This window comes from Papaver somniferum, chromosome 10 (assembly GCF_003573695.1).
Source record: "Papaver somniferum cultivar HN1 chromosome 10, ASM357369v1, whole genome shotgun sequence".
NCBI classification, from domain to species: domain Eukaryota; kingdom Viridiplantae; phylum Streptophyta; class Magnoliopsida; order Ranunculales; family Papaveraceae; genus Papaver; species Papaver somniferum.
In genome coordinates, this window is record NC_039367.1 from 151,459,849 (window position 1) to 151,531,937 (window position 72,089).

General features: G+C 35.9%; 3 protein-coding genes and 1 long non-coding RNA gene across 5 annotated transcripts; 3 read left to right on the plus strand and 1 right to left on the minus strand.

Moving 5' to 3' along the window:
- Positions 1-8,817: 8,817 nt before the first annotated feature.
- On the plus strand, positions 8,818-10,009 carry LOC113317291. The gene is made up of 3 exons (XR_003343383.1): positions 8,818-8,905; positions 9,332-9,623; positions 9,731-10,009. It is a non-coding gene; the product is annotated as an uncharacterized LOC113317291 (long non-coding RNA).
- Positions 10,010-11,805: 1,796 nt separating this feature from the next.
- LOC113318999 (vacuolar protein sorting-associated protein 32 homolog 2-like) lies at positions 11,806-15,203 on the plus strand. Of its 2 annotated transcripts, none has more exons than XM_026567303.1 (8): positions 11,806-12,026; positions 12,115-12,203; positions 13,149-13,248; positions 13,459-13,544; positions 13,644-13,735; positions 13,887-14,001; positions 14,090-14,285; positions 14,751-15,203. In XM_026567303.1, the coding sequence occupies exons 2-7, from the start codon at positions 12,132-12,134 to the stop codon at positions 14,279-14,281; spliced, it is 657 nt and encodes a 218-aa protein (XP_026423088.1). In that variant the 5' UTR covers positions 11,806-12,026; positions 12,115-12,131; the 3' UTR covers positions 14,282-14,285; positions 14,751-15,203. The 2 variants fall into 2 exon arrangements, with proteins under 2 accessions (XP_026423088.1, XP_026423087.1); XM_026567302.1 differs by having other exon boundaries at positions 14,754-15,198.
- A 1,740-nt stretch (positions 15,204-16,943) lies between these two features.
- LOC113319479 (transcription factor RAX2-like) lies at positions 16,944-18,296 on the plus strand. Its single transcript, XM_026567730.1, has 3 exons — positions 16,944-17,131; positions 17,287-17,416; positions 17,536-18,296. Exons 1-3 carry the CDS (start codon positions 16,996-16,998, stop codon positions 18,212-18,214), a joined length of 945 nt encoding a protein of 314 aa, XP_026423515.1. The 5' UTR covers positions 16,944-16,995; the 3' UTR covers positions 18,215-18,296.
- Positions 18,297-20,509: 2,213 nt separating this feature from the next.
- On the minus strand, positions 20,510-23,478 carry LOC113319173 (meiotic nuclear division protein 1 homolog). The gene is made up of 10 exons (XM_026567450.1): positions 23,337-23,478; positions 22,940-23,020; positions 22,581-22,697; positions 22,422-22,460; positions 22,215-22,322; positions 22,048-22,110; positions 21,901-21,952; positions 21,702-21,746; positions 21,509-21,588; positions 20,510-20,888 (listed from the first exon to the last, which is right to left on the minus strand). Exons 1-10 carry the CDS (start codon positions 23,337-23,339, stop codon positions 20,826-20,828), a joined length of 651 nt encoding a protein of 216 aa, XP_026423235.1. The 5' UTR covers positions 23,340-23,478; the 3' UTR covers positions 20,510-20,825.
- Between the last annotated feature and the right edge of the window lie 48,611 nt (positions 23,479-72,089).

The window sequence follows — 72,089 nt, forward strand, 5'->3', positions numbered from 1 at the left end:
CTTCCAGAGACATTATGTTGCTTATATAAATCTAACAAAATAGGAGTATGGTCAGATCCATTTTGATGAAGATGACTAACACAAGAATCATGGTAAGTTAAAAACCAATCACTGTTACCCAGAGCTCTATCTAATCTAGATTTTTTATGACTAGTTCCATGCTTGTTACTAGTCCAAGTATAGGGAGTTCCACAAAAACCTAAATCGTAATGGTCAGAGTCTTTAATGATGTCAAGGACATCACTAGGGGAAATATTGTTTTCATTATAATTCCTATCACTTGGGAAAAAAGTGATGTTTAGATCGCCAATGACTATCCAGGGTTTTTTTATAGAATTACTGAGGTTTTTAATTAAAGACCATTGAGTATTTTTTTCATGGTTATAAGGGGTTCCATAAATGCAGGTTAAAAACCAAACCCCTTTACTAGGATCATTGGTAACACAAGAATGAATGATTTTATCATCATGATATAGAATATCTAAAGAAAAGCCATCTTTCCAAAGCATAAGAAGACCACCAGCTATACCAATTGAGGGAACGAAAAAATTATTTGGCATTCCTAGTACATTAGAGAGTTTGATGATTCTATTGTCATTTATCTTAATCTCACAGATGAAAATTATATCAGGTTTATGGAGGTTATTAAGATAAAGCAGATGATCCCTAGTGTCTTTGCCAAGAAAGCCTTGGCAATTCCAACTCAAAGTTTTCATGGAGAAAAGAAAGCTTATGTCAAAAAACTGAATGCAGATAGTAAATGAATAAACCGTAAGGGCCAAGCCGCCACACATGCCAAAGTGGCGCTTGCAGCCTAGCTTTCCAACCGTGCAACCAAAGCCCAAGCCGCCACACATGCATTTGGCACATGCCAAAGTGGCGCTTGCAGCCTAGCTTGCCAACCGTGCCACCCAAGGGACAAGCCGCCACACATGCCATTGGCACATGCCAAAGTGGAGCTAGCATCCTAGCTTGCCAACCGTGCAACCCAAGGGCCAAGCCGCCACACATGCCAAAGTGGCTCTTGCAGCCTAGCTTTCCAACCGTGCAACCCATGGGCCAAGCCGCCACACATGCCATTGGCACATGCCAAAGTGGCGCTTGCATCCTAGCTTGCCAACCGTGCAACCCAAGGGCCAAGCCGCCACACATGCCATTGGCACATGCCAAAGTGGCGCTTGCAGCCTAGCTTGTTAACCGTGCAACACAAGGGCCAAGCCTCCACACATGCCATTGGAACAAGACAAAGTAGCGCTTGCAGCCTAGATTGCCAACCGTGCAACCCAAGGGCCAAGCCTCCACACATGCCATTGACACATGCCAAAGTGGCGCTTGCAGCCTAACTTGCAAACCGTGCAACCCAAGGTCCAAGACGCCACACAAACCATTGGCACACGCCAAAGTGGCGCTTGAATCCTAGCTTGCCAACCGTGCAACCCAAGGGCCAAGCCGCCACACATGCCATTGGCACACGCCAAAGTGGCGCTTGCAGCCTAGCTTGCAAACCGTGCAACCAAAGGGCCAAGCCGCCACACATGCCATTGGCACAGGCCAAAGTGGCGCTTGCATCCTAGCTTGCCAACCGTGCAACCCAAGGGCCAAGCCGCCACACATGCCATTGGCACACGCCAAAGTGGCGCTTGAAGCCTAGCTTTCCAGCCGTGCAACCCAAGGGCCAAGCCTCCACACATGCCATTGGCACACGCCAAAGTGGCGCTTGAATCCTAGATTGCCAGCCGTGCAACCTAAGGGCCAAGCTTCCACACACGCCATTGGCACATGCCAAAGTGGCGCTTGCATCCTAGCTTGCTATTCGTGCAACCCAGGGGCCAAGCCGCTACACACGCCATTGGCACATGCCAAAGTGGCCCTTGCAGCCTAGCTTTCCAAACCATGCAACCTGCAACCAAGGCATGCCATCGGCACATACCATGCTCCACTTGCAACCTGGTATTGCCACTTTCACCCAATGTGCAACCTGCAACCAGGGCATGCCACACATGCCATTGGCACATGCCGTGCGCCACTTGCAACCTGGTATTGCCACTTGCACCCTATGTGCAACCTACAACCAAGGCATGCCACACATGCCGTTGGCACATGCCATACACCACTTGCAACCTGGTATTGCCACTTGCACCCGATGTGCAACCTGCAACCAAGGCATGCCACACATGCCGTTGGCACATGCCATGCACCACTTGCAGCCTAGCATTGCCGCTCGCACTTGTTGTGTAAGCAACATGCTACACGGTTTCCATGAAAACACTCGAGACATCAACACATGTCACAAACTGGGGGATACTCTCTAGGGTTTTGGTTTGGAGGTCTACAACGTGCGGCGTACATTATGCCCGTTTTAAGACAGTGTCATAAGAGCAAGACGGTTAGTAAAGGAATCAATGGTGAGACGCTCAAACATTATGGTACATCAATTCAAGGCGGTTACCACCTCCTCCCATTTACTCATCCATTTCTTCTCTTACGAGACCAGGGTACGTTTCACTTCGACTTGTATAAATAGGTCTTACCTATTTCCACCAGAAAACAAGTTTGGTCACGGAGAAATACAATACTCAGAATAAAGACAACTTTGCTAGCTTTCCCAAAAGCTTTCAACTCTTGTAAGCTTCCCAAGTTTTCATCTTCTGATACAAGTCGAACACTACTCTTCCAGAAATGTTCTGGTGTCAATACTCTCTTTGCTTCCCTCCCTAAACCAACCCTTCTCCTCCACTTTGTGACCGAAGCAAGTCTGGAACGACCATTTCTTGGTTTAGGCCAGAATTGTACAGATTGATCTCTCGAATCTAAAGTACTCACGTGCAGTACATTTGTTTAGGGTTTAGATTTGTTTCTCACCCACCTATCGAAATTACTGAAATCAGCAGAAACGGTTTTCACCCATTAACACATGTCAAATGCATTTGCTCAATAAGGACAAAAGTGGTCAATCGTCTAAGTAAATGCTTATATTATCCAGGGATATGTGAACCATCTTAAACTGTGCATTTACTAAGTTTGATGTATCCAACATCTACTTGGTTGGAACTTCTGAAAGATTCTCCAAAGCACAAAAATGCTTAAAGCAGAAGTTCGAGATGAAATTCTCGGTAAAACAAGGTCTCAATATGTTTATTGAGAATTGTAGTTAGAAATCCATTAATTTCGTCAATCTTAAAGGTTCGGACATGTTTAACTGGACAATCTAACATGATTACAGTCATTCGATCGCTTACATTTAAGGTTGATCGGTTTACATCTCAGCGAAGGAGATATATCACTCTGTGGTTTGTGTTACACAAAAGAGTGTAAATGGTACATTAGCTGAAATATGATATAGATACCTTACATTAGTTTTGTACTAAACATGTCAGTCTAGTTTTATCCAGCACCAATATCGAGACATTGGTACGAAGAAAACCCCCTTTATATTCGTAGTACCATTAAGTTGGATATTTTGCATAAAAGATCGTTGAATGTCTCCTACAGAGACCTAATCAGAATGTTTAAGTTTTGATTTTTGGCAGGTGTGCAAATTATGCTCGTTCGGAAAATCTAGTGGAGAATACAATGCTGGCACAACTAGATGATCATTAAAAAATTTCACAGAGGAAAATCGGACAACCTTTCTCAACTAAAGGAAGTTGAAATCATTATGAGATGGCTCTTGATTTCTATCAAACAGAATGATCAACTGAGACGTCTACTTATCTGGGGGAGTAAAGTCATAGAAGACAATGGATATCTGGAATGTTGGACATTACGTCGTGTACTCTTTTTCCTTAGTCAAGGTTTTGTCCCACTGGATTTTCCTTGTCAAGGTTTTAATGAGGCATGCGAGTCCACTACTATCTGCAGTTCGAAATTTTGTACTCTTTTTCCTTTGTCCTGATTTTTGTCCTTCTGGGTTTTTCCGGGCAAGGTTTTAACGAGGCAACATCTGCGGGTTTATCATTGTTCTGAGTACTCATGTATTCTTACGTTCAGATTTTGTCCCTATGATTTTTCCTAGCGAGGTTTTTAATGAGGTAACAATCTTATAACGATGATCACCATCTGAAGAGATGTATATCCATAGAGGTTTTAGAAATGCGATATCGCATAGTCGCATTTATTATTTTGGTTCGGGTTTTTACCATACACGGTGTTTCTTGATAATATTTTATCAAGGAAGTGTATGCGTGTCCCGCATCAATATCGGGCAACGTCTTTTATGTTCTTTTTTTTCGTCAGGTTTTTCCCACACGGTTTTCCTGACAGTGTTTTAAACGAGGAAAATTATACAACGGCGGATCATCCAATGAGAGTATTATGTAAAAATATTATTTATGTTGAACCACCGACTTTCTAACTGAGAATTGTCTCATGTTAGTTGATAAGCATGTCAGAACATGCCTCTCTTGTACTTGACACCTAAGCCCATGATATGGCGCACTAGTATTCGATGGTTGTATATATAAATAGCCGTCGAATGTACCGAGTAGAAATGAACAGAAAACTTCACATCTTTCACTAGCTTTCTTACGCCTGTTTCACAACCTTGGATCCTTTATGTGAACTCATGTATAGAGAAATAGGCAACTGTTTAGTCCATGAAGTTAATAATAATACAACATTAATTATAATTGGCCGACTGTAAGGAGGCCTTCTATATGGTCACGTAAACTGCATTTATCAGACACAAGAAATGTCCCAAAAACAGGAAATCAGTTTTTTGGTTTCCAAATTTCATCAAATTAATATAGAATTTGACATAATCGATCAAACTGATCATCAATTCTTTCAAATATAATCAAACAAACATATTATCAGTTCAAACGTAATCTAATACTCCACTGGATTGATCAGAATCGATCAGTTTCTTGATCATGTCCAAAAAAATTAAGGAAAATTTCTTGTTTGGTCCTAGGTCCATATAGTTATTTATAGTAGGGTCCAACCGGAATTTTTTTTTATCCGGAGGTCCAAAATTAATTAAAACATGAAAACGTCCATAATGCCCATTACTACCAAACGTGTGTGTCTACACTGCTTACAAATTTGAGTACATATCTGGTACACTGCTTAAAAATTCGAGTACATATCTGGTGCACTGCTTACAAATTCGAGTACATATCTGTCTGAGTACATATCTGTCGTACTGCTTACAAATCCGATTATATATCTGAATGCTTACAAATTCGAGTACATATTTGCTGCACTGCTTCCAGGTAGAGTACAAATCTGTAAGAATCAATGATAAATAAATTAGAAAACGTATTACATCACATACATTGTAGGATCATACAATGTAGCAACCCAACCTTCTATGTTCCTCCAAATCCATTTGCAGCACACCTTCTTTCAAACACACGTCACAACCAATTTGTAACTTCATCAAGACCTCCACCAATTTCACAAGCTTGCAAATCTGAACTAACAACAACTCCTGTTCCTATCATTCAAAATCTGTCATTTCTTGCAATAAGTTCTGAATTGCAGCTCCAGATCATCTCCATATCCAATTCCAGTACTGAATCAAACGTAACAAAGAGCATCTATTTCAGTATTTCATATACGTACTGAATCAAACATAACAAGGAGCACTTCCTATCAGTATGCGATATATATACTGAAGATTCATGAACTACAAATCAAAAGTATGACAACAACAGGTGACAAATCTATGAAAAATAAGAGAATCGAAAGACATATTACAGTATTTCACATAAGTACTGAAGGGTAAGACTAAAAAAGGAGCAAAAACACAGAAAATCAGCAATCACAGGCACTTTGACAGCAAAAGATGATGATTATAATAAATGTATGCATAGCAATAGGTATTTGGATTGGAACACTCTGCATCAGACATGTTTTGAACCTGCAAATGTCACAAAGATGTAACAGTATTAAAATACAGTATTTCACATACGTACTGATGGGTCAAACTAAAAAAAGTGAGAGATCTATGCAAGAAACAGATTCTATGAGCAGTTTCTATGAGTATGCCATATATGTACTGCAGATTCATGAACTAAAAAATCAACTGCATGACAAAGAATAATTAAGAATCTAGGAGAAACAGCAGAATTGAAGCACGTAATACGGTATTTCACATACGTACTGATGGGTCAAACTAAAAAAAGTGAAAGATTTATGCAAGAAACAGAATCCAAGAGCATAAACAATGAGTATGTCATATATGTACTGCTGGATAATACGATCTGAAAGTGAAAACAAACCTGATTTTGAAAAGAAAACAGAAATATAATCAAATCGAACTAAAATAAGCTAAAAACTTAACAATCTAACCAAATAACTGAATAAATACGAACAAGATTCATAAAAAACAAACAGAACAGAACCGATCTCCATGATCCAAAATTCAAATCTTATAATGATTCAAAAACTGTAGCAGAAACAATGAGTATGTCATATATGTACTGCTGGATAATACGATCTGAAAGTGAAAACAAAACTGATTTTGAAAAGAAAACAGAAAGATAATCAAATCGAAAGCTAAAATAAACTAAAAACTTAACAATCTAACCAAATAACTGAATAAAAACGAACAAGAATCATAAAAAAAACAGAACACAACTTATCTCCATTAAACTGTAGCAGAAAGAAGAAAACGAAAAGACTAAGCAACATACCTGTTAAAAATCGCAGAAGAAATCTTCAGAAACCCTAGTCCCAAATCCAGAAGAAGAAAGAGAGCAGAATTTTCCCAAGAATAATTGGCTGAATTTTTTTTTAGAAACTTTGAAATAGACTGCTTTAATATATGTATGAGTGGAAGGGTAGTTTAGGCATTTAGAAATTTCGTACAATTTGTCCCGCACGTGTATAGGACCTGGGCTTAAAAAATTTGGTCCATTTTCATGTTTTCTCTTAATTATGGACCTCTGATTAGTGGGCTTTAATGGGTGGACCTGCCACTAACTAAGAACACTATAATGGTACCTATTGGTAATTCCTACAAAAATTAAACTCTTTATTGTTAACCAATCCAACAAACTGATTCACCTAAAGCAATTTCCAAATCAATATGATACTATAAAACAAACCCAGATATCGTATTTGTAAATTAAGTTGATTTGAAGAAATTCAGATCTGAAAAAAACAGAGAACAGAGCATGTATAGAAGTCGGTCGCTTCCATATCGTTCGAGGGTGTAGAAGATGAACAATTGGATTCAGTTTCTTCTAGATCGGATGCATCAGGTTATGGGTTCTTTTAAATGGTAGCTCTCGAAAAGATCCCTGCTAGATAGATATACACCAATAACGGCAGTTTAGTTTACCCGACAGTGGTAGTTTTGATCAAGAGAAGATGAGACGAAGAAGAGAAAGACAGGATGATAAGGTACCATCTCTTTTGATTCGTACATGTATGGGATAATAAATGAAGTGTCAGTTGAAAAGTTCAATTAGGTTGTGTTTGGCCGAAGGAGTTCGAATTCTAGTAAATTCCAACTACCTAGAATTTAAACTATCTTGAAAATGAATTCCATCCTTCCAAATTGACGTGTTTGGCATGATTATGAAAAAATTGATAATTACATTATTTACTATTCTTAACATTTATTTATTTTAAAAGATTACTTAAATATTTTATATTCAATATTGAAATTGTAAAAGTTATTTAAATGTGAATTAAACAAATTTTTATATAATAAATTTTTATTAAAATCAATTTTCGAATTCGATAAAAAAAATATTTTTAAATAAAAATAATCATGTATCAACAATATTAACGTATTTTAATAATAAAAAATACTTTTTTGTTATCAAAAGTGAATTAAACTAATTTTATATAATAAATTTTAGCTAAAATCAATTTTTGAATTTAAATAAAATTAATAAACATTTAACTAAAGTCAATTTTTGAATTTCAATAAAAATAAAAATAATCATTTATCAAGAATACCAATTTCTTTAATAATAAAAAAATATTTTTTTCTTTATAAATGTGAATTAAACTAATTTTTATATAATACCAAAATTGATATAAAAAGTTATTTATTATAAAAGTTGTACACATATATAAATATAATTAATTAAGAGAATATATATAACATTAATAATTAATATTTTGAATTAAAAATAGTTAAATATATATATTTAAAAAATAGATTTATATATTTAAAATAATATTATTAAGTTAATATTAGAATTAAATAATTAAAAGTATTAAAAAGTTAAAACAAAATTATATATTGATTACTAAAGTAAATTTGTAATTATAAGAACTCAAAAATTGTTTAAATAAGAAAATGAAGTTGAAATGTCAATATGGTCAACCAGTGGAGATGAAAGGATGGAGTTTCAAATTCCATGGGTAGGTGTCATTTGATTTTCCACTGAAGCATGAAGTTTCAACTCCTTGAAGTTCCAATTCCACCCATGTCAAATATCCTTGAAATTCAACTTCACCGTTGACTCATGTTGACTGAACTCCATCCTCAACTACCTCCGTGCCTAACGTACCCTTAGTGTATTGTGCATGATTTCGGGAATGGCAATACGGTGGTGTTATAGTTAGCTTGCAAGGGCTTCATCTAGGTTTATAAGGCTTGCTTCATCTAGGTGGTAGCGCTTTATGACAATTTCATGTACAAAATGGTGCTAATAACAAAAAGGATGCAAGTGTCGGTTTGGTCGTCAGCCCCCACTGCTTGGCAGTCATCTAGTTTTAAATGTACGGTGACTAGTTCTTTTGGCCCTACTTGGTAGGGTCAGTATTGTCAAAATATTTAATAAATTGTTTGTTACACCCCTCTTACATCTCCTTCTCAAATTCCTCTCCGCTTCTTCATTTCATATACTTCAGTCTTCAGCTCATTCTTCTTACTTCTCACCATTGCGATCACCACCGCCAAGACCATCGAATCCAGGAATCAGATTGAAAGCATATTCATGTAAGTCCGATTTCTCTAATTCGTATTCATCTCCTCTATCAAGTTCAATTTTATTACATTTCAGAAGTTAGGGTTTTTATAAACAAGTTAGTTTTTCAAATATGAAGTTCATTTAGTAAAATTTACATAAAACATCGCTTTGGGTTGTCTTCAATTTCATTTTTGGTTGTAACCTTATGAAAATTAGAAGTGAGGGTTTGTTTACTTATTTTGATTTCAGAACTTTGGGGTAGCGAATCTTTTGTTGGAATGTTGAAGATTATGCTTGTTTTGAAATTAACTTAATGAACTTTGTATTAAGATTATGCTTCAGTTGGCTAGTTTTAATATAGTCCTATTGGTACTCGAAGCTGAGTAGCTTGCTAAGGAGGTTGTATTCTGATTATTAGTGGATATATATTCTGATGTGTATTGTTTGACTTGCAGGAATACACTAGTGCTGGACTCCTGGTTTTGGAGGCAAAATTTATTGGTTGCCATTTACATTAGAGTTCCCAGAGATCATTTCTTGCCTCACTGAGGTTCGGCACCAATCTTTCTTTTGGTTCTCAATCAGTTCAACATGAATGCATTTCTCAAGCTGTATTTGGGTATGGATGTTATCTGTCAAGAAAAATCTGTGATGGGAAAGAAAACGGGTGTCTTTGTTCTCTGGACATTGCAGCAAATTGAGCATGTTGCTTCAATTTTGTGTCATATGCAAGAATTGGCTTACCAGGTTTGTGGTCATACTAAACTTTCATATCGCAAACCTTGTTTTGTTCTGCTGTTCTTGTTATGCAAGATTTTGACCATTTTCTGTTGATGCTTATATTTCAACCACAGATCTGCCACGAGTTTGAGCGGCCCAGCACATACCTGCCTGACATTAAAGTTGCTGTGTTCTATAGTGGTGTTAATGACAAGACCCATAAGCTTCAGTAAGTGCTACGGGTTATTTGTTGGAGGCGGTGGTGGTGGTAAGTGGTGGTGGTGTGGTTAGTGATGTAGATTATTGGGGTTTTTGGTGGTGACGCCTCTTTTGCTTAGTGTTCCGGGGGAACCGAACCCCTTGGATCCGGAGAGCTTGTACTAAATTTTGCAAGATTTTGACTACTTCTGATACTAGTACTCATGGAGGGTTCTCAGTTCTTCGTAAACATGACAATGAAAGATTGCCTACATAAACCGATTCTTGGTTGATGTGATGGATATCAACAACAATCGGTTTACGTTAATGTCTACATAAACTGATTCTTGGTTGATGTGATGAACATCAACCACAATCGGTTTTTGGAATTGCACATATCAACCGATTGTGGTATGAGAGAGATGACCAATCTCTCTGTATGTTTTTTTTGTTAGAATCGGATATTATTGGCACTTATAAAAGCCGATTCTCATAGTGTAATGCCACAATCGGCTCTTATATGTGTATCGGGTAAACCGATTCTGGTTATACCCGAATTGAAATTGAGTAGGAAGATTTTACACGATTTAAAATGAGTATGGTTTTATGCTCAAATCGAGTATGAAATCATACTCATTTTCGGATCAAGTATAAAATCATACTCATTTTCAGATCGACTATGATTTAAAATTAGGTTCGATTATTCATAATCGGTTTTGTGTACATTTGTAAAACCCGATTCTGGTTGTTGTTTTTTTTGTGAATTGGAAATATCAACCCAGAATCGGTCTATGAGAACATGAACATATATCGATTATGGTTTGATTTTTTTCAAACCATAAGAAACCCTAATCATGTGACTTCTCAACAACAAGACTTTGTCCGTCCTTCCTAATTAATCAGGAATAAATTAGCCATTTTGTAAAATATCTGGTTAAGAATTGTCTCAAATTAATATCTAGTGATCCTATTTCGTCCTGTAGTGGTAGGTAGGGCTGTCAACTGATAAATATCCGCCGGATATTGGACAATCCGATAAGGTTAAGGTTAAGAATTATCGGATATCCGATATCCGTTAACATCCGGCGGATATCAAAAATACAAACCGATATCGTTAACGTTAATCTATCGGATAGCGGATATTTATCCGTTAAAATCCGATAACGTTGTTTAGATATTAAAAACAGTATGGAGTGGTACAGAGTTATTTTAGATGATGCACATGTGCTTAGAAGATGGAATATTAAGGATCAAAGGCTTCTTCAGCTAAAAGCTCAGTGTAAGTGGGTGGTTACAGGTATGCCCATCGTCAGCACCTCATGCGATATGTATTATGCCATGGCTTTTCTATGTTTATTTTCGGTCAAGTTCCGTTGGCAAAGCCTGGTGGAGCGCCCTCTGAAAAACGGAAAGGTTCCCCTTTCACATTTGCAGGCCTTGATGATAACCATTTCTTTGAGAAGATTAAAAACTGACTGTCTGGTCAAACTGCCTCCGTAAGCTGTTGAGACTTTTTTTCTGGAGCTTTCTGATGAAGAACGAGTGAGGCATGGCCAAAAGGAATCGGATTGCCAGGAAGCAGTTCAAACTTACATCCGTCTTGGCCGTGCTGTGTCCGAGTATATCTAGGGGTAGGAAATTACAAGTACACCCCTAGACTATCGGATATCGGATATTAACCTAACGGAAAGGTCTATTCCAATATCGTTATCGTTAAGAGAAAATATCCGATAAAATATCCGATTCCGATATCTCATATCCGATATGTCGGATAAAATCCTATAGGATATCGAATTTCGGAAATGGATATCGGATAACGGTTATCCATTGCCAGTCCTAGTGGTAGGCCTCAAATAATCCTAAATTAGGAAGGTTATCCGCGAAGCCTGATATGAATCTCAATTCTATTTTTCAGACTGCCTCAGTTTGTTGACACCTGGATTTGCCACTGACCAGCCTGGCTAGTTTTTGTATCACGTTTGCCAAACATAACATTACTTCGGAAGTGGATTTTGTGAGCTACGTGTAAAATACAAATCACGATAATAATAAAATCTTCACGGCTTCTTTCGGGACTTCTCTCTATCCATCATCTCTCTCCTTCGTCTGTCCCTCGTTTCCGACGCCCAAAACTCAAAATTTGTGCAAAAAACTCGATTCTTAGATCATCAGATCGATTCGATCGGAAACCCTAATTCATCCGATTTCATCAATTATCGTCTTCTATACTCGGTATTTTCTAAATTTCTTCTTATTTGATTTTCAGATTTGGGTTTCTAGGGTTTTTATTTGCTTATTCTGATTCTTTGTGTATTCACAGAAGGAGGTGTAAGCATCATGTTTTCCAGGATGTTTGGTAAACCTAAAGAGGAAACGAATGCCTTAACAACGTTAGATAAATTGAATGAGGTAATAATACTTACTTTTCTTTGATTCAATCTTTTTTTTTGGTAATTCATTGGATTTTGTGGTTTGACTGTGATTTTAACTTAATCTTTATGTGGGTTTTTGAGGAATCATGCTTTTAATTTTAAGGAAGATTTTTGTTCATTATGTTGTGATCTGTACTGGGTGTTATTGGGATTTTTGGGCTCTTAATGATACTAAATCACCAACTTATATCGAATCCATGATATATATGCAGTCGATAACTTTGTAGTTTTAGTTTTATTGTTTCGTACATAGCCGTGTCATGGTTTCTAAACTAGTAACTATTACCTTCAATCAGGTTGAAAATTACTTCGTTTTTGGTAAGTTGATGATTACAATTTATATTGATTGTTGAATGCAAGGTCATGATGGCCACTCAGGGTACCAAAATTAGGTTGTTGAATTTACTTTTTTTGGTGGTAGTTGGAAAGATTGAAAAATTGTGTTTCCTTTTGAGTGACAAGGTTATGGCTAAGAGGTTGAATTTTTCAGCAACAACTACTTGGGATAGTGTATTATGGTGCTTTGTGCATTGCACGTGTAGTAGTTATCTAGTTGGTATGTCCTATTCAAGATTTCGTTTTTGCCTAGTAAATCTTTGAGTCCGAATAACATGACCTGTGAATTTGCTTTGATTGGTATGTATCTTCTAGTGTGTGTTTCGCTTTTCAATTAAGATGTTATATGCAACCTATGTCATCACTCGATGTCTCATTTTGTGAGGCAGATAGTCTGTTGGGTTAAAGTGACTTGTTGTCATCATCTCACATTTCTTGCTGCTGTTTCCGTTGTATGTGATTTACTCTATATTCGGATTTCGGCATGTTGTTTTCTGTGATACAGAACCATAATGAGTCTTTTCGTGTGGTTAATGTATTGATTGTCATTTCAAATACCAACTGACACATGTATGTGTTTATGTAGACACTTGAGATGTTAGAGAAAAAAGAGAATGTCCTTTTAAGAAAGGCTGGGCAAGAGGTCGAGAAGGCCAAGGAATACACGAGAGCTAAGAACAAAAGAGGTACAAAAATTTACTTTGTTACTGTTTTTTTTTCTTTCTCTTTTAAGCTTCAGGTAACTTGAGATTTATCATGTTCATATGGTACAACAGTACAAGTATCTGTACTTTAAACTGCATTATATGCTGGTTTTGGAACACAAATTTTGTGCGTAATCAGGAATGGTGGGTAACTTTATTCTTCATGGGTTCTGATTTTATTTTATTTTGTAGCTGCAATACAATGTTTGAAGAGGAAGAGATTGTACGAGCAGCAAGTTGAACAACTTGGAAATTTCCAATTGCGAATTCATGATCAGGTATGTATGGTTTACTGTTAGCGACATTCAAGTAACTGCCATAGTGAACCCATTTCTTATGTAGATTCTAATTGTGCTTTACCCTTGTCCTAAAATTAGATGATTATGTTGGAAGGAGCAAAAGCTACAACAGAGACTGTTGATGCGTTAAGAAGTGGAGCTGCTGCAATGAAGGCTATGCAAAAAGCAACGTAAGTAGATGCCCCCCTCCCTCTCTCTCTTTTGGAGTATCTTCCAATGTCGTTGCATGAAATTTGATGCCACCCTCTCTTATTCGCACATACATATGTCAGTATCGTTACACTCGAAAGGTCTTTTACTCAAGTCGTAACTGTATTGCAGAAACATCGATGATGTAGACAAGACGATGGATGAGATTAATGAGCAAACTGAGAACATGAAGCAGATTCAGGAAGCGTTGTCAATGCCCATTGGAGCCGCTGCCGACTTTGATGAGGTAACCTTTTTACATTTTATTTGTTTTTGTTCAGACTTAAATTTACCTTAACCAGAGAGTGATAGTTAATTATCTTTGTTGGTTGCAGGATGAGTTGGAAGCTGAACTTGAGGAGTTGGAAGGAGCAGAGTTGGAGGCACAACTTCTAGAACCTGCAACCCAAACTCCTGCAGCTCCAGTATATGTACCGGCAGGAAGGCAACCAACACGGCCTGCTCCTCAGAAGAACAAAGCTGAGGAAGATGAGTTGGCTGCACTAGAGGCAGAGATGGCTCTCTGAACAGGTACTTATCTCCTAGTCTTTTGTTCTCATCTTTTCATCTTCACTAATTATAGGAAAATCAGTTATGGAAAGAAGTAGAGCTACAAAAAAGTTCAGTGTTCCTTTAAGTGTTTTGTTTTTTTCATGATCCTGATATATTTAGTGCTTCAAGTTACTAGGAATACCCAAATATAGGGTCCATAGTCTTTTCTAGAAATGAATTATCTGCGGGTATTCTTGGAAAAGTACAAATGTTAAGAAATGTTAGTATATCTCAGGGCTGTTAAGCCTGTAATTATGTCTTTTGAGTTTTGGAACCCAATTTTTTCTATGTAACTTTCACCTTCAATTCCTTCATGGACATAGAAAACCTTGTATAAAAATGCTTTTTGAACAAGCGTTTAATCAAATATTGTAGTTTAATCAAAAATAGTAGTATATCATGTAAGATGGCTGATTTAGGTTGTTTTTTTTTTTTGGTATATAGCAGGTCCTAAATCAGGCCTAGAGTTACATAAGAATCATCAATCATGTAAAGATTGGTTGGTGGGAAGATGTCGGTCGGACAGTTACCACTCCATTCACATTCACATAAACATTGGGTGTTAAATGTGCATTTAAATGCGAAGGAAGATAATATTGTACAAAGAGCTTTATACAAGTAACAGACAAAATTTATCTCTTTAATTTCTGAATTCTTGTCACAGGATCTAATTGTTTTCTCTTCTTTATCCTCCGTATAATCGTCTGGTAATCGTTTTTACCCTGTTTTGCGTATTTGATGTTATATCAACGGGGTCGTATATGGTAGACCAAGGAAGTTAACACAGTTCTGTAGCCCACAGTATTGTGTCTGCCACTGTGGATCTCCTTGCTGTCTCTATTTGGTCATAGATGAACAGCTTCTTAGCCCTACAATATGATGGCTTGTCTTGCGTTCGCCTTCTTTTTTCTTTACTTTTACATGTGCAGAGTCTTTAGCTTACACTTTCAGTACATTAAGAATCATTTGTTTATCATCAATAGAACTGGAAGCTCGAATATCGGCAGATAAAAGAAGAAAAGAGAAATACCCCGAAGAGCCTGAATTAGTCCAAGTGCTATGTGCTAAGTTGTATTTATTTGGCCATGTTTTCCTTGCCAGAGAAACAGAGAATGCCTAGAATGGAGATTTATCCCATCAATTCACAATCCTCACTTTTGTAATCCAAAAAAGGATTCTGTAACTTTTAACTGTTTCCTTGTTCTGTATTCTTTTGTTTTTACCTCGTATAAAAAGCATGTGAAAAGGCATCCACGTGATAAACGATGTTGCCAAGAAATACTTTGGCTGTTTTTTATATACTTCATGAAAATCGATCGTAATGGGCTCATGACTTAAAAAACCACCTTAAAACACAACATTCCTAATTGACATGTGACTTACTTAGAACACTGTGAAGTTACAACATTAAAATCACATTCCCTGTGAAGTAAAGTTTCGGGTTTTTTTCTGGGTGGGTGCTCTTGGTTCATGCCCATTTCCACACCTACCTATGTACGGATGTAGCCCACCAAATAGGAATATTAAGATGTTAACTACAAACAATGAAAATTAAAGAAAATCAATGTTGTTTTGGGTTTATTCTCTTGTAGTATTCATTATTCTCCGTTTATAGACATTATCAATGGGTCCATGGCTGATATAATAGCATCAACCACCAGGAATTAGGGTTCATTGTTTTTAATGAAGGCGGCTTAAGAGAGAATTTAGCATTTTCTAATCGTTTTTGTTTTTTGGAAACAATAATGTACCTTACAGGATCCATTTTTTCTGTTAAACAATGGTTTACCTTGACAACTTGGAATGTCAATTACAAGCACATTGATTCATTTTGCTTAAAGTAAGTCAGCTTGGAACTTCAGCTAAAACACAATTACACAGCCAAGAAGAATTCATAATGTTAACTAGAGATTGATTTTGTGAGGATTAAAAAAGATACAATTTTTAATGATGTCTACTTTTCTTTTTGAGCAAATTTTGATATTCAACAAGATTGCTACAAGGGTCGCCGAGACTGCGAGACTTTTTGGGGGTGTACCAAAATCCATATCCGTTACGCATTCGGTCGAAAATTTTAGCAGGGCCAAAATTGAAGGTATGAAGAGGAAAAGGAAACAAGAATACCATTACGTAGAAGACGAACAAATACAAGCTTAGGATATTTCTGCAAAATTTAGACAACGATAGACAACCGACCCACTTGCCCATAGTTGCCTCCACCCAATTTAAGGATCCAAGGTAATAGACAAATAGTCCACTAGTACTTGTAGATCTGTCTCATGCAAAACTCACTGTACTGCTAAGGATTTCACTCGTCTGTTTCTTGGTAACTGCATTGTGTTTTGGGTAATTTGTCTCAATTTGGAAAATAACGTGTTTCATCGAGAGTAACTTTGCTAGGGGGGAAAAAGTGTATAGTAAATTTGTAATTACCCTTGCTGTAGTAACTTTACTAACTTGCTTACTTGTCTAAACTTTGACTGAGCCTCTCTCTCTTATTTCTCTCATCATCAAAAAGAAGAAGAAAAAGGTGATAGAAAATATTATATTACATAGTCAAGCTTAGTTCCTGTTGATAAAAAAGTTTTTTTCATCTTTTTTCTCACCCCTTTAAAACAGAAGCAGCCCAAACTTCATTTCAAAGAAAGACAGACATCTGCAAAGTTTTCTTTTAGGCTCTGAGAGAAAGATGGGAAGAGCACCTTGTTGTGACAAAGCTAATGTGAAAAGAGGTCCATGGTCACCCGAAGAAGATGCTACTCTCATAAACTATCTTGAAAAAAATGGCACCGGTGGAAATTGGATTTCTCTACCTCAAAAAGCAGGTACAAATTCAAAAACCATTTCACTAACTACATTTCTTGATCTTTTCCTCATGCTTCTTAAGATATGATCAGATTTCAGCAGTAACTTGATCAAGTTTTGATCATCTTTTTCTCTCCAAATTCTCTTAACTAATAGTCCAACTTTGTGTTATTAGGCCTAAAGAGGTGTGGCAAAAGTTGTCGTCTAAGATGGCTTAATTATCTTAGACCAGACATAAAACATGGAGGGTTTACTGAAGAAGAAGATAAAATCATATTTTCTCTCTACAAAAGCCTAGGAAGCAGGTACTGATCATATTTTTTTTTTGTCGAATTCTGTACACATTGAATTTTCTTGTTAACTATTCCTTGAGTAGTAATAATTTATGGTTTGTTGGGTTTTTGTATGAATGTATTATTATTAGGTGGTCTGTCATTGCATCAAAACTACAAGGAAGAACAGACAATGATGTGAAGAACTATTGGAATACAAAATTGAAGAAGAAGTTCTTTGGAAAACCCATTCATCACAACAGTAACATGGCCACCACAAGCAACAGCACTCAACATATTCAACTTAGTTCATCGTCGGATCATGTCAATAACAGTAGTTACGGGTTCTCGAATCAGAATTACTCTTCAACGTTACCGTTTGTCCAAGTTCATGGCCAAGATGAAGGTATTGTTAAGACAGAACAACCAATTCATCATTTTCCGTTACCAAGACTCATGGAACCATCTGAATTTGATTACAATATTGTTTCATCATCGACAACATCTCATCAACAGGAAGTTTCGGGTTCGGGGGTGGTTCCTTTACTTCCCACATCTTCAACATCATCAATAGGGTTTAGTGACAACTATATGTCATACTCCGGTGGTAATAATAATGATCTTAGTGCCACCACCACTACTGTTGAAAGTTATGATGATGGATTTCTAATGGGTTTTGGTTTAAACTATCCTTACTCATCATATGATTTTCTTCAAGATTTCAGCAATAACTTTCATGAGAAAACTAGTGAAGAAGAAGTAGTCGCTTCAAATTCTACTAATGGTAGTAGAACTTTTTATGCTAGTTTCACTTCTAGTGTTACAAACTAATTTAAGGAATTTTCAGTGTAATGGTTTTCAAGATTATGATGAATATAATTATTAGAATTTGATTTTTAGTTTTTGGACACAATAGTATTCTAATCTAGTCTTGTTATTATTCTTTTGAATAGTATTTTATGGAAATTATGATGGAAGCCATAATAATAGTTCAAGGAAGGGGATTTGGTCTTTGTCATGTGTTGTTATGTGTGTGTGTATGTGATCATCATGATCACCAAAAGAAGATTCTGCAATGTAGTGTGATGACTAGTCAGTAGTCATGAAAGTTGCATGGATGGCTAATTCAAAGCTTAAGAAAATGTCTACCTCAAAAGAAAAACACTTTCAAACATCATATAAAGTATTCTATGTTACTATACTTATGTAATGTTTTTCTTTCTTTTTCTCACTTTTATTTTTCATTTCATTACAATTTAAAAAATTGGAGTCACTTTTATTATGCCGTACTGCAAAAGAAAGAAGACTGATACACTGCATTATCATTCAGAGCCTTTGACCATAGTCAACATGGTTGACTCCCCAAAGACCAATACAACATAACTCATCAAACACCATGAAACAAAATTTCATCCATAAAAATTTAACATTGACCAGTTTCGAACTCAGATCAGATAAAAACAAGAATCGTACATTCTCAAAATTGATATGGAGTCTAAAGTATGACATTTATCTCACTTGGGTACCCTATGGCCTATATAGGTTTGTACCATATATGACCCAAACACAAAACAAATGTACAAAAGATAGGTGTAAAAGCCACCGTAGATAAAAGGGATGCCTACCCTATAGGTACAACTTAGAAAGCTTTTTTGATATTGATATGACTCTCACAAGTAAATGGTTTTTAAATTGGTTCAAGAAAGTGTGTTATGAGGAGACGTAATTGACGAATAGCTCCTAAAAAGATTTTGATTAAAATTTTCTAATAGTAGTATAAACTATAAGAGTGCTAGGTCTGATTTTAAAAGTAATAAACTAGATAATCAAGGTAGTGTTTGGAAGAACACTCTTTGGAGTGATAACAGAGAGACATTTAATACTACGTAAATGAATCGCTACGGAATGAAAACAAACAAGGGTTTAATAAAAAGAAATAATCAAGTCATTAAGGTCAATAATCCTAGTAAAAATTCCAATCAACATTAAAAAACTAGGGATTAACTTTCACCGAGATATTAAAGTTAGTCTTTAAGGTCAAAAACCCTATCAAAATGTTAGCTGACAAAGAGTATTCATTCTTCTTGAATTTTACTTGAAATTCTAAGATTCTTCTATTTATATCTAGGAGATAATAAACTAGGGGAAAAAAAGGAAATGCACTGCTCTATTCGATTATACCAGTTTTCGGGATCTGTTGTTGCCTACTAGTAGGCGCCTAAATATGGGCTTATTGTCATCACTTAGCGGCTTGACTTTAATGCCATCAACATAATTCATTCTTGAATCTTTATCCTGATTCTTAGAACTTCAATCAATTCAAGGCTAGGGAACTATGGTTGGAGTTTCTAAATGTATACAGTCACTAGGAAAAGGAAACTTCACTATTTCTGACTTAGTTAAGTTATTTACTCATCATCCACTTAGAACTTATCAAAGATTAAAAGATTAAAACTTAGTTGTGTGCAGCTAATTAACAACGACTAATTATGATTTGCGACATTAAGTCGTGATGTAAACGATCTAAACTCTTATCCATACAATTATATAAAGGTTTACCCGTTAAGCAGCGTAGACTCACTGTAGTGCCTGAAACATATAAAACGTTTCCCAGCTGCAACTTGCATTATCTTATACAGGTAAAAGTAAAACCGGGGCTCGATCAAAAAAGCAAGAGACAAAATAATCAATAAGGAATATTTCAGATTTTATAATAAAACAGAACAATTTAAAACATGTTTTGAAATTTAGAATGCATCATCTCACCACCCAATTGTAGCATTATAGTCAACAAACATAAGTAAACATTTTCCTTAGAATTTGTGATATTATTTCTTCGTACATGTATAGATACAAAGATAGATTCTCAAAAGCACAAGGTAAATTCCAAGTCAATGAATAGACATTACAATTTAACAAATGAAACCAAGAATATTACTCAAGCAGCAATAATCAAGATTATATTTGGACTATTAGCCTGGTCATGTGACTCAAGCTGGTAGTCGTGGATAATCCAATAGCAGACAATTCATTATTTTATCTTTGGATGTGCACAGACATACAAAAGTTTTGGATGTAGCTGATTTGTCTAGAAGCAAAAGTTCATCTATATGGAATATACTTTACTTGATTTTAACTGTATTGGGTGAAACTATTTCATGAAACCAACAATTTCATTCGTGACTTCAGAGAACAACATTTCTAAAGCAAAGTTGCAATTTGAGTACCACAAAAACACAAACGTGGTGAGGTTTCAATCATGTTCAATTACAGATACCAGGGAAAGGAAATTTCAGGTTCAAAAGGATTAAACATTCTGGATATGCATTGAGATGGATTCCAGCAGTCAAGCTCTAACCTATTTAGTACAGTGAAACATTATATAATCACATATAATCTATATTTTCTTCTAACCATACTAAATTACCTATGATATCACATTCTAGATCTGAGCAATAACCGGGTTGACAAGCTCCAAATAATCGAAATCCTCTGTTATACCAATCTGTGTGTATGAGTAGATGCGTTAATTAGTGGATGCAGATGTAAAACAGGCAAACAAGAAGCCAAAAATTCTCTAAACTTAAGACAGAGTGACGGGCAAAACTGACTTATTCTGCATGAGGCATCAAGGTATTTAAAGGTGTCAGAGATCAAGTTTTGTACAACCTGAAATTCAGGATCCATTAATTTTTTTATAATGCAAGGGAATATCACTAGTTTCCAATGGTTTTTGTTTGCTTAGCATCAAGTAAATCTATGTTTTCAGATAATTATATTTGTTTGATACATGAAAAATTCGGGCCTTTCTCGTAATTAAACCTATCCAGCCCAGTCTGCCATCCCCAACTCTACGAATCCCACCCTCCAACCCTATCCATAGGGGGAGGGGTGAATATTGAACTCCTGACCTTCCTTAAGGTGATGTGGCATCAACTCTACTAGAGGGGGATTCTCAAAGGTTCTCAGATACATACATTAAGTAGGTTCATATCAATCAAGAGTAAAAATCTAACAAACAGCGTTACCTTGACTAGTACAAGATATTCCAATGCAATATGATAGTGTATCTTGGTGAGGGAGTAACATAATATTCTAAATCAAGTATTTGAGGGTTAAAAATACCTCTGTATAAAGGTGTTCGAGCTGCTCTTTGGCCTGAGGAAATTTTTTGGAACACCACTGACGAATTGTGAAGATGTTATCTGGGAAATAGTTAACCAAAGCAAATGGTTAATGTGTATTGTATTCATATCTAGATAACCACAAACTAGGGTGATGGAAAAAGAAAAACAAATAGAAAAGTAGAATATATAACCTGTCCATCTGTTTGCTGCTGCATGGGAGACCTCAATTGCATTTTCTGCCAATGTTAACATACATGAAGGAATCAGTATGCCTACTGCTAGAAAATGAATTAGAACGTGTAAAGGAAATAGAATCAGTACGCTCAGACAATATATAGAAGGCTTTGACTCTTAAGCAATAGCAAATAGGAAAAGTAAGAGATTATTAACTCATTGCTTCAAGAGTCGCCGGATCATTGTCTGCAAATTGCCCCATCTCACTCTATATAATCAACCACAGGTTCCAGTTAGTAGTTGCAAAAACTATGCTTCTCCATAGAGGAAAACAAAAACTAGTGTACCAAGGGCCAGAACTACCTTCAGCTCGTTATACTTGGTCTCGACGGTTTTCAGCTCAGCCAAGGCCTCCTCTCGTTCATCCTATTGTCAACACATAAAACTTAAATTTACAAAGGCCAGACAGTCTACTCCTATAAAGTATATGGTGCTGAACATTTGCCTCACTAAGACCTTTAAACACTTACGGAATCTTCTCTTCCCTTCTTTAAATTATCTCTCTGTACAATAAGTTCTGCTAGCCGTTTTTTGCTGCTTTTTAGATCAGATCCTAATTTGTTGGACACATTCCTCAGCTGTTTAACAAAACCATCACCACGATTACAACGAAGACAGAATTAACCAAATTTAGTATCAGTAATGCTGAAGCTAACATAAGTACGTAAAATTTTCACCTGATTTCCAGCACAGCTTGGAAGACTCCAAAAGTAAATCTGGATATTCGCAAATCCCGGACAAATAAGTACAGAATGTCATACCCAACAACATTTGAAGTAGATATTCAGTAACAAAATAAGTTAAAGTAACAATCATATTTCAAAACATGTACTCACAGAACTTCCAATTTTATCCTTCAACGCAAGGTCATCATCAACTAAACTTTGTATAACATCTTTAACAGATTGGCTGATAACTCCCTTCTTAGGACCCAATTTCTCAAGTTCTTTAAGCTGAAAATCGGTCCACAGAACAAGTAACACATTCAGTGCAATATACACATTATAAGGGTTTCCACCGCGAGACAACCACAAAAACAAAGAAACTTAACAGGTCATTCACATAACTAACTATGCCAATGGTGCCAGCATTGCAATTTAAATAAAATTAGTCCATATTCGCTACGGAAAATGTCTCCAGTTATACAGGATAGTCTAGGTCAAGCTCAATTTAAACTATTGTATCAATTACTCACAAGATAGAAGTCCTGGGAATCATAAAAGATTTCTAACATCTTCTCACGCTTCTCTTCCAACGATAACCCTCTTTTCTTCGACTGTACATAGACATAAAAACAACATCAGAAATCCCCAAATTAGTAATCAAATCCCTAAATTAGTTACAATTAACATGAAAAATTAAACCACAATACATGACCTATGAAACAAAATCACATCAATAGTTCAAAAATCAAGATAGATTTTGTGAAATCTGAGAAATTATATTGTACTAGAGTCTTCTAAAACCCTAGACCCTAGAAAACGACATCAAAAATTACACTGAACATAACAAAAACTTAATCTAGATCTAAACATTTTGATGTTTCAAACTTAAATTTGATAAAATAAAGACGAAAATTTAAGATCTCTTACCATTATTTACTGGAGAATGAAGGAAAAAGCGGAGCGAAAATGTTCTTCTGTTTGGCGGGATATTTCCACAACCTTTTCTTTTGTGTGTGTGTAGTATCCTTAACGCCGTCTTTTACTTGAATGATCATCTCTCTTTTTCTAGGCACAATATTTGGGACCTATAGATTACTTCATCTACCAAATATTAAATATTAAGGGGTGTCTAAATTTGCAGAAACCAATCTACCTCATTAAATCCTAATAGTAAAAAAAAAATTACTGAAATGTAATTCATTTCCACATCACTTCAACCGGTTATTCTTCTCTTTTTCTTCTTTTTTTTCTCTTTTTTTTTTCTTTTGAAACAAAAATTGTTGATTATTGACGATTAATTGATTAATTTTTTTTTCGAATTCTACGAAATGTCGAAACTAACAAGAGTGAAGCATGCTGCTAACATAAATTATCCTAGTGAGAGTGATCCCGAAATTGTTCAAGCGATTGGAAACAAACCGAAGAAGAAAACGGTGGAGGAAGACGAACCATCTTTGATCGCACAAGAGGAAGAAATGGCTCGAATCAGGTATTTTTCTATTAACACAATCCTCTAAATTAGGTTTGAATAACATGCAATCGCTCAAAAATTGGAATTTTGAAATCAAATTTTTCTGGGTTTACCAGAATCAGTTTATGTCAATGTACTCGTGAACCGATTGCATATTGAAACGGTTTATGTTCATGCCCACATAGACCGATTTTCCTGCATGTGTTTTCTGGTTTGAGAAATTTGAACCAGAATCGGTCAACGTTAATGTCCACATAACCTGATTCAATTACGTAGGGATAATCGTTTTCCAGTAACTTTTTTTTTTGTTAGAATCTGGATTACATGCATGTCCACAAAAACCGATTGTGTACCCTTTGATTTTTGAACTTCTATGTCCACGTGAGCACTTATAAAAAACCGATTGTTGATATGTTATGTTATGTTAGAATCAAAATTTATATGTGTATCGAGTAAACCGATTGTTGTAATAAAAATGCCCAGTTTTTTTTATAATATCTTATTTTTGTTAGAATCGAATTACATGAGCACTTAAATAATATACCGACTGTTGATGAGTTATGTTTGAAATCGTACTTTGTATGTGTATCGAGTAAACGATTATTGTAAGAAAAAATGCCCAATTTTTCTGTATCTTATTTTTGTTAGAATCGAATTACATGAGCACTTAAATAATATACCGATTGTGTATGTGTTATGTTAGGAACCGGACTTTATATGTGTATCAAGTAAACCAATTGTATACCTGGAATTCAAAAATATCCATTAAACTTCATTGTTGTTTGTCAGTTATTTGTCGCTTATCTTTGTATTCTCAAGGGAAAACAAGGGAAAGAAACAAAGGCAAGCCGCAGAGAAGGATAAGAGGAAAAATAACTTTGATTCTTCTAAGAGTTTGGGACCTTGTCGAGAGGGTGGTCAAAATTTGAATGCTTCCCACCGAAGGGGCTCAGGGAGTAAAGCCAAGGGGATCTGCATCAATGACCCACCACCTCAACCGGAGATACCAACACAAAGAAAAAAGATTCTGCTACACCTACTAAAGAAGAAGGTGGTGATAGAGAAGTTGTTGAAGAAGAAAGTGAGGAGGAAGTTAATGAAGAAGAAAGTGGTGGCAGAGAAGGTAATGAAGAAGAAAGTGAAAATGAAGGTGATGAAGAAGAAAGTGAGAATGAAGTTGATGAACAGATAGGAGAAGTTCAAGAACAAGTGCAAGAACAAGTCCAAGGAAGAGAAGTTCAAGAACCATTCGAAGGAGAAGACGCTCAAGTACAAGGTAAGAAAGATGGTAAGAGTGATGGTCCAAAGAAGAAGAAAGGGGACCACATTCCCGACCCGCTGAAGATGTTTCCTCGCATACCTAATGATCTAGTTTACGAGTTACCCAGTGATAGAGGAAAGTTGTTATGGGGGTATAAAGAGAGTTGGGCCACTGCCATCTTCCATATTATAGTAACTACCTTTACCTTATGCTATGTAAGATAAAACTTTCGCTTAGTGTTTTGATTATTGTCTATCGGATTTGTATTGTTTTATAGAATCACAAGGATGCCTTTCGAAGTATGACGTCAGGAACGTCGGTGAGTATGTTGAAGAATTGTGAACTCGAAGCACCAAAATCAACCATAAGAGAAGTTGAAGAAGTAATCAAGCTAGTAAAATCTACGAGGTTGTTGCATGCGGTCGACAATTTGGTTCTTGGTTACGGAAAACCTCTTTCTTCCGCCTGTGCAGAGAGATTTTATGGGGAAACAAATATTTTCCATCTTCCGGTTGACGAAATAAAAATAAATCCAAATGATACGAAGTTGATTACCGGGCTAAGCATAAAAGGTAAAGATGTGAAGCACAAAGAATACATGCAAGAGCTTGAGTGGGACAAGATTTACACTTTCACTAAGAATGTGTTCCAATGGGATGAGGAGATGACCAAGTCACAGATGCAAGTAGGTAAAGCAAAGCAGAGGATATTCCATCTCTCGTACTTGAGGTACCTCATCATGGGAACAAAGAAGCTTCTCGCAGAGGGAAAACAGGTGACCAAGGAACGTATCTTTACTACAGCCAATGCATATGTCATTGACATCCTGGAATATGTTATCTTCCCCAACGTTTCTGATGCCCGTGTGAACGTCAACTTTATTCAGCTGTTGCAACCATTTGACGAGATTCACGAATACTCTTAGGGCACTGCCATCCTTGCACACTCGTTGAACAAGTTGGAAAAGGCTTCTAGAGATCAAAGGAACCAAATAGGAGGGAATATGGCTCTTCTGTAGGCGTGGATATATTTGCACTTCCCAATATTTGCTGAAAGGGATTTTGAGAACAAGCAATGGGACGGTAATTATCAATTTTGGATACAAGTACACCTACAACAGTAAGTCGAAGTCCCAAAATGAGGAATATCTAAAGTTGAGACGCCAGTTGGACAAGATGACGACAAAATATGTTCTCTTTCACCCTTACAAGGGGGTTTTGGCTAAAGGAAAAAGAAATATGGTTGGGTGCGTCGAGCGAGAACTTTATTTTAGGCCTTTGTTTCACCTAAGAGGATATGTAACGTCCAACCCGATGAGAGTCGCAAGACAATGCAGATACGTACAAAAAAACCATGTGGAGCACAAGAAGTTTTCTATCAGTGAGAAAAAAAAGATTCATTAGATAATGATGTCGAGATTGTTCACAACCCTTTACCGAAGTCTAAGAATCTAAATACTGGGATAAGAGAAGGTACGAGAAACATGATATGGGTGGTCATTCGAAAGCAGATAATGAGACAATTCCAGGTTACATGCCATGGCATCTCAAAGTTTCGCATACTTGAGTGAAACGAGTAGATGAGAGGACCCAGATACAGGACAAAGATACAACTCTCGAACACCTAGTACGTATTGTTACTCAATAAAGGTTTTTTTTAATGGTTTTAGGATGATTTGTTGTTTACAATGGAAACAGATAAGACGAGTCAGGCACTTGATAACCCAAGCAAGGCTAGATTTCAGGGAAGGAAAAAATGTTAAGGCCAATGAAAAGATGATTGATGAATTGAACAGTCTCGAAGATGTAGAACGGGTGAAAATTTTGGGGAAGCGGTGGTAAAGAACACAAAGAAAAAGAGGACGAAAACCACCGCAAAAAGGTAGTCTCAAGGTGAATCGAGGAACGCCCAACATGATGCCGACGAAGAAAGACCTGCTAAACGAGGACGAGGTGGTTGTGGACGTGGTCTTGGTGTTTTCGTTGATGAATAAATGGTTCTTTGTTTTCCAAACTTATGTCCTTAACTATGGATAATCATGGAGTCAAAACTTATGTCTTAAACTTATTGTCGAATTATGTTTGGCCATGTTCTCTAGTTTATGAATGACTAAATCTGGTTTTTTTTGATAATTAATTGTTTGTGTTTGCCTAAGAAACGACAAATAAACTAATTACAATGTGTGTGCAAAAAATGCAGGATCTGGCAGTCTTTTCAGTCAGAATCGGTTTCCGTTTACCTATATAAAATCCTATTATGACAGTTATCCAGGGTACAATTTCATAATCGTCTTTTGAGGATGCACCACATATACCGATTCTGAAATTTCATTCACCTGGTTTGTAAGTGTTCAGAATCGATTTATACGAATACTTTTAAAGTCTGATTTAAAAAAAAAAAAAAAAAACCCAGAATTCTGATTCTATTGGCACTGATAGACACATTTTTGTGTCTAATTTGTCCTCAATGTCCGTATTGTTAGAACTCTATTTTTGTACTAATATTGTGTTTTTATGTATTTTTAGGAAATAAACATTTTTGGAAAATTCGGCTCGAAAAGTTGTCTGAGGCACCCTTGGAGGACATTTGTTATTCGGACTCTCGTTACTGGTTAAGGGGCAGCTCAATTACTAAGGGGAACCTCAGTCACTCCCAAGGGATCTGCTGTTCGCACCCCAGTTCAGGATAGGGGGCATATCATCTTCAACCTTTTTGAATTTCAAATTTTGGCGGGAAAAAATTGTTCTTGAACTGCCGTGACTAGGGTTGAGGATTTGAAGGTGTTCCAGTGAGATTCAACAGCCCAAATTAAATGGGTTTGTTCCTAGGGCCTAGATAGAGCTGGTATGGGTGTTGGATTCGGTCAAAATTGGTTAGATAATCGGTGGGAATAAAATCAAGGAAAATATTCTAAAATAGGAAAAATATTCTATTCTTGGAATTCTTGGATGGAAGAGACGTGCATGGGTTGATTCTATTGGCTGGAAACAATCCCTACAGCTCAGGGATGACGCGTGAGAAGAGATAAAACAGGGAACAATCCGTAACAAATCAGAGAATTAAAGAAAAAAAATATCGGGAATATTTTCATTCACTGCGAGTAATGGGAAGATTTTTTGGATTAATGAGAAGTTATTCTTGGTCCAAAGGTGTATAAATATAACTCTTGGGTTATCATAGAGGGGTGTCGAGAGTCTGGGGGGCTGAGGAGAGCCAGAGAAGAAGAAATTTGAGTTTTCCCAAACTCGGTTTCTGCTGCTGCTGCTGCTGATGAACACGAAGAACGGACCTGCAACAACAGTCGTTTTTCTACAGTAGTAACGACTAACACCTGTGGGTCGTAATCAGGCAGTCTTATTTTCCACAGCGTTTGCGACAGAGCTTCAGCAGTCTTATTTTGTCACTGAGGGTCGTAGTTCTCTGGTTTTATTGTATTTCTCATATTCTCATCATTTGTAAACCATTTTTGAGCCATAATAAATTATTTTGAGAGCATTTTTACTATGATGAGTTAAACCCCAACACTGGGACCACGGAGGAGGCCGAGCTTCATACATGGGTAATTTTATTAATTCTTTTTAAGACTTTTGCATTAAAAATTAATTGAAATATGATTTGATTAAATTGGGTGTTATTTGATTAGATGGGTCATGCTTAGCTTAGGTGATTTGATGTTCCATGCTTAACATTTACAATCAATGTTTTGAGAATCTACTTTGGCAAAATAAGAGTCCATATATGTTTTGAGCGATTATTGTTGAGAATAAATCATTGAGCCCTATGTTATGAAGATTGGACGAATCATTAGTCCCAGTACCTCTCACCATTGTTAATATTTTATTGTATATATTTTTTTTATTAAGTCTAAAAAATTATCCTTCACAAATCCGAGAGTTTGAAACTTCATTACTACAAACCACGAAAAATCTCTAATCATTTTGGCGCTGCTGCCGGGGACTTGTTTATAGATTTGTTTTTAGGTTTTTTTTTTTTTACTATTATTTGTTCCTTTTTACGTTTCTTTTTGTGTCTTTGATTTACAGGTTCGAAGTGGAATACTAAGGACTTGGGAACAAAAAGCTAAAAGCAAAAAGCTAAAAGAGAAAAAAAAAAGACATATTTTTTTTTAGGATTTTATTATTATTATTATTTTTGATATAGTTTTTAGAATTTGTAAATAGGCTTTATTATTCATAATTTTTGTAATTTTTGGACTTTTTATTTGGACTTTATTCTGGACTTTTGGACATTTTTTTTTCATTTTTTTTAACCCTACGGAAGGGTCTTATTATTAATAAAAAAAAATTATATAAATTGTGTGAAGGGAAGGTTGACGATTACTATATCGTCTCGGCCCCTCGGATTCGTACATGAAATAGGAGTCGTGGCCCGAGTCGACTTCAACGGTTCATTCCCCGTCTGGTACGGGAGGTAAGTCCATCAAAACACTCGCGAATCTCCTGTAAGCGAGTTACTGTATTCCTTAAGGTGATTCATTGATTGAGGACGAATTTGGACTGTTTTTTAAATTCCTAGTAAAGGGAAAGGCCTGGCCAATACAAGATAAGGGTTCGGATTTCATCACAGCTCCCTTCTTTCCCGCCTTAGGAAAACGAAACCTAACGCGAACCCAAGCTTAAAACTTGACTAGAACGAGACCGATAGGGTAACGAGCTTAATAGGAAACTGGTTCGAAAAATATTGGTTGCTCTTTAAGCACACTCCAAAGTTCATGATGGTTTCTGTGAGTTGAATGCGTGACTGCGCCGCCTTGTGATAGCGGTGAGGCCTTGGGTAGGCCTGTCAATATTTGTCCGATATCCGGTATCCGTTTCCGAGTATTCGAGATCCTATAGGATTTTATCCGTTTTATCGGATATCGGATATCAGATCGGATATTTTATCGGATATTTCTTCCTTAACATATCGGAAACGGATTAGACCCCATCCGAAATGTTAATACCGATATCCGATAGTATAGGAACTTATTTGTAATTTATCCTAATTTCGAGTCTAGTATCGGATATTGTCGGATAAATATCCCATAAGTGTCAATTATGAAAATGTTTTACAAGGGTTTTTAAACTTTTTTGTTATAAATGGATACTATCGGATATTTATCGGATATCCGATAGCTTAGCCTATCGGAATCGATATCTGATTTTGATATCATATAGGATATTATCGGATATCGAATATCCGGTAGTGCTTAACATGTCGGATATCGGATTTCTAAATATCCGGCGGATATTCTTTCAATGACAGGCCTAGCCTTGGGTATCAAAGCTCCACTGAGCTTCCCTCGCCTCAATTCAACTTACTTTGACTCGGATTGATTTCAGAGGGGTTTGCTTAAATTGTAACGAATTCCCTTTCGAAAGATAGAAGTTGGTCTAGAAACAATCTAAGTGTAGAATTCCCTTGCAATTAAGAATGTCGAGCTGGTATGATAGAAGCCAATACAATGAATATCGACCTGAATTTGAATATGGACATCATCAGTTTTATTACCATGGTGGGAATAGTGGTTGGGAACGCCAAACTTTTCAAGGTTATGGTTCATACCATGGTGAGCCCAATCACTATCCTCACAACCATCGGTCATACGAGAAAAATTCTGCTAATTCCTCTTTACTTGAGTCGACACGTAAGTTAGCTGAGACATCACGTGAGTTCGCTGAAATGAATAACTTAGTCATGGACGAAAATAATGCAATGAGTGAACTTTCTTTACCTGATTTTCTAGATTACGTCAGGAATTCATGTGAGTCGGCCCAAAAGCTTTTGTTAGAGACCCAGAATAGAACTTCTCTAAAAGATCTAAATTTCCAAAATAGTGTTTCCAATTTTACCCTTGATGTAAATAGTGAATATTTTCCTAATCTAGAGGACGAGGTTAGAATAAAAGACACTACTTATTTAGATAAGGTTCAATCATCTTCGTACTATGATGATGAGGATAGCAGTAATGAAGAATCTGAAATATGTCACTACAAGAAAGTGAGTCTGTTACCACGCCTCTTTGCCACACATCTATGTATGATGCGGCAATAAGTTGGTTGTATCCACAGTGCAAAATAAGTGTGGCATCATGTATACCATTTTGCCACATGCATGAATAACTGAGGCAAAAAATCAATTCTTGCCTCGCATAATTTAGGGGTGCGGCAATAAGTAATGCTCTGGCCTCATACATGTGGCAATAATTATAAATAATGTAATTATTATAATTAATTGGTTTAAATTTATTAGTTAAAATTGTAAAGATATTTATTAATTGGTTTAAATTTTATTTTCTTAATTTTATCAATTAATAAATGAGAAATGAAAAGGAAAGAAGTTACCTTACCTTTTATGAAGTGCCTCTGTATGGCGGAAAACCATATGTACATTATTACTTTCTTATTCTAGATTTCCAACTTCCTCTCATAGCCAGAAACCGATCACGTCTCAACCTGTTTTTTGTAAACGAATTTGTTTTCTCTCCATCGATCAAAGCCTCCAACTCCATCTCTAATGAAACCCTAGAAATCGAATTCCATCTTCTTAAAATTTATTTTTTTGTCGTTCTCAAAACACTAGAAAATGACTTCACATCATCTTAAGCAGCTTTTTCACTCTCGATACCCTTAGCAGATGAAATCGCGTTTCTTCTCTCAGTTTATAGCCTCTGGTATTTTTAATTTTATTTTTGTCAGAGGAGAAATCAAGTAAACGAACAGTATCATATGCCCATCTGTAGATGATTCATTTTGATTTTGTGAATATTATAAATCTTGTTGCAAAATTAGGATTTTGGGGTTTAAGTTTTTAACATGGTTTTAGTTTTTCCCCTAATTTTGTTCTTTAATTTCTGAAAATTAGGTTTGAGATCTGAAATAGAGATTTGCATTTGATTTTTTTTCCTCAAAGCCATAACTAAACTACCGTGAGGTTGAAGATTTGGATCTAAGCTTGAACCATAGCAAAGGAAATAAGGTAACTGAATCTGTTATTATCTTTATAGATTGGTGTTTTTATGTGAGCTATTGTAATGTTATCTCGTTTCACTTATATTTTATTTCACTCATTCTAGTGTAATAGATTGCTGAAAATGTTAATGTTTCTTTTTTTTTGATGGAATTGATTGTTCAACTCAGTTTATTATTTTAACTTTTGTATGATTGTAAATTGCATGAAATTTCAAGAAGGTTGCTTAGTCCAAATCTGAATTCCCCTAGGAGACAAGGGATCAGTCAAGTAGGTAGTTGCACAATAATCTGTTGATTCCTTGTAAATGCTTATGACTATAGGTTGCTTTTAGAGTTTTGTTGCTTTGTGGAAACTTCTCTCATATATCTCACCAGAATGTATGAATTGCGGATAATCGATTTATGCATATTCTCACTGTTTTTTGTCTGTCTCTTGTATACTAGCTCTCAAGAACGTCACTTTCTGTTTTGTGCATGAATGTGTGTTGGTGAACTGTCTCTTTTAAGAGATGGATATTGAATTGTTTGTTGATTCACAAGGTTGTGGTTTGAAGTAAGGAAAAACACAGTTTAAAGACAAACCAATAAGCCTTGAACATATATATGGAATCCCTTGAAGTAAGTTGAATGTATTACAAAAGTACAACCAGGCTTCATGATATTTTTTTAACGTGTACATTCTGTACTTTTCAACAGTTAAAACCAGCTCAACGAGAAAAGTGAATCAGGCCCAACCAGTATTTCATCAACATTTAGAAGAATTTAGGAAACATAATTTGATGTAGTTAATGATGATTGGTGCATTTGGATATTTGAGTTAAGACAATGAATCGCTATAATTTTTTGTATTAGTGAATACTACATTTGTGATGGGTTTTAGTGTTTATGTTTAAAGTACTTTAAAATGTTGTTAGTGTGTTTCTGTAATGGTGTACTTCACCCATATATAGATTTTGAACTTTGCGTTTTATTTCTGTAGTGTGCTTTTCTAGAGGTATGAATAGGAATTTGTGTGTTCCGATTTGTTTTTCACTTTTGATTTTCTTTATAGAGACATAAATAATGGTAAATGCAGCCTTCAATCACTACTGTATTGGTTTATGTTTTGCAAGAATGTCATTTTCTAGTTTCTTATGTCAATCAGAACTTTCTTTTTGGGTGAGCTTAATTTTAGTCATTTCATTGGCTTCTCTTTTACCATTCAAATTTTTTATGTTGTTTCTTTGCTTTCCACAACCAAATTTGACCAGGTCGTGCAAAACTGTTGATTGTAACACTTCCTCAGGAGCAGCCTTATAGGCATTTGGAGCAGCTTGATATATTTAGGGAGCAGCCTTTAAAACTTGAGGAGAAAGTTGTTAGACCTGGGGAGCACCTGTGCAGATCGCAAACTGGTTATAAGTATCTCTTCTTTGATTTTGAATTCATAGAATTCAAACAATATCTTAAACATGCGAAATAGCTCTAAGTGGTCATAGATTTTGGTATGTTTGTATAATTTTTCTCTTACAGCTCAAGCTTTATTCCATTTGACATGACAATTCTCTGCCATTTCTTAATGTTCTTTTTCCTTGGTGCTGTTTGTTTAATTTGATTAGCAGGAAAGCAGGGACTAGGAATGGACGGTTGGGACGAGACGTAGAATGGGTTTTGAAGTATAAAGTTTTTAAGATTTAGAGTGAGGTTAATGTTAAAGTCGGAAATTGTGTAAATGAAACAAAAAAAATTACTTATGGTGAAGATGGATTCTCCACCTTCCTCTGTAATATATACTTTTTACTTTCTAATGAAATTAAAATTCTATGTCTTAATTTTGTGCTTGTGAAACAATTTTGATGTGTTCATGATTGTGGTTTCCATAATATTTGAATTCTTGCCGCGGCCAAGATGTGTAATATTTGAAGAAAATATAATTGAAATCTTTAAAAAAATTAATAAAATAAAACCTTTTCCCGTACGTTTATTGCCTCTACTGCGGGTGTGGCAAAATATTTTTAATGAAATAAAATAAAAACTGAAAATAATTATTAAATATGAGAAAACCTTTTTGCCTCATTTAATTGCCTCACTAACGGGAGTGGCAAAAACCCATGCTATGGCTGCAGTGTACTAGAGGTGTGGCAATAACTTCTTGTCACACAGGTTGTTTCCACATGTTGTGGAAAAATGTTTTTATGTGGCAAAAGGATTTTTCCACATAAAACATGGGTTCTTGCTACATGGATTAGGTGTTGCAGTACACCAACTTTCTTGTAGTGTGTAGGCATAGTGATCAGGAGTCTAGTAATCCAATTGAGATGTATAGTGATTATATTATTTCTAGTTCAAATCCAAATAATCTTTATGATTATTCACCTATTCCAAAAGGACGAGGATTTGATTAGGGATACCACCGTTTTAGACGATGTAGTTTTTCCTTTTGATTACGAAGCCGATAGTGGTTTAGAGGAACGGGTTCATTTCGAAAATACTGTTTTAGAGTCTAGCGACTTAGAAACAATAGTCTTGGAAGAAGAAGATAGACCCGTAGAGATGAGTAAAGATGCACTACCTGATAATAACTTAGAAGAATCTCTTGAAAATTTTAAGGACTCTGAAGATACGAAAATTCAAGAAATAATTAGAGGTCTATCTAGAGACACTGAAAACTCTAAGTTTGGGGGTGATTATCACTTTCCTAGTGCCTTACCTTTAACTCTCAGAAAGTCCCCACACTTAGGACTTGATATCTCTGCCTTGACCATTTTGTAAGATTACCTTAATACTCGTTTTCCCGAACCTAATGATGTCTAGGAAGAAGTTCAATCGTTAGAAACCCATCCTCTGGTTGATGTGGTTTCCTAGGATATGATACCCAGATTGACTTTGTTTTCTCACCAAATAGTTTTCTTCCAAATGTGGGAACGTTTATATTTCAAATGTGTCGAATATTAAGTTGTGAGACTAAACCTAAATGCTTTAGGAAATTAGAATCGACGCATTTGCTTAAGAGTGACCACTATACTCATTGTGGTCAATTTTGTAAGTCAAATCTTATTGACTTAGAGGATCCTCAGTTATTCAGGTTATTATTGTGCGCTTCTAAGATCATATTTGAGTTTTTCCAGACTATAAGACCTAATGATTCGGATCCCACCTATGAATAAACGCAACCAATGAAAATATTTTATTTAGACCCTTTCTTAGAACCTGAACCTGAACCACAATTAGATATAAATTTCTGAATCAGGAAACTAAGTAAGGGCATGCTAGTCTTGTTCACTTTCTTGGTTCATTGCACTTTCCTTTGGTCAGCTCTATTTAGTTTTGAAGACCCACAGTTATTTCGACTGTTACTTTATGGTTCGAGTTGACTAATCCTTTCCTAAGTCTGGCTGAAGACTTTAAACTTATCACTTCTTGGGAGGTATCCCATGCTCATGTAACACGGTAATATCTTTACTTATCTCTTCCGCTTCAAATGGTAACAGTTTCTCCTTGTTCATGCTTTTAGTTTCATCTTTAGAACATTGAGGACAATGTTAGATTTAAGTTTGGGGGTATGGGAGAAAATTTTTAGTTGCAATTAGTAAACTCCAGAGACTAGAAATTTATGCGTATTCAGGTTTGCACTAACCAATCTAAGTGGATGGGAACATCTTGGTTATAGGAGCTGAGGAACCAATCTGAATAGATGGAAACATCTAAAGAGTCTATTCATAAAAGCACAGAGCTCACGTGTTAGAAATAACATGATAGTTTCACCATATTTCGTTGAGTCCTTTTCACTTCTATTTTTATTTTTTTTCATTCTAAACTATGTTTCTCTAAGTGATTAGGTGGGGCACACGATTCAAGTTGTTACCACTGCTAGGGTGAATTAGAGTGATTGAGTTACTATATAAAAAAAAAAAAAAAGTTAAGACCGGACCAATTAGACCAATCGGAATAAATATTAACACTTGGATAGCAATACGCGTGTGTTCTCCCTGTTTCCGTCGCCTAAGCAAGCGTGGAATGCAGGACCCGTGGGAACTATCGTGTAATCTGTTGACACGAAGCATGCGCTTGGATCAAAAAGATCTATTCATGCCGTTAAAAAAAAATGTTTATTGTTCTGTGTAGTCAACTGCTGGTTCCCTTGTATTTGCCAGTTTGTTGATCTAGATTTAAGTTATTGATCACTGGTTCCCTTGTATATGCGAGTTGTGTTGATATTAGTCAGACCGGTATCTCAGTCCATTAGGATAGGTTCATTCTGGCAGTGGCCTTCAGACAGATATGTGAAACATCGATCATTTGGTTAACATCAGAACCATCTACATTTTTCTATTTCCATCTCCTTTTTCTATCCATATGATTAGTTTGACTCCGAATATGATGTGTATAGTGCAACTATCTGAGTAGAGCTCTGTCACTTTATATGAATTTTAGTATGCTTGAGTGCAAACTCGTGTACATCAATTGGAATTTCGCATCAGGGTACTTCCTCCTATAGTCAATAAGTATTCCAACCAAGGAGATTCTTTAGTGCCTTCCAAGGTTCTGCATAGATAATCTAGGGTCTGGAGTAATGGTTTTGTGGGCACACCTCTGGTAAACCCTCCCGAGATTAACTCGGTTTTATTTATTTTTTATTAATTTTGCTCGAGGACTAGCAAATAATTGGTTTGGGGGTATTTGATAGACACATTTTTGTGTCTAATTTGTCCTCAATGTCCGTATTGTTGGAACTCTATTTTTGTACTGATATTGTGTTTTTATGTATTTTTAGGAAATAAACATTTTTGGAAAATTCGGCTCGAAAAGTTGCCTGAGGCACCCTTGGAGGACATTTGTTATTCGGACTCTCGTTATTGGTTAAGGGGCAGCTCAATTACTAAGGGGAACCTCAGGTCACCCCCAAGGCATCTGCTATTCGCACCCCAGTTCAGGATAGGGGGCATATCATCTTCAACCTTTTTGAATTTCAAATTTTGGCGGGAAAAAATTGTTCTTGAACTGCCGTGACTAGGGTTGAGGATTTGAAGGTGTTCCAGTGAGATTCAATGGCCCAAATTAAATGGGTTTGTTCCTAGGGCCTAGATAGAGCTGGTATGGGTGTTGGATTCGGTCAAAATTGGTTAGATAACCGGTGGGAATCAAATCAAGGAAAATATTCTAAAATAAGAAAAATATTCTATTCTTGGAATTCTTGGATGGAAGAGACGTGCATGGTTTGATTCTATTGGCTGGAATCAATCCCTACAGCTCAGGGATGACGCGTGAGAAGAGATAAAACAGGGAACAATCCGTAACAAATCAGAGAATTAAAGAAAAAAACTATCGGGAATATTTTCATTCACTGCCGAGTAATGGGAAGATTTTTTGGATTAATGAGAAGTTATTCTTGGTCCAAAGGTGTATAAACATAACTCTTGGGTTAGCATAGAGGGGATGGGGGGCTGAGGAGAGACAGAGAAGAAGAAATTCGAGTTTTCCCAAACTCGATTTCTGCTGCTGCTGCTGCTGATGAACATGAAGAACACGAAGAACGGACCTGCAACAACAATCGTTTTTCTACAGTAGTAACGACTAACACCTGTGGGTCGTAATCAGGCAGTCTTATTTTCCACAACGTTTGCGACAGAGCTTCAACAGTCTTATTTTGTCACTGAGGGTCGTAGTTCTCTGGTTTTATTGTATTTCTCATATTCTCATCATTTGTAAACCATTTTTGAGCCATAATAAATTATTTTGAGAGCATTTTTACTATGATGAGTTAAACCCCAACACCGGGACCACGGAGGAGACCGAGCTTCATACATGGATAATTTTATTAATTTTTTTTAAGACTTTTGCATTAAAAATTAATTGAAATATGATTTGATTAAATTGGGTGTTATTTGATTAGATGGGTCATGCTTAGCTTAGGTGATTTGATGTTCCATGCTTAACATTTACAATCAATGTTTTGAGAATCTACTTTGGCAAAATAAGAGTCCATATATGTTTTGAGCGATTATTGTTGAGAATAAATCATTGAGCTCTATGTTATGAAGATTGGCCGAATCATTAGTCCCAGTACCTCTCACCATTGTTAATATTTTATTGTATATATATATATTTTTATTAAGTCTAAAAAATTATCCTTCACAAATCCGAGAGTTTGAACCTTCATTACTACAAACCACGAAAAATCTTTAATCAGGCACTTTTTCTGTAACTTTTTTATAGCAATAATCGGATAGCATGTGCAGTATTAAAAACTGATTGTGGCGAGGTATGTTTTATATGATTTTTCTAGGCCAGAATCGGTCTATGTGGACATTCCTAATAACCGATTGTGTGGATTCATTTTGCAAAAAAATGGTCGTTGAGTCCTCATCTATATAAAGACAAGCTCTTTGAGCCACTCCCATATCGCACCCTGAGCCTAGAAAATGGAATGATATCCAAAAGAAGATATGCAGCTCGTGAAATCCTTCATCCCCGCCTTCCACGAACATCCTGACGAGCTATATTCAATTTTTTGGAAGAGAATCAAAGAGTTATATTAGGAACACACCACTAATCCCAAAAATCGTAAATGGAGAGACTTAGTTTTTCGATTGCAATATACAAAAGCTCAATGCGAGAGTATGTTAAAGTTAGAAAAATGGTGAACGACCATCATCCACTAGCTCCTCCTCTTGAAAAAGTGAGTAATCCGATATTTTAATACCTATATCATCGTTTAATGTTTGCATACAACATCGTATAATTGATTTAATTTTAGCTAGAACGATTCAACGTCTTATGGAGAATTCGCAATGGGAAAAATAAATTCATTCACCGCAAGGAATTTGTGGTGTTGTGTCGTGGTGCTCGTAGGTTCATTGACGATGTATTGGTGTGCCACATTCAAGAATTCACATACTTAATTATCCTATATTGTAATGCGCTAATTTCCTAAACTATATAATGCATATTTTGTTTCTGAAAGTACGGAATAGTTGGATTATGTGGTTATTCGTAGAAACCGATTGTTGTAATTGGTTTGCGTGAGCATTGAAAAAAACAGATTATGGGTTTTCTTCGTCAGCGGAAAAAACTCTTACCCATAATTGGTCCATTACTGCACTAACATAAACCGATTATGGGTCGAGTTTTTAAAAATAAAAAATCAAATTTTTTTCAAGTTTCAATGATGGATTAATGATAATTAATTTCAGAATTAACTTGATTAAAAATCATTTCATCATCTAGATTAGTACTAATTAATCAGAGACAATCGTTGATATCGGTGGTATTTTCACTTTACTAAATCGTTGAAGTATCGCCTTTTTTTGAAGCGGAAGGAGTATCATTTAACTATTTAACTACAGACAATTTTTTGGCAAATACCATTTAGCTATTGTGAATGTTTACCGTGGGCCCGAGGTCCCACTGGGCCCAATTCCAAATTCAGGGTGTTTCCATACAAAAAGATTAATCGGAGCTCCTTTAGTGCACCCAGAGTAATTTTGAGTAAAATCGAATCCATTGCCCATTGGCTCAAAATTTTGGCAGCCGACTTAAAGGTACTTTCCCGGTGAGGGTACACCCAACCATGTGTACATTTGAGAGATTAGACATGGTGAGCCAAACACGGCGTTGATGACTCATATAACTATATGCCTAGTTGCACATTTTAAAAACAAAACAAATTATCCTGACAGACGAATAATCTTCAATCATCTAATCATGGATACATGTGAAGAAAAGTTTATTTAGTTATCTATTCATCAATAAAAAACAATATAGATTACCTAAAACAACAAACCAATAATCACTAAGAACATGCTTCGAATCTCAACCGTACACGTTGCGTAAACTCATTCGTCGATCAATAGGGTTGGGGAGGGAGGGTTACTTTTGTAGTCTGTATACAGTTGTGTTACAGTCTGGATGAACATATCCAGACAATGGTGTAATCTGTACTGCACTGACTGAGATAATAAGGTGACGAGGATTGGATTCTTTAATTCTCAAGTGTCCATCTCTTTATAAACCCAAACTCATCTCTTACGTTTCATTCATCCAATATCATTCTGTAGTGCAACATTTTTCCTTTTAAGGGGAAGACAGAAAGCAGCAACAAATAACAACATGGAGTTGAATAGAGTTGCATCCACAGCTACCATGGCGATTTTGGCTCTAATTGTTGCTTTGGTTTTCCCAGCTATTGTAAATGCTCAAAGTACTCCTGGACCTGCCATGGCTCCTACTAGTGATGGTTTGTTTACTTCCCCCTTTTTATTCTTCTTCCGTTTTATTTTGTTGATTTCTTTTTTCTTCTCTTTGGATTGAAAATATCATTTAAAGAGCCTTGTGTCCATTGTTGAACCACAAGTATTAAGATTAAACAAACGAAATTGCAAGCACTAGACGCATCTTTTCAACTGCACACTGCTTAACGTAAAATACACTGCTAGACTTATTTTATGGCCACCCCAAGAATGGATCATTACAATTGATCTTAGCGTTTGTCAATTTCTCTGATGATTTTTTTTTTGTTTGCAGGGGTAGCAATTGATCAAGGGATCGCATACGTGTTGATGTTTGCTGCTTTGCTCGTCACTTACATCATTCACTAATTTATGACCAAAACAAGAAATGAGATGTAGAAACGATTTTAGTTAGGTGTATGGGACGATTTTAATTATTTTTTTTTTTGATGTTGTCAATTCTAATGTTTGTATGATATTTCCAATGTTGTTTTTCTTTCTATTCATTTCATTCTTATTTCCCTTTCTATCTATGTTGTCACTTTTTTCACTTCAAAAATGAAATGAGAAATTTTTATCAAATTACTACTATTGTATCAAAACACAATATCATCATTTGAAAACTTACATAGTTTCGCTCTTATACTGGACATCAGAACCGGCTCTGACATTTTGCTGCCCCAAAACATACCTAAAAAATGTTGCCTCCTCACATAAAAGAAACTGTAGTCAGGAACATAAGGTGGTGTATAATTTTTTTTTTTTTGAAGCATGCATTTTATTGATAGGAGATTATGTTACAATTTGTCATGGGTATGTGGTACCCACTGAATCGTGAAGTAAAATTTGATTAATAACAAGCGGGATTGCCTGGTCCCATATTTTGGTTGATAAGTTTCCTAATTGGCTTCCATCTGCTACATGATTGACCAAACCGTCTGCGGCTTGGTTTCCTTCCCTGTAGTTGTGTTGAATGGCAACCTGCGCGATCTGTCTGAATCTCTTCTTTATTTCCTCAATCATTCCTGAGATGTGCCAGGGGGGTAGAGGATGTGATGAAGCGCAAAAGATTTTCTGAGTCAGTTTCAAAGAGAACTTTTGGCCATTGTCTTTCTGTTTCCGCTCTTGAAGCCAAAAGAAGAGCCCAAGTTTCTGCGGGTAAGGCAATTGTAATTCCTAAAGGTTGAGCTAAAGCCATTAAAGTTCGTGCGTCGGAATCTCTGCAGATGAATCCTGCTCCCGCAAAACCAGGGTGACCTCTCGCTGCCCCATCTGTGTTGATCTTAATCCAGTTAATGTTTGGAATTGACCATCGTACCAATATTGTATATACTCTTTTGTCTCCTCTTGGATGGTTATATATTGATGCATCTCCTGGTAGGACCGGTGGTAAGGAGTCTTGTGTCGCAGTGAATTCTTGTTGTAGCTTTTGAGCCCAGATTAAGATTTCAGATGAAGTTGTTTGTTTTTGGCGGTATATTAGGTCATTCCTAGCTAACCATAAGGTCCAAAAAAGGAAGCAAAAGGAGGAAATTACAACTGTTGGTGCAGATTGTTGTAGGATTTGGGAGATGGATGTCTGAGGTGTTAAGGTGAGAGTGAGGGGGTAGTTGGAGTTTGATGTGTTTGTAAGTTGAGTGATCACGGTGTTCCCGGATTTAATCGTCGTTGGACAGTGAATTAGAAGGTGACTTGCCAATTCTGGATCAGCATTGCATCTGGGGAATATGTCAGAATGGGTCAAGTGGATATGATGTAGGAGAGAGAAGATTGGTAATCCTTCATTGATTGCTTTCCACAAGAAAAGCTGAATTTTTGGTGGACATGGTAAAGTCCACAGGAATTTGGTGGGCGGAAGAGGGGTATGAGTTGGTTGACCATGGGTTAGACATTTGTATCCCGAAGATGTAGTGTAATTTCCAGATTTTGAGTGTGGCCAGATAATTTTATCTTGTGTATTCTTTTGGGGAAGGTGGATGTTTATGATTTTATGGGATATATGATTTGGAAGGGTGCTTAATTTTTCTTGATTCCATGTATGAGAGATTGGGTCGATGATATCTGCTACCATTCGGATTGGGTAGCATTGTGATGGGTCTAGAGGTGGTGAGTGTGGAATCCAACTGGCTTCTATTGGAGTTGATAACCCATTTCCAATACGATGGAAAATCAGTTGTTGCATGGCAGGGACAATTGATGTCAGTTGTCTCCTTTGAGGACTGGAAGAGGAACGTATGGTATGAATGCCTTGTAGAATAGGTTGTTGATCAAGATATTTTGCACTGAAGAGACTTCCGAAAATAGAGTTAGGTTGTTCATGCAAATTCCTTTTCATGAGGAGAGCCTTATTATGATCACTGCTTTTCCTTATACCTAACCTCCTTTCAGATAATGGTTTTGTTACTTTATCCCAACCTATAGGGTGGAGCTTTTTGATTGTTGAGTCATGTCCCCAGAAAAAATTCCTAGTGATACGGTCTATTTTTTTTTGTGAACAGTACTAGGTAGGTTTTGTGTTTGCATAATGTGGTTTGAGGTGGGGGTAAGGGAGGTTTTGATGAGAGTGAGTCTTCCAGCTGGAGTTAGGCATTTTGTCATCCATCCTTTAGCTTTCCGGGCTAATCTTTGTAGAAGGGATGCGAAGGTTTGATTGGATATTCTTCCTTGTTTGAATTGGATGCCTAGATAAGTCGGAGGTTTTGATGTTGTTGACATATCGAAAAATTGTTGTAGTTCAGTTACCTTGATCGGGTCTAGTCTTGGGTGGTGAATTATTACTGATTTGGAGGTATTAATTACCTGTCCTGCAGAAGTGCCATAGGATTGGAGAAGGGTCTTAAGGTGATGGTTGCTCTAATCCGAGGCTTTATAGATAATTAGTAAATCATCTGGATACATTAGATGAGAAATGGATGGTGCTTTTTTTGAAATGTTTAGTCCTTGAACTAACTTTTGGTTTTCAAGGTTTCCTAGATTTGTAGATAGGATTTCAGCACATATGATGAAAATATAGGAAGATAATGGGTCGCCTTGTCTGATACCTCTACTTGGGTTAATGTAGCCATGGGGTGTACCATTTATGTTGATCGAATATGTAAATGATGTGACACATAGCATAATGTATTCTATAAAGGATGAAGGAAATCCAAGTTTTGTAAAGGAGGTTTTGATGAAACCCAAATCTAAACTATCATAGGCTTTTTGTATATCTAGTTTAAGAGCTATTGTTGGATCCTTTGGTGAGGTTTGAGGTTCTGATAAGGTGGAAGAGTTCTTCGGCAATTGCTATGTTATCGTGGATTGATCTTTGTGGCACTTTTGGTATGGACTTATTAAGAAAGGAAGAAGGGGTCTAATTCGGTTGACTAGGATTTTTGAAATGATTTTATACGTGACGTTACAGAGTGCTATGGGCATAAACTGTGATGGTTTTGAAGGATGGTCTACTTTAGGTATTAGTATTATGTTTGTGTGATTCATGAGAGGATGCATGTTTAGATTATTAAAGAAGCTTCGAACCATTGCTATCAATTGAGAATGAGTTGTTTCCCAGAATACTTTGAAAAACTTACTTGTGTAGCCATCTGGACCAGGAGCACTTTCGGAATTTATGGAGAAAAGAGCTTGTTTGATTTCGGCTACAGTTACTTCCTTCGTAAGTAGGTCTGAACTGGGAGTTAATCTTGGCCTAATATTTGTAAAAAGATCTTCATTTATCACCGTAGGTGGGGACGTATATTGTTGAGAATAATGATCCATAATGAGCTGAACAATGTCTTCTTTCTTTCCAACCCAGTTGTTTTGTGGGTCTTGTAATTGTTGTATATTGTTGCAGGCTCTGTGAATGATGGATTTAGTATGGAAAAAGGTTGTATTGAGATCTCCCGATTGCAACCATTGTATTCTGAATCTTTGCTTCCAGTATGTCGCATGACATTGTAGTATCTTATCATGATCAATTCTTAGTTGTTTTTCTTGGGTCAGCCAAAATTCCAGGTCGTCTCCTGATTGTGTAGCACATTGATGTTGAGCGTGTTTTATCTTAGCTGTCGATTTCTTGATCATGGTTGGTAGGTGGCCAAAAATATCTTTGTTCCATTCCAATAGATTCTGTTCGGTTGTTATGAGTTTTAGTTGGAGATCAATGTTAGGTTCAATATCTTGTTGTTGTTCCCAAGCTGTTTCAACTACTTGTTTGAGTTATGGATGAGAGAGCCATAGGTGTTCAAATTTGTAGTTTTTTGTTCCCTGCCAGTCCATTGCTTTCTCTTGTAGAAGTATTGGGTCGTGATCAGATGGTATTCTTGGAAGATGAGTAACTGCTGCATGTGGATTTGCAGTCCGCCAATGTTGGGTCGCCATTACTCTATCTAGTCTTTCTAGAATGTTATCCTGACCCATTTGGTTGTTTGTCAAGGTGTAGGGGTCTCCTCGGAACCCCAGATCAACCCATCTGGTCAATTAGAGAGAGGAGAGGTTGAGACTGAGCATAGGTTACTTTCCTTCCTCCTTTTTTCTTCTGATTGATCTAAGACTTCGTTAAAGTCTCATAATAAAAGCCATGGTGTGGACGGGTTGATGTTGTTGAAGATTGTTGTAAATTCTTTCCATAGATTTTTCTTGATATCTGGATGTGGCGGGCCATAAATACCAGTGCAGATCCAAGGTTGTCCAGGGGGTGGTGGTGTAACTATTGTATGAATGTAGTTCTGTAAGTGAAATAAGATCTGGATATTTAGGGAATCTTTCCACATTAAACATAGACCGCCTCTCCTTCCAATTTTTGGGACTGAGAAGTGATTATGGAACTGCAGGGATTGTGATAAGCTTCTCATATGCTGATTGTTAGCTAAAGTTTCAGACAGAAACAAAATACTAGGTTTGTGAAGAGAGACCAATCCTTTCAGGTGTTGAATTGAGGATGAAATGTTTATTCTTTGGCAATTCCAAGCTAGGATAGTCATTATGATGATAAGAAGTAAAGGTGGAGAGAGGTTTGCAGCAGGAGAGAAAATATGACAAATAAATAGGAGGGAGAGAAGGGGATGACGCAGGATATTCTGGTAGTAAGGAAATACAAATTATGGATAAAAGAAATATTAATAAGGCTAAAAATCAAAGCTGAGAAGGAAAAAAGATAAGAAATTTATTGAAATGGAGAGCCTTACTTGCGCCGAAACGAGACTTGGTTCTGTTCGAGAAACAATAAGAGTATACTAAACATGCAAAAAATGATGGATTGAGAAAATGAGAAAACATTTCCAAGCAAAATAAAACGACCGATTTTTACAAAAAAACAAGTAAAAGCATTGAACCCTCAAACGTCTATAAAATCCTGGAAATCAGCTTCTCAAGTCGGGAAACCAATGATGAGAGCAGCCCCAAAGTGGGAGCTCGAAAAAACGGGCCAAAATACCATGAGGACCCAAATTGGGTGAAAAACTAGATAGATAAATCAGGTTATTTTGGGTAAAGACATTAGAAGTAAATCTAGGTCACCCCTTATCTAGATATTTATATTAATACCTAAATTACCCTCTTGATTAATTTTTTGGTAATGATTAGTTAGTGTTAATAATAGTTAGTGTAGTGATTAGTAAAATGATTAAGCAGAATTATTGAGAGAGTAAAGTTGGAGAAGATTAAGAAGGAAAACATGAAAAACAAAGGATTTTACCAACCACAACCGAAGTAAGAGTATTTGGGTATCCATGTATGTTTCAAACTTAGATAATGTTGGTTGAATTGTTCCAAATTTTCAAAAAACTGTAAATTTTTAGGGTAGATGTGGGCTTGTTCGGTTACCTTATGTGAAGAACAGGTTACCGAACTCATCTGAAAGTGTAGTTCGATTACCTTTTCCATATACGCAGGTTACCGAACTCGTTCTTTAATGGAGGTTTTTAGTTGTTCGGTTACCTTTTCCATACACGCAGGTTACCGAACTTTGTTTATAGGACTTACAGAGTAATGTTCGGTTGGTTCGCAAACTTTAACCCAACAACATATCTAACCGAACTCCACATGCATGCAATTAGTGAAGAGTTCAGTTTGTCAAGATTTTTTGCGAACAAACCGAACATAGTGGAACAAGTTCGGTTAAATTGAAACTAAACATAGTAGGCAAAATAACACAGTTCGGTTACATTTAAAAAAAAAAATTCTTTTTGGAATATAAGTAGAGTTCGGTTACTAGATAGTTTTTTAGAAATTTTTGCGAACCAACCGAACAAGGTAGGTAAAGTTCGGTTATATCATAACTCAACATAATAGGAAAAATAACACAGTTCGGTTACATTTTTTTTTTTTTTGTATTATGGGTAGAGTTCGGTTACTAACTAGTTTTAGATTTTTTTGTGAACCAACCGAACTCGGAGTTCGGTTATGAAAAATTAAATTCGTGATAACCGAAGTGTTCTTCGTGTTCTTGGTTTCAGAATGTTCGGTTACAAAACTAGTTTTTTTAAAACTATTCCTAACCGAACATGCCACTTTAATATCCATTTAAACCATGTTTTGATGATTTCTACTCAATTTTCCTATCCAAAATCGAATTAAAAAGATTGATGGGTTTTTCAATCGAACGAGAAACGTCAAGGAAAGAGAGAAGAAGAAGAGAATAAACTTTTTTTCAATACTAAAAATTTTCGATTGCTCTTTTGATTTTGATTTGATTTTGATTTTGGTTAATAAATTCATATAGATTAGATGTATATGATTAGATTTATATAGTTATTAAGTTAGTTTTAATTTAAATTAAAGGGTAAATGGGTATTTACCTAATTTTAGGGCACCCCTTATAAGTATATGGAAGTTGGTCTAATAAGATCATGGTCTCAAAAAAAAAACCCATCGTTACTGAAAAATCGTTTAAATCAGGGCCCTAAAAGGACTCCAAAGTCCGAACTCTACTATAAGCTATCAATTAAGCTAACCTTGACTAAAAAGAAGTCAGACATACCTAATTTGCTAACGTGAGGCAACATAAACAATCTTGACTAAAAAGGAAGTCAAACATATAAACCACCTAATTTGCTGACGTGTGACATCACAAAAATCGACAGAAGCAAGTCCCGCACAATTCCCAAAACAAAACTTTGAGACCAAGGAAAACAATTAAGTTTCCTAACACACCGATTTAGAACCGATTCAACAGAGACCAAGATGGCCGATTAGGATCGGACCAACTTCATCTTCTCCGAGAGATGAACGAGCAGGAATAAAATTCCTTCATCTACAATTTTGAGAATCACTACCCTAGGATCAGAAAGTTTTGGTCCCTAAAATTAAAATTGCTTCTTCAATATCAAATCAGTATCCCCGTTGTAAACATACTGCCGTACCAAATAACTACCATCATAAACCAAAAGAGTAAACTTGGAGAACCTAATAGGAACAGGAAACCCCAATCCTAAAACAGAAAAACAAATATCGACCCAAAATTGATCATCATGATTAGGAACAAGGAAACCCAAGAGAAAAATTCAATAAATAAGGGAATTTAAATAAAACTAAATACACAGAAGGAACATCACAAGAGATAAGCCGGAAAAAGAAAACGAAAATTAATCCATCATTTGCAGTTAAAACCAAAATACTCGAATTGAAAACCAACCTGACTTAGTCCCGCCCGGCAGCAAGGTCCGGCATCCCAGAGAGACTACTCGCGAAACGGCATAATCGAACCTCTATTCATCTTGGTGAAGGTGGTCTGGTATGGTTCAATTGATAAATGTGGCCTAAATGTAGTTTTTGGCTTTGGTTTGTGCTGCGGTCCTTGAAGGTGGTACCAGTGACTACGAAGTGACTGGTGTATATGTTAGCATCGCTTTCTGCCATAAGCCTAAATACCTATATTAAGTTGTCAAATATTTCTACAAACTTATCAAATATCTCTAACTATAAATATACCTAAGTATTGTTAAAAAAGCAATAATAATAAAAGCTATTCTATTCGAATTATAATATAGATTATCGTCTATTCGAAAATGACTCTTCTTACATTCCTAGATGCAAAATCAGTAAGTACAATTTCAAAATCAACTAGCATAGCCTTATCATTTTCAATTGCTAACATAGATAATCCTACTAGTCTCTCCTGCAACTTAGTTGATTGAAGATACGATAAAATCAACTTTAGCTTAGAAAACCTTCTTTCGCCGAGGCAATTGTGACTTGAATCGTAAGCAATATCCTATAAGCAATCCATGCATTTGGATAACAACCATCCATTCTTAGTAAGACTTCAATTGGGTTTCTATACACATTAGGTAGTACAATTCGCATGACGATTAATTCCATGTATAATTCCCTTCCATCAATATCACTAGATGTACCATGTTTCAAATAACCTTCAAGTGCAACAGATGCACTCATCAATTCATCGTCACTCATAGATTTCAACTTGTTCAAGTCAAACAAAAATCCAAATAGTTCTTCGTACATTTGAAATTGTTCAAATCTGGTCCGAAATGAAGATATAGCATTGTCAACTATATATAAAAAGTAATTTCTTATAAAAAGTTCCTCACCTGATGTTGGTTGGGTAGTACGACTTGTACGAACTTCAAGAAATATAGGTCCAGTGCCCATTGCACTTGCAATCTCCTTAGCTTCATCTAATGCTTTTTGAAACCCACTTGCTCTAAACTTTTTAAAAAAATCAAGAAGACCTTTAATTTGTTGTACATCAACACTAATGTCCATATCTTTAGATTGCAACGACTTACTCATAGTGTTAACAACAAACAAAAGTCTATACCAAATAGTCAAGCTAAGATAAAATTCAAAATTACAAAAGTCAAAACTTACTAAGCTGTTGGCAGTGCTGACTTCTCGAGAAATAGGGGATGAATCTCGTAATCTCTCTAAAGAATTTCGTATTTTTGGATCTTGGTATCTTATTGCTTTGACACCTGCAATGCGACTTTCCCATTGGGTATCTGACAATGGTTTAAGTGTTCATCCTTTCTATCCAATCTCCGCTTTAAACATATCCCACCGATTCGTAGAAGCTGTAAAAAGTGTACAAAGACGTTGCATGGATCCATAAAAGTAACTTGCTTTAGGACAAGACTTAGCCATATCCGCAAGTATGAGATTAAGACTATGACAAGCACATGGTGTATAGAAGGCTCTTGAATTGATCTCGAGCAATCTTGCCTGCACACCTTTATGTTTTCCTTTCATGTTTGCTCCATTGTCGTACCCTTGTCCTCTCATATCATCGATGTTTAACCCAAACTTGACTAATGCATCTTCAGGTTCAAAAAATAAACCTTCTCATGTTTTATCTTCCACTTGCAAAAACCCAAGAAAACAATCTTCGATTCTTGCTACAAAAACATCTATGCATCGGATGATTATTGACATTTGTTCCCTGCGAGAAACATTAGGTGTACAATCAAGAATAACCGAAAAGTATTTGGTTTCATGAATTTTGTAGACAATAAGCTTTATCTCCGCATCGGCAATCATTGAAATCAGTTCATTTTGAATCTTATGGCTGAGATAACGAGTACGGATTTCATTCTTTTCAATGCTCTCTAGATGATATTTTAACATGGGATCATATTTTCCAAGTTTCTCTATGAAGCTTAAGAAGTTACCACAATTTTTTTTATAAAGTTTCTCACTATCTCTACGAAATGCTAAACCATTTTTCGCTAGAAACAACATGCCATCCTTCATCTTTTCCAATTTTTTTTTTATAATGTGTTTTCTCTTTCCTGATTTGTTCTTGTATTTTTTTGTCAATGGTCTTTTCCTTTCTCAATCTTAATTCCAAATCAAGCCACCTATTCATACAGTTGATATGCTATGTAAAGTTTTCATGAACTCCAATTCTTCCACTTATATTTTGGCCAATCGTTGAACCCGGTACTACACAACTGATAATTAGTTTCTTTTTTCTTGAAAAATTTACAACAAAAACAGAATACTTTGTCCAAAGATTTCCAATACACTAACCACCTCCTATCTTGTTTCTCAAAATTACTCATTTTGTGTGAGTAATGATAGCCAGAGAAACAAGTTTTATAGTCCTATAGGGAATTCAGTAATATCTGTTGGAGAAAATGAGTTTATTGTTTCGGTTTTATGGTCTTGGTGGGAATTCAACTTAGCACCTTTGTGTCTCTAAGAGCACTTGCTCATTTTCTTATGAGTGAAAAAAATAGAACCTTTAGTCCCACATTGGGTATATCTAAAGAGGAGTTCCACTATATAGCTATTCCTTTATGGATAGTAAAACAATGTGGGTGGAACAATTGAGGCGAAATATTTTTGCTTTCACTTAATCTTAGGGCTCGGGCTCGTGCCTACGCCATGGACATGGATCAACCAAGACTTATCACTTTGACAAAATGATTTCAAATTATTTCCTTAAATATTTTACAATCAAATTAAAATTATGTCTTAAATGTGGGAGGCGTGTGACCTGGGTGAATTTATTTTCTAACCAAAAATAATTTTCTTAACGGCTTTATTTGCATGGATGTCGACATTTTTCTTACCATTTTTTGACTGTTTTATGACAAAATTATGTCGACACCATGCAACATTATTTCGCATGAAGTATTGATTCGCACGTTAATATGCATTGATTTCACCCTCTCCGTTTGCATATAAAAAGAATTCGACTTCTACATTTCAATTTGTGTCTAGAAGAGCTATTATCCTCTTCTTTTTGTCTTTCTCCCTCTGTGTGGTTTTTATTCTTTGTGCCATTGCTGTTGAGTTCGTATGAGTGAGCAAGTATTGTACTGCTAACAATATTTGCAACGTGCAGTTTTATCCTGGATACGACTTGACCACAGGGTATAGGCATCACTTATTCGTGAGGCATACCGGTCAACTATCGTGTTAAGGACAGCGTGTTGAACACGTGACTCTGTCCTCTGTTTGCTGATTCCATTGAGTGTTTATTTAAGCGTTTCAGAAATTTATTTCTAACATCTTCTTTGAGTATTTTATTGTTACAGTTGCAACAATCTTAACACGATAGTCTTTTCTATCTGTACCAATGGGTAAGAACGATGTTGATGGGTCTGCAAAATTTTCTGGGGAGCTCATCCGGTTTGTCAATCCGATCACTTCCATTATAAAGGGGATAAGTATCAATAATTTTTTTATTTGATCTTTCCTTGTATTTAATTATAGCACCCAACAATCATGGATGTTATTTGTGGAGTAAAAAAGCAAAAAATGAATTTTTGGGCCAGCTGTAGAGTTTCGAGTTTATCTCTTACCCTATAAAGAATTTTGATAAACCCTTCTGGCATAATGTAGTAGACATCTTGATAGTTACCCACGTAAAATTTCAGAATTTTTGGAGTTGTAAAAGTTTTTCGATATTTTACAAAACAGAGAAATGTTCCTGAAAAATTCTGACGAGCAGAAATTTGTAGTTGACAATATTAGTTTTTATGGTGTAACCATGAGTCTTTTGAAATGGTGGTTCAAACGAAGTTTGTGAATCCAGATGTTATCTTCAAAATTCATATTATAATTTCTGATTCAGAATTGTGTTTTGTAAATAAAGGTGTCATCTACAAGGGACATGGATAATAGGCGCATGTGGCTGAAAATAAATCTTCCAAAGATGGCAAAGGTGAGAACGTCAAACGCAACACTATGCATAGATCTTGTAAGAAAGGTATGTTTCGTAGAAATAAATCTAGCATTACTTTAATTAAGGGTGATTGTTTTGTTTGTAAAATTCCTGGTCAAATGGCAGTAATTGTAGACAACATAAAACCTTAATTAGTAGAAAGTTAATGCTAATTTAGTTGAAAAAAAACTAGTACGAGCTCAGTGGCATGATGTAGGAAGTTATTTTAATAACCAATGTGAGATATGATGGGTGGACTTTGGAGCCACTAAGCATGTGTGTTGAAACAGAGACCTGTTCACCTCCTATTAGAGGATATAGGATGTCGAGAAACTCTATATGAGTAACTCATATGCGACAGAGGTTGCATAAAAGGGAAAGGTCGAGCAGAAGCTCATATCTGTAATATTCTCACATTGAATAACGTTTTCATGTTCCGGGCATATGCAAGAATCTTGTATCTTGTTCTGTTGTAGATGGTAAAAGATTGAAGATCTTAATTAAATTTGGAAAACTTGTTATAACTAAGGGAAATGATTTTTCAGGCATCGGTTATATGACTTATGGTTTATATAAGCTTAAAGAAAAATTGATGAAATGAACTTTTTAAATTTTTTATGTGTGTTTGAATGTTTTGCATGGTAGACTTAGATTAAATTATAAGTCAATGCATAAACTAGCTAATGTAGGCTGCATACCTGATTGAGTTTGGAAAAAGAAAACAAATGTGAAATTTGCATAGAAATTCTAAACCCTTAGAATTAATTCAGTCAGACCTAGTTGACGTTAAATCGATTCAAACCAGAGGTGGTAAGAAATGGTTTGTTACTTTTATAGACGAATGTACGAGGTATGGTCATATATATTTGCTTAGAGGTAAGGATGATGCCTTAGAAGCCTTTAAGAGATATAAACTAGAATTTGAAAACCAAATGAATACTACCATTAAAACCATTAGGTCTGACTGTGGTGGTGAGTACATAGTTCCGATAGGAAATTTCTGTGTAGAACATGGCATAATACACGAGGTTACCCCTCCTTATTCACCTCGGTCGAATGATGTAGCTGAACGTAAGAACCGTACCCTTAAGGAGATAATGAATGCCATGTTAATTAGTTCAGGATTACCTTCGAACTTGTGGGGGGAAGCTGTCCTCTCAGCCTGCTATATCTTGAATAGAGTACCCTTTAAAGGATCAGATAAAACTCCATATGAATTGTGGAAAGGTAGACAACCTTCTTTTGCATACTTCAAATTGTGGGGGTGTTTGGCTAAGGTTCACATCCCTAAACCTAAAACAACCAAGATAGGACCCAAAACTGTTGACTGCGTCTTCATAGGGTATCCTGAGCACTCTACTGCATATAGATTTAAGGTTGTGAGTTCTGAAATTTCTGAAATTGGTGTGAATACTATTATGGAATCTAGGGATGCCGTGTTTTTTGAAAATGTTTTTTCATTAAATTTTGACTCTCGTAAGAGGGGTGTTGATCCCCTAGATGTCCCTTCAACCAGTCAGACTTTACCTTTAGAGGAAGATGAAGTAAAAAATTGATCATAGGAGAAGTAAAGGGGCTAAAACCAAAACTTCCTTTGGACCTGACTTCATAACACTAGCCGAGACAACTCCTCAAACTCGTAAAGAAGCCATAATATTTACCGAAATCCCATTCTGGTAAGAAGCCTCATTTAGTGAAATGGACTCAGTCCGTTTGAACCAAACTTGGGAGCTTGCTAGTTTAACTCTAGGGAGTAAGACCATAAGATGTAAATGAGTCTTTAAGAGGAAATGTAAGGTAGTTGGAACTGTGAATATATATATATATATAAGGCTACGTTGGTAGCTAAAGTCTATAAACTGAAAGAAGGTGTAAATTTTCTTGATTCTTATTCACATGTGACGAGAATTACTTCCGTTGAGATGCTAATTGCTATTGCTGTCATAAACAACTTAGAGATACATCAGATGGATGTTAAGAAAACTTTTCTAGAAACGTGAATTAGATAAAGAAATTTATATAGACCAACCTGAGGACTTTTTAGTGAAAGGTTATGAAGACAAAGTTTATAAGTTGAACAAATTTTTGTAGGTTTTTTAAAAAAGTGATATGAAAATTTGATCATATGATGATGAGTAGTGGATGCAATAAGTATATTTACAAGTAACTTGTTGAGGATGCCTGTGTGATTGTATGCCTATATGTTGTTGATATACTTATACTTGATACAAACATAGATGTGATTAATTCCACTAAAACATGCGTTGAATGAGAACATTGACTTGAAAGACTTAGGCCCTGTTGATGTAATCTTATGGATGAGGATTACAAGATAATCTATTATTTATAGTCTTACTCGTTCTCATTATGTTGAATTTTTGGTTAAGAGATTCAATCAGTATGATTGTAATCCTGCTTGTACTCCGTACGATTCTTCTTTTAGACTCAAGATATATAAGGGTAAGGAGTATCTTAACTTGAATACTCAAGAGTTATAGGATGTCTGATGAATTTAATGAACTGTAAGAGTCCACAAATGGCGTATATTGTGAGTAAGTTAAGTAGATATAACTTGCAATCCAGAGCATTGTGATACACTTAGAAGAGTAATATGGTACCTAAAATACTCTATTACCTTTTGTTTGGTTTATGAAAGGTATCTTGTTGTCCTTGAGGGACTTTGTGATGCTAACTAGATAGTTGACTCAGAGGAGTCTAATCTACGAGTGGATATATTTTCACTATAGTTTGAGGGTCTGTTTTTGGAAGATTTCCAAACAGACATGTTTTTCTCAAATTCACTATGTAATTTGAGAGTATTACGTTAGATAAAGCACGAGAGGGGTCCGAGTATTACCTTTTTAGAAGACATTCCTCTCTGGCATAAGCCTGTGCCAGCTATATCTATACTTTGTGTTAGCCAAGCTGTAATAGCTAAAGCTAAGAATAACTAATCTCAATTGGCGTTATTTCCATTGGTTGGATTATGTCCAAGGAGAATATCGCAGACCCTTTGAAGAAAAGTTTATCGAAAGATATAGTTAATTATGCATCAAAGGGGATGGGGCTTAAGCTCATTAAATAAACTTGCCATGAAGGATACTCAACCTTGCTAACTGGAGATCTCAAGATTAAGGTTTGAATGAGACAACTAATTCGTGGTGGGTCAAGGTAAACACTATCAGAGAATTTCATTCTCTGCCCCTTCCCTATGGTGTAGACGTGATAGTGTGACAGCATGTGAAGGATGACTTTTAACTAATTCTTAATGAGTTCTATAGTTTCAATTTATGATTGAAGTGGGGTAGCAGTAAACACTCTTGATGGAACTTACCTATCTGAATGTGGAAGTGGGTCGCTTCCTATAAGAATAGAGCCGATTCTATAGAGCATTCTGAGAAACGGGATTTGTCCAGGGCCAAAAAGAACACAACGACACGAACTTGACAGCACCTAGAGAGATATCACGCGTGGTTATTATCGCGGATTACACCAAACAATGGCAGTTCAAGACACCGCGTTCACTGTCCATCAAGTAGTCCCGACAATTTCTCACTAAGCAAAGGTTCAAGACCTCATGGACACCTCTTGCTTAAGTGGTATTTCTCGCTTTCCGTTTTCTGATTTTTATCGGTATTTCATTCATGTGGGGGATTGTTGGAGAAAATGAGTTTATTGTTTTGGTTTTATGGTCTTGGTGGGAATTGAACTTAGGACCTTTGTGTCTCTAAGAGCACTTGCTCATTTTCTTATGAGTGAACAAAATAGAACCTTTAGTCCCACATTGGGTATATCTAAAGAGGAGTTCCACTATATAGCTATTCCTTTATGGATAGTTAGTAAAACAATGTGGGGGGAAAAAGTGAGGCAAAATATTTTTGCTTTCACTTAATCTTAGGGCTCGGTTTCGTGCCTACGCCATGGACATGGATCAACCAAGACTTATCACTTTGACAAAATGATTTCAAATTATTTCCTTAAATATTTTACAATCAAATTAAAATTATGTCTTAAATGTGGGAGGCGTGTGACCTGGGTGAATTTATTTTCTAACCAAAAATAATTTTCTTAACGACTTTATTTGCATGGATGTCGACATTTTTCTTACCATTTTTTGACTGTTTCATGACAAAATTATGTCGACACCATGCAACATTATTTCGCATGAAGTATTGATTCGCACGTTAATATGCATTGATTTCACCCTCTCCGTTTGCCTATAAAAAGAATTCGACTTCTACATTTCAATTTGTGTCTAAAAGAGCTATTATCCTCTTCTTTTTGTCTTTCTCCCTCTGTGTGGTTTTTATTCTTTGTGCCATTGTTGTTTAGTTCGTATGAGTGAGCAAGTATTGTACTACTAACAATATTTGCAACGGGCAGTTTTATCCTGGATACGACTTGACCACAGGGTATAGGCATCACTTATTCGTGAGGCGTACCGGTCAACTATCGTGTTAAGGACAGCGTGTCGAACACGTGACTCTGTCCTCTGTTTGCTGATTCCATTGAGTGTTTATTTAAGCGTTTCAGAAATTTATTTCTAACATCTTCTTTGAGTATTTTATTGTTACAGTTGCAACAATCTTAACACGATAGTCTTTTCTATCTGTACCAATGGGTAAGAACGATGTTGATGGGTCTGCAAAATTTTCTGGGGATCTCATCCGGTTTGTCAATCCGATCACTTCCATTATAAAGGGGATAAGTATCAATAATTTTTTTATTTGATCTTTCCTTGTATTTAATTATAGCACCCAACAATCATGGATGTTATTTGTGGAGTGAAAAAGCAAAAAATGAATTTTTGGGCCAGCTGTAGAGTTTCGAGTTTATCTCTTACCCTATAAAGAATTTTGATAAACCCTTAAGGAATAATGTAGTAGACATCTTGATAGTTACCCACGTAAAATTTCGGAATTTTTGGAGTTGTAAAAGTTTTTCGATATTTTACAAAACAGAGAAATGTTCCTGAAAAATTCTGACGAGCAGAAATTTGTAGTTGACAATATTAGTTTTTATGGTGTAACCATGAGTCTTTTGAAATGGTGGTTCAAACGAAGTTTGTGAATCCAGATGTTATCTTCAAAATTCATATTATAATTTCTGATTCGGAATTGTGTTTTGTAAATAAAGGTGTCATCTACAAGGGACATGGCTAATAGGCGCATGTGGCTGAAAATAAATCTTCCAAAGATGGCAAAGGTGAGAACGTCAAACGCAACACTATGCATAGATCTTGTAAGAAAGGTATGTTTCGTAGAAATAAATCTAGCATTACTTTAATTAAGGGTGATTGTTTTGTTTGTAAAATTCCTGGTCAAATGGCAGTAATTGTAGACAACGTAAAACCTTAATTAGTAGAAAGTTAATGCTAATTAGTTGAAAAAAAACTAGTACGAGCTCAGTGGCATGATGTAGGAAGTTATTTTAATAACCAATGTGATATATGATGGGTGGACTTTGGAGCCACTAAGCATGTGTGTTGAAACAGAGACCTGTTCACCTCCTATTAGAGGATATAGGATGTCGAGAAACTCTATATGAGTAACTCATATGTGACAGAGGTTGCATAAAAGGTAAAGGTCGAGCAGAAGCTCATATCTGTAATATTCTCACATTGAATAACGTTTTCATGTTCCGGGCATATGCAAGAATCTTGTATCTTGTTCTGTTGTAGATGGTAAAGGATTGAAGATCTTAATTAAATTTGGAAAACTTGTTATAACTAAGGGAAATGATTTTTCAGGCATCGGTTATATGACTTAGGGTTTATATAAGCTTAAAGAAAAATTGATGAAATGAACTTTTTAATTTTTTGTGTGTGTTTGAATGTTTTGCATGGTAGACTTAGATTAAATTATAAGTCAATGCATAAACTAGCTAATGTAGGCTGCATACCCAATTGAGTTTGGAAAAAGAACACAAATGTGAAAAATTTACAACAAAAACAGAATACTTTGTCCAAATATTTCCAATACACTAACCACCTCCTATCTTGTTTCTCAAAATTACTCATTTTGCGTGAGTAATGATAGCCAGAGAAACAAGTTTTATTGTCCTATAGGGAATTCAGTAATATCTGTTGGAGAAAATGAGTTTATTTTTTTGGTTTTATGGTCTTGGTGGGAATTCAACTTAGGACCTCTGTGTCTCTAAGAGCACTTGCTCATTTTCTTATGAGTGAACGTAATAGAACCTTTAGTCCCACATTGGGTATATCTAAAGAGGAGTTCAACTATATAGCTATTCCTTTATGGATAGTTAGTAAAACAATGTGGGTGGAACGAGTGGGGCGAAATATTTTTTCTTTCACTTAATATTAGGGCTCGGGCTCGTGCCTTCGCCGTGAACATGGATCAACCAAGACTTATCACTTTGACAAAACGATTTCAAATTATTTCCTTAAATATTTTACAATCAAATTAAAATTTTGTCTTAAATGTGTGGGGCGTGAGACCTGGTTGAATTTGTTTTCTAACCAAAAATAATTTTCTTAACGGCTTTATGTGCATGGATGTCGACATTTTTCTTCCATTTTATGACAAAATTATGTCGACACCATGCAACATTATTTCGCATGCAGTATTGATTCGCACATTAATATGCATTGATTTCACCCTCTCCGTTTGCCTATAAAAAGAATTCGACTTCTACATTTGAATTTGTGTCCAGAAGAGCTATTATCCTCTTCTTTTCGTCTTTCTCCCTCTGTGTGGTTTTTATTCTTTGTTCCATTGCTTTGAGTTAGTATGAGTGGGCAAGTATTGTACTGCTAACAATATTTGCATCTCTATTTTCATTATTAATTCTCCTTATTATCGTTACGAACAAAATGAATTTTACTGCACACGTTTATACGATACTCACCATTCCTATTTCCATTCATATCATTACCCTCTTTCCCAAGGGCCTCATCCATACCATTATCAGTTGTGCAACCATTTTCATCGCTTTTATTATTAATTATTGGTTGATTCCTAATCAAAAACTTATCAAAAGAACCTGCAAGAAATTTAGTAGATTCTAATCTCTTTTTCTGGTTCTTCCTATTTTGCATCCAGTGTTCTGTTTTCTTTTTAGAACCATGCCTACAATTGATCAATCAATTAAATTAATTAAACAACAAGCAAACAAAAGGGAAAACAAACCAAAACAACAAACAAAAATTTTTCATCAAAATAACCCTAAATTGTAATTCAATAATCAACAAAAAATTTGGAACTGACTATCAACAAAAAATTTGGAACTGACTAACTTCTAACAATTGGATAATTCATCTCTGAACATCAGAGAACATGAAATCGACTGAATCGGGGGTTTAGAGTTTTTCTCCCTAGAAATACAATTTAAGAATACTGATGAAAATCAATCTTCAAAGACTAGATAGGATATACCGATCATAGATTATAAACTCAATATATTCATAGAATAATTTTACCTACTCTAATTAAATATGATACCTCCGCTGGTCTGCTATGGAGTTGTGAAAGAACGGGGAAAAAAGAGTGTTCAGAGAGAACAAAAATTTCGAGAGAGAAAATTTAGAAGTGAGAAAGATTTTCGATTTTTTTAGGTCAGCTAATTCATATTTACTATTACACCATTACAATAACTCTAATTTATATTATGCCCTTCTTTTATGTCCTTATATTTTTATTTACTCACGATTTGGACGTTCATATTTTTTTCTTTCACATAAGACACCTCTTAGGGATTTTTTTTTGTTGCCCCCTCCTGTGCTGCCCCAAATTCAAACTTTGCTAACTTTTTCTATTGACCGGCCCTACTGGACATAGCCTCGTTGATATGAGATGTTTTCAAAGCCATCTAGAGCATCTTCTCCAACTAAAATACACTCCATTCATATGTAAAATTGAGTGGCGAAATCAAAATCGAAGGTAGAATGGAGTATGAAAAAAGAATATCACTATGTCAGAGCAAACAATAAATGAAACGTCACATAAATTATCCGAAAACCTGAATATGTATATCTTAAAAGGCAGTTAACAAGTGAGACATTTGTCCTAACAATCCAAAATAAATACTCTATCTGTCTCTATAAAAAGAGCTAAAATGAAAAACTGATAATATCCGTAGAACTAAAGCAAAAAACGGAAATAACTCCAAGCTTCCATGAGATGGCTGAAGTATTTCATATCACTAGCAGTAACAACAAGACTAAACAACTTCAAGATCAAAGTTTTGGAGATTATGGTTTTAACCTTTTTCAAATCAGGGATAAAATCTAAAAACCTATGATCAGTCCATGGATACTACCCATTTTCGCCCTCCGGGTTTTGGACCTTACCCGCTCCATAAATGCATCAAAACCTACGCAAACACCATCAAAACCATTAACCTCAGAAAATGGACAAGGAAAACCCCCAAAAACATAAATCCTTAAACAGTGAAGAAGTACTTCCTTCTCCTTCAGCAGACAATGGAGATAAGAGGAAAATCCTCAATGATCATGAGATAACGTTCAAGAAATCCAAACCTATCACGAACTCAATCATCGACAAACCTGTAACTACTCTAGACAACAACCTTCAATACCCAAATGTCCAATTTGATATTGGATCTGGTCATACTGGTGTTTCTAGCAAAAAGGAAGCTAGGGATAAGAAATTTCCATCAAATTTCATCTCTCTCAAAAACCAGAAGGAAGCTAAGTAGGACTTGGGGATGATTAAGAAAGCTGGTTTGGCCTAATCGCAAGAGACTATCATGAGTGACTAGGAACATGATTCCACCTCATTCTCCAAATTTATAATTTATTCTTGGATGTTAGACTTTTTTAGACAGCATGGTAAGTTCAATGCTCTAATTAATAGACTAAAAATCATATTTGGGAACATTAGTATTCTCATTTCATATCCCATAGTCTCTTACTTTTGGAAATTCATCAAAATCCTAGCTTGGAACTGCCAGGGGTTGGGTTCCCTTAATACTAAGAAAAACCAAAATAAAATGATTACAGATGAGAAACCTAATATAGTCTTCCTATCTGAAACCAAATATAGCTCTGATTTTGTTGAGAAAGTTTTAAATAATGTCTAATTTCAAAACCACTCCTTTGTTCCGCCCCTAGGTTTAGCAGGGGGCTAGACCTCTGTTGGGATTCAAGAAATAAGCTTCAGGTATTCCACACGAAAATAAACCAGATTGATTGTTTGAGTTGGTCTGATAAAACCAAATCAGAATGGTTAATAACATGTATGTATGGATTACCATACCCTGAAGAAAAAAAGAGGATGAGTCTTGGGCTTTAAAAAAAATGAACTCAATTGTCTCCATCCTTTGGCTTCTTTTAGGTGATCTCAACCTTATCTTGAGTCCTAAATAAAAAGTGGTGGATTACCACCAAATAAAACTCTCATTAGGAATTTTTGTAACATGTTTAACATGGCAGAATGATGTATATTGGCTTTAGTGGATTTCCCTACACTTGGTCCAACAATAAAGAGGTTAATCCTATAAAGGTTAGATTGGATAGAGGCCTAGATAATATTGAATGGTCTACCCTTTTCCCTAACTCGACTCTCTCATCTTTTTGCCATAGGGTCTGACCACTCCCCTATTATCCTAAACTCTGAAGGCCAGAACTACAACAACTTCAAACCTTTTAAATTAATTATTTGGGCTCTTCCTTGAAGAGCAAAGCTGTAGAGAAATCGATCATCAACAATACCTGGAATACTGATAAACATTGCTCTTGTTCTTGCAAATCATATGATAAACTTTTAAATGTTAGAATGGTGTGAAAAAGTGGAACAAACATCAGTATGGGCACATCCTAACCAATATATACTCTCTAAAAACAACCATACATAATATTTTAGTGGACAATACTAATTATCTCACTGACCCTATCCTAACTAAAAACAAAGAAGATTTCATCAAGCTGTACCAATATGAGGAGGTAAAGTGAAAGGAAAAGAGAAATTCCTAGCCTTGGAAGATAAAAACACTAGCCATTTCCATCTCCATGCCACCCTTAGGAACACAAGGACCAATATCTCTGGCTTATATGATATCAACAATGTTTAAACTGAAGGAAGTAATATCTGTTAAGGATACAACATCTAAAGACTATATCAGTGGATTGATTAGCGATGATCCTTTAGTATGCCAGCTACCAGAGAATCAGTCTCTAATCACAGTTGTATGGTCTGTGTCAAAGGCATGATTTCGCAATATTTTTATTATTCTCATTCATGTAATATATTCCTTATTTAGGGTAATTTAATTCATATATATATATATGCAATATTTCTCTACCGAGAGAAGTGTGGAAGATTTAACCAAAACATCTCATCTTAACTTGATATCTCGGCAGCGATCCTATAAACCAAGCTTAAACCAGAAATTCTTCATTTTCATCATGTCAACACCAGAGATTACAACACTACAACATATTCATGTAAATCACCTTATCAGTGTCAAGATCAATGACACAAACTATTTCCTATGGACAACACAGTTTAACCCACTTCTAAAAGGTTATCGATTGATGGGTTATGTTGATGGAACCTATACAAAACCAGCAAGAACCCTGTCAAACACTCAGACTATTAATAATGCTTACACCAAATATGAAGAGAAAGATCATATCTTGATTGGTTGGTTTTTATCATCGCTCACAGAAGGTGTTCTTGGTCGTGTCTCAGGACTTGGATCTGTAAAACAAGTCTGGGATGCACTTGAAAAGCGACATGCACCCAAGACTCAAGCTCATCATATGAATCTTAGAAGACAACTGCATAGTCTTCGAAAAGGTAAAAACTCTATGCAAGAGTATTTTTCCAAATCTAAAAATCTATTTGATGCTTTTGTAGCATCCAGCAATGCTCTATCAGAGGAGGATATGCAACAAGCCATCTTGAGCGGCTTGGATCAAGCATATGATTCCATTGTGACATCTCTAAGGACGATGGAAAAGGTTGATATGGATGCTGATGTGGTTTTTATGTTGTTGTAGAAAGTGGTAGTAAAGTTGCCATTCGCTCAGACTTATGAAGATTTGTTTTAGACTTAAATTAAAATAAAAACTCAAGATGAAGTTGTTATCAAGATTATAAAAAGCACCGAGACTCAGGATTCCACCATTGGACAATTAAGTGATTTAATCTAATCAATATTCATTCAATTCTTTGCGTTTAAAGTGATTCTATTTATTGCCTCTAGTAGATTTTTGAAGTAACAATTGTATACATCAAGCATGAAACATCAAAAGTCTTAAACTAAGCATGCTCCATCAAAATGGATCACAATCATTCAATAAAAATCAATTTTACAATATTAGTTCCATGCAAATAATCATAAAAGAAATTGCAAGAATTAATTAAAATAGAAATATACCACTTTTCATGGAACAATGGCTTCCTCCGTCGCCTCGTCTAAGGGTTTTAGCTCCTCATATTATTCACATACTCAAAAAAGGTGTTCATAGCTCAAAAGGGTGAAAAACAAGAGAAAACTAGTTAAGCAGACAGTTTGAAACGGTTTACGGGCGTTACAAACTGACTGTTATAGAGAACTGTTGCAATAGACTGTTACAGGAAACGATAGAAGGCGTATGTTGTAGAATAAAAGACTGTCCTGAGGATTCTAATGTTCTTCCTTCTACACCACCAGAACTCGATTTCATGCAACTCCTCCTGTTGATCTCTGTGGTGTTCTAAACTTCCCCTAACTTCTCCGAAACTTTCATACCCCCCCTGGAACTCGACAACGCTTTTTATATCCCTCGGAAACCTAAAACTCCCGACTAAAATTCTTCTCTTCCTTTCCGTGCAAGTCACGGCAATAATCTCTCTGCCAACTTATTTACACGTTTCTGAACCGTACAACCCATCCCAAACTCTTTCTTAGATAGATAAGTATCTTTGGACATAATATCTCGCCTTTAGTCTCTCTAGAATTCCAAAAATAAATCATGCAGCGACCCGTGCATACTCACTCCCATGTTTTGCTTGACCCACGAATTAAACCCTGATTTTCCGAATCTGAAGTGATTACCAACCCTGTTTGGGCCTAGCAAGACATATCCAATCCACGGCATCCATTGAATCCAGCAACAAATTCACCAGCTCTCGCCTGAAATACCCGTGAAAAGTTCACACCTCCGTTTCCTTATAACTCGATTTCTAACCACTTTCAATCGACGAAATCACTCATAGTATCCCTGTTTTTCTCTAACAGATGCTTGCCATAAGTTTCAGCCATTGAATCTCCTCAAAACGCGATTAAAACCTCAACCCTAAATCTGCATGTATGATAGTTAACTTTCCCGCCAAAAACCAGAATTCAAATAATGAAGATGGTTGCCCCTAATCCAGAGTAGGGGTGCCTTTATCATCTGACTTAGGTTCTATGGACAAAAGTGGGTGTTGCGGACAAGTTTGGGCTATACATATCCTGGGTGCTCCTAAGCCAATCCTGGGGTCCGTTTAGCAATTGTCCTCCGAGGTGCCCCGCGCAACTTTTCGAGCCGATTTTTCCAAAAATGTTTATTGGACAAAAATACCTACACACATATAAAATACCATAATAAGTACAAAAATGAGCACTATCAATATATAGAATCGAGACAAATGGGACACAAAAATGTGTCCATCAGATGTGTTTTACGCACATTTTCTCACTTATGATACGCGATTGGAGCAACATATGTCTTTGCTTCAACAACTAGTAGCACATGTAGCTGCATCCTCAAGTGCTAGACCCTTTCAGAGGTCGGATCAGAGAAAAAACCAACCACCTAATCGACCACCAAATCGACCAGAACAAAGAAGGAACCATCCTCAAGTCGATCAGGGTTAAGGACCGTGTCATATATGTGGCCGTAAGAACCATGATGCTTTACATTGCTGATTTCGCTTCAAATAGAACTTTGTTCCTAGAAAGCCTAGACAAGCTGCTTATCTTGCATTTCCAGGAGAAGGTGTTGACAATCAGTGGATCACTGATACTGGTGCTACCCACCATCTCACTGCAAATCTCAACAATCTAAATATTCGTCACGAATATGCTGGCATTGAACGTGTTCATGTTGGTAATGGTAATGCACTGCCAATCTAGAATATTGGTAAATCTTCTTTCACAGTCAATTGTCGCTCTTTCAATATAAATAATATACTCCATGTTCCTCAAATTAAAGTTAATTTGTTATCAGTTTCGCAGTTTTGCAAAGACAATTTTGTATGCTTTGAGTTTCACTCTGGTTTCTTTGTTGTAATGGAAATCCACACGGGGACAATGTTGCTGCAAGGCAGGAGTAATAATGGGCTCTACATCTTTGAGGGAGTGCGAGAGATACATCAATCAGTTCCATCTACCTATGTTGCAAAAACTATTCCTATTTGGCATCAACATCTAGGTCATCTGATGCTCATCACAGTTCTTAAAGTCGTTAAGAAGTTTTCCCTTCCATTTCGCAATAAAGAGTTTCAGTTTTGTCATTCTTTTCATGTTAGCAAGAGTCGTAAACTCCCCCTTTTTAGTAATACTACTGTTATTGACAAGCCATAGCTTGATTGTTTCGGACTTATGGGTTTCCCCACATCATCTAATCATGGGTTTCGTTATTACATTCTCTTCCTATATGTCTTTTTTCATTACACCTGGATATATCCACTTCATCGTAAGTCTGACGCATTGCATGTCTTTGTTCACTTCAAAAGAATGATAGAAAACCAAACCGAGCATAAAATAAAAATATTCCAGTCAGACAATGGTGGAGAGTATAAAAAGTTCACATATTTTCTCAATGAGTCAGGGTAATACATAGGTTCTCTTGTCCTCACACTTCAGCACAAAATGGCATAGCTGAACGTCGCATTCGACATATCACAGAATCCGGCCTAGCCCTATTATTTCAAGCCTCATTGCCAACTTCCTACTGGTCTGAAGCTTTCTCTACTGCCTGCTACCTGATTAATAGGCTTCCAGTTTCTCAAACTGAACTCAAAACTCCTTAGAACTACTGTTTAAGTTTAACAAACTCCCAGATTACATCATGTTACGAGTTTTTGTATGTCTCTGCTACCCTTGTTTACGACCATATGTCTCTAACATATTAGAACCGAGGTCAAAAGCTTGTGTGTTTGTAGGATTTAATAGTGATCACAAAGGCTATTTGTGTTTGCATCTTCCATCCAATCGTCTATATATCTCTCGCTACGTCAAATTTGAAAAGGATACTTTCCCATTTACTTCCAAGCAGCAGGTAACTTCAGTTGATACACTATAGAGTCAATTGTCTACTAAAGTTTTATCTTCTTCTACTCTCTCTGTATCACCAGTGTCTCCTACGCAGAACTTGCCACTAGTTGAGCAAACTGTTGCTACCGAATCACCAACACCATCGTCGTCAGCATTGCCAGAATCCTCAGTTCAACCATCTATTTACAATACACAACATGACACAACTGTTAGTACAACTTCTGTAATAGTTTCGGGTTCAACAACACGACAACAACATTCTATGGTGACTAGAGCTAAAGATTGTATCAGAAACACTTTCAAGAAATTGTGTTTAGCAGCTACCAAATATCCCTTACAAACTGATGAGTTTTTCGAGCCAAAGTCATATACAGAAGCATCTAAGGATCCAAACTGGAGACCACCTATAGATGCAGAAATCAATGCTCATATACGTAATGGTACGTGGACCAAAGTACCATATAATGATGTAATGAATATGATAGGTTCCAAATGGGTGTTTCGAGTTAAGCAAAAGCCGAATGGATATTTGGACAAAAGAAAAGCACGGCTAGTTGCAAATGGTTATCATCAGAAAACAGGTGATGAATATGGTGAAACGTTCAGCCCAGTGATCAAGCCTTGCACTATAAGATTAGTTCTCTCTATAACAACAATACATAATTGGGATATGAAACAACTAGATGCTCAAAATGCGTTTCTTCATGGTGTGCTTGAAGAAGAAGTTTACATGAAACAACCTCCTGGATATGTTAATCTTGAGAACCCAACATATGTGTGTAAACTCAACAAGTAGATATATGGTTTAAAACAAGCTCCACGCACATGGTACTCCAAGCTCAGCTCTTATCTCACAGACTTGGGATTCAAGGGCTCGATAGCTGATTCCTCCTTATTTGTTCATAAATCAAAACAAGGTATCACTTATGTACTTGTCTATGTCGATGACCTCATAGTCACAGGCTCAAGTTCACTACTTGTCAATAAAATCATTATTGACTTAAGTACAGAGTTTTCAGTTCGTGATTTGGGTAATCATTACACCAAATTCTGGATTTAGTAACCCAGATTAGCAACAACTCTAGAGCTGTTGCTAATTCGCGACCAGGGAAAACAGTTGCCAAATTTTAGCAACAGCCTTTTTCTGTTGCGAAACTCGCAACTACCCATTCCTGTTGAGATTAGCAACTGCGAAGATCATAAGTGTGCGATTCACATGCTTCCAGGTAACACTTTGGAACTCTTTTTCAGCCCATATTTTTTATCCTTTACAGTGTATCGATATACTTCCACCCCCTTGACCCATTTGACCATTTCTACTACTTGTTTCTATCGAAGAGATAAGTTCCTCTTCTACCTCTTTCTTCTTCCTTCCTCTCAGAGAGAAAAAATTCGAAGGAAAAAAAATCTCCGACCCAAAAAATCATACCATCTCTTCCTTTCGAGTTTCTTCTTTCGATATTTGATTATTTCACTGATGATGAACTTAAGACGTAGAATGTTAAATTTGTGAAGGTCAGCTACCTGGTTCGATCTTATCTTAGTTAGAAAAATCATTTTTCTTAGATGTCGTTTTTATTTTAGTTTCTTTATGAGTCAAGTTTCATATTTCTGCATATTGTTTAACTTCGATTATCTTCATGTTTTATTTTATGTCATTGTTATCTGGATTGATAATTTAGGATTTTATTTATTTTCCCCCAGCAATTTAGGGTTATGATTTAAGTATTTTAGTTTTCTAGGTATACTTTTCTGTTGTATTCTTGAAACTCTGTTGTTACATTTAATTTCGTGTTTGATACATAGGATTAGGTTTAATTTGGTGTTCACATAAAAGTGTTGTTTATGTTTTGCTGGCTTTTAAAATTGTAATTCATTGTTAAAGATGATTATTTTTAAATGTTATGTTTCAGGAAAAGATGGAGTTTTCTTGGAAGTTCGTGGGGATGAGTTTTTTCAATTTGCCCAAAGGTATCTCTAGGTGAAAGCTGAGAACATGAAAGTATGAAGATAACTGATATTCATAACATACCAAGCAGCTCAAATTCCACATAACAATGAAGTTTGCAGCGTGGCGGAGCTGCACAGTCCAGTATAAGGAGAGGAGAAGCAGTCTAGAACGTACTGCGCTCCTCCTTTTTGGATGATCAACATGTCATTCGGAGGAGAATAATAAGTTGCGGATCATCTCAAGCGTATGTGCAGGCCGTGGACTAGTACAACTCAAGGATCAACTTATGGAGCAAGAGAAAGACTTGCGCTGCCAACTCACAGCTTTACGAAGTTACAGAACAGTATCTTTGTCAGTACTAAGCTGATACAGTAGCCACTATTCGAGGCTTGCATAATGAACAACTTACGGAGTCTAAAGACACAGGCCACATTCTCAATTATTGAAGTAGGCACAATTAAGTGCTGACCAAGTATGGCATGCGTTGCACAAAGCACAGGTTAACATCGGTACATGTAAAAGTTGCTTGGGTTGGTTCAACCATCATATAAGCCATGGCTATAATAACAACAATACATAAAAACACCTTCATCATTTTTCTTTTATGAGAATTTACTAAAGTAGCATATATGTGTTCGTCTCTATACTGCTTACTAGTTGATTTTGCTGTGCTTAATGGAGAAGAGCTATGAGGTTTATATGTTAGTCAGAACATTGGAATATCTTTTTGAACCAATTAAAGGTAGTTTAGTTGTGATCATTACACTCTTTTGGCTTCTAATAGCTTAAATTGTCATTTAGTTTCTTGATGTGGTAAATATCATAGAGTTTCTTATTCTTATTACATCTCTCCATTACGGAGATACAGATCGAGCGTTTTTATAACAGATTTGCAGAAATCTGTTTTTTCCTTTACATTTGTATCAAATGTCTTCTTTTAGCGTCATAGATTGAACGTTTTTTTCTTCTAAACCCTGGACCAGAGTAAAAAACTGGTGCAGAACGATATTTCTGTTAGGCATTATTCCCACATCATATATGATATATAGCTTTTGAGTGTGCAAAAAATATTGGACCAGGATTTGGACAATCTTAAGCCAGGTCAGGATATATCGTGACTTATTTACTTGCATCCACATTCTAATGTTTGATAAAATTATGGGCTATTAGCTCTGGTCCAATCGTGTAAATATAGACAGATTAAATGTTGCTTTCTTTCCTTTTTATTCTATTCATAATTATCGGGATATGAAGAACATGGCTATGGCTTGATTCTTCGGTGTATATATTCATTTAGAGTTTGGTGATTCAAATTTTTATATTTTTCAATCTTGTGATGATGAGATTTTTTAACTTACCCTTGCGATGTTCATTGGGTCTTCCAGAAATACTTTTACTTATTATTGCAAGCATTAATTATTAGACAAGTTTCATACAAGAAAACTTCGATGATGCTGATTGCTAACTATTGAGAATCTCTTAAAGGTTTGTCTGCTGTTTTTTGGTTTTTGCTGAGTATAGTTTCTCTTTTGTTCTTTAATTTACCAGTATTCATCTAGCAGGCAACTTGTATGAAGTATTTTCACCCAGATAGCAATCTTTCAGAATTTGCTTTGCAGGCTCTAGACATGCTTCGTGGGGAGTCTTCTGTAGATGCTCATGCACTGGTATTATTCGTCTAAGATTTTCGGTTACAACATTTCATGTGTCAAATAATGGAAATTCTGTCCCTGATCCAGTATGCAAGGTCTCTAACAACGGCTAAGTTTTTCACGGTAATGTTAGCTGCCATCTCCAAATAGTACACTTTCCTTGGTTTCAATGAATCCTCAGACTTTTTTTTGAATTCATTAATTACTACACTTTCACTTCCCTATTTTGCTTCTTTACCTTCGGATAAGACGAGGTGCAACACTTTTCTGTTTACTTCTATATTCTGTCATGTGGAGCATCTTAATGAGTCATCTTAGGTGAATCATTATGCAATTGCGCAGTATAGGGTAGTTATTCCCAGTGACTAGAATACAGTGAGAAGTACATAACATAGATGATAGGACTCTTATATTGTGCATGTTAAGTATGAGGTACCTGAAATTTATAGGCCTAACATATTGATAAAGGCTAATGTTTCTTCGAGAAATTGAAGCATCGACTTTGACTTGAGATGGATAAATATGAGACTAAGATGACCATGGATAAACTATTTGAAACTTGTAGAATACATATTCTTCTTCATACACTAGGAAGATAACGTATACACATCTTTTTTTATCACTGGGTTTACTTCAATTCGTTTCTGAATGGAGTATCTTGTTTATCTTTTGCTTATACTATGAAGCTTCTTCTATTTTTTGTTCCTGTCATGCTTACACTATAGGCTGACATGTTTTCGTAAAACAATAGACATATCCACTCTCGAAAAATTTAGTGTTTATCAAGTTAGGTAGATCATTGGCTTTGTTTCGTTGTTTACCAAAATGGAAATATCTGATTTTACTTGAAATCTTTTCATTATTAGTTAAAGAAGCGACCGAAAAGATGGGAGGCGCATAAATTGTTTAAGAGACTTAGCTGGTAAAGCTCTATGATAATTTGGTTTGGTTCAAGCTGTGGTTCTTCATCTTCTATATTTTATCATATTCCAGGTAATGTAGATTGTAAGTGCAGTGATTAAATTGCAAACACTTAAATTGTTCTAAGGGTTTATAGTTTACACAAAGTATATGTTTAGTTGAAAATTAGAATAAAATCTTGCATGATTTATGTCCATTTTTTCTTTTAGAATGAAGTTGTTCTGTTTTATTTTATAATTATCGATTCTTCGATTATGTGTATCAAAAATGAATTGTGAAACCTAAATTTAGATGCTTGTAATGAATTTCGAAGTCTGAATAATATCGCTGGGATGATCAGTTCAATTCAGGAAATAGACATGCCATAATTGGTGGTGAACGAGAAGCACCAAATTTGAGCTTCACCCTGAAGCTGCTTATAAAGAATCCAAAGCCGCTACTGTGCCACCTGCTAGTGTCATGACTAGGGTCATTTTGATCCATGGTACAGAGAAAACTCATCAGAAATCCCAACACTTACTCGAGTCTCATTGGTCTCACCTGGTCTCTAGTATTTTTCAGGTATAAGCAAATCATTGGCAATAGAGTATATACCTTGAATTCTAAAGTATTCTTTCTTTATTTATTTGTTATCTCTAACTATATGCATCTGTTATAGTTTCTTCATCATCTTGGGTCGTATTTACAAGACGAGAATTCAGCATCATCGTGTGATCATCCTCTCAAAGCCACAATAATCTGTTGCATTATGATTACTCACTGTAAGAAATTGTAACATTCCATTTCTATATGCAATCCTTAGAAGCTAAAACAAACATGGTTGCACAAGCACAATGTAAGAAACAAGAATATATTTACATATGCAATCTTTCAGTTGAGCTCTGTTTTAGTACAATTTGACACATGATTTGTTAATGCAAACTGTAACATGTCTTTGATGTCATGAATTCCCTGCTTTATTGTCTCTGGTTCCCTTTCTTTGTAGAATGTCTTTAATGTTTAAACCTGTGGGAGTGTATGTGGGAATGCAGAGTATGAGAATTATCAGATTGAATTGCTGGATATAGGATGAATCAAAATTTTGCAGGGAACTGGGGTATTGCAGGATAAATTGGGGGGAAATGGATTTTGACTAGGTCAACGAAGACTTGACCATTTTTTTGTTGTTGTAAAAGTTTAGCAGCGGCAGAAATGTGTTGCTAAATCTGAACCAGAACACCTATACCCTGTTCTACTAAAATATATTCCGGAATAACTCTAAAATTAGCAACAAAGTAGCAACTGTTTATTTCTGTTTCTATATGTTAGTTTCGCAACATCTTATATCTGTTGCTACTGCCGTTGTTGACCGAAATTAGCAACAGAGCTAGAGCTGTCGCGAAAAACTGCGACAAGGTGTTTAGCAA

What these genes read in the sequence shown, in the direction of transcription:
- LOC113318999 (XM_026567303.1), top strand. Translation starts at nt 12,132, where the DNA reads ATGTTTTCCAGGATGTTTGGTAAACCTAAAGAGGAAACGAATGCCTTA. An exon ending in CGTTAGATAAATTGAATGAG is followed by an intron (nt 12,204 to 13,148) that starts GTAATAATACTT and finishes GTGTTTATGTAG; the next exon opens with ACACTTGAGATGTTAGAGAA. An exon ending in GAGAGCTAAGAACAAAAGAG is followed by an intron (nt 13,249 to 13,458) that starts GTACAAAAATTT and finishes TTTATTTTGTAG; the next exon opens with CTGCAATACAATGTTTGAAG.
- LOC113319479 (XM_026567730.1), top strand. Translation starts at nt 16,996, where the DNA reads ATGGGAAGAGCACCTTGTTGTGACAAAGCTAATGTGAAAAGAGGTCCA. An exon ending in TTCTCTACCTCAAAAAGCAG is followed by an intron (nt 17,132 to 17,286) that starts GTACAAATTCAA and finishes TTGTGTTATTAG; the next exon opens with GCCTAAAGAGGTGTGGCAAA. An exon ending in TACAAAAGCCTAGGAAGCAG is followed by an intron (nt 17,417 to 17,535) that starts GTACTGATCATA and finishes TATTATTATTAG; the next exon opens with GTGGTCTGTCATTGCATCAA.
- LOC113319173 (XM_026567450.1), bottom strand. An exon ending in CAAGCTGTGCTGGAAATCAG is followed by an intron (nt 22,323 to 22,421) that starts GTGAAAATTTTA and finishes TTTGTTAAACAG; the next exon opens with CTGAGGAATGTGTCCAACAA. An exon ending in TCGAACACCTTTATACAGAG is followed by an intron (nt 20,889 to 21,508) that starts GTATTTTTAACC and finishes TCATACACACAG; the next exon opens with ATTGGTATAACAGAGGATTT.